The following is a 62,379-nucleotide window of genomic DNA, read 5'->3' as shown; positions in this document are numbered from 1 at the left end:
TCTTCAAAAAGGGAGGAAAGAGGATCCAGGGAACTACAGACCGGTCAGCCTCACCTCAATCCCTGGAAAAATCACGGAGCAGGTCCTTAAGGAATCCATTTTAAGGCACTTGGAGGAGAGGAAGGTGATCAGGAACAGTCAACACGGATTCACCAAGGGAAAGTCATGCCTGACCAACCTGATTGCTTTCTATGATGAGGTGACTGGCTCTGTGGATGTAGGGAAGGCGGTGGATGTGATATACCTTGACTTTAGCAAAGCTTTTGATACTGTCTCGCACAGTATTCTTATCAGCAAGTTAAAGAAGTATGGGTTGGATGAATGGACTATAAAATGGATAGAGAACTGGCTAGAGCATAGGGCTCAACGTGTAGTGATCAATGGCTCCATGTCTAGCTGGCAACCGGTCACAAGCGGAGTTCCCCAGGGGTCGGTCCTGGGGCCGGTTTTGTTCAACATCTTTATTAATGATCTGGAGGATGGGGTAGATTGCACCCTCAGCAAGTTTGCGGACGACACTAAGCTGGGGGGAGTGGTAGATACCCTGGAGGGTAGGGATAGGATACAGAGTGACCTAAACAAACTGGAGGATTGGGCCAAAAGAAATCTAATGAGGTTCAACAAGGACAAGTGCAGAGTCCTCCACTTAGGAAGGAAGAATCCCATGCACAGCTATAGACTGGGGACCGACGAGCTGGGCAGCAGCTCTGCAGAAAAGGACCTGGGGGTAACGGTGGATAAAAAGCTGGATATGAGTCAGCAGTGTGCCCTGGTTGTCAAGAAGGCTAATGGCATATTGGGCTGCATTAGGAGGGGCATTGCCAGCAGGTCACGGGAAGTGATTATTCCCCTCTATTCGGCATTGGTGAGGCCGCATTTAGAATACTGTGTCCAGTTTTGGGCCCCCCACTACAAAAAAGATGTGGACAATTTGGAGAGAGTGCAGCGGAGGGCAACAAAAATGATTAGGGGGCTGGAGCACAGGACTTATGAGGAGAGGCTGAGGGAACTGGGCTTGTTTAGTCTGCAAAAGAGAAGAGTGAGGGGGGATTTGATAGCGGCTTTTAACTACCTGAAAGGGGGTTCCAGGGAGGATGGGGCTAGGCTGTTCTCGGTGGTGGCAGATGACAGAACAAGGAGCAACGGTCTCAAGTTGCAGGGCGGGAGGTCTAGGTTGGACATTAGGAAAAAGTTTTTTACTAGGAGGGTGGTGAAGCACTGGAATGGGTTACCTAGGGAGGTGGTGGAATCTCCATCCTTAGAGGTTTTTAAGCTGAGGCTTGACAAAGCCCTGGTTGGGATGATATAGCTGAGGTTGGTCCTGCTTTGAGCGGGGGGTTGGACTAGATGACCTCCTGAGGTCCCTTCCAACTCCAATATTCTATGATTCTATGATACATTAAATAGCTGCAATCATATTTTCTGCACTTCACATTCTTCACTCCTTCATTCTGTGAAGTACTTGGTCGAGCTCCCTTTAAAAATGTATCTGTTGCACAAGAAGACCTCGCTGAAAAGTGTGCATACAGTACAATTTGCTAGCTGCGAAGAACATCAGCACTGCCTGGAGAGGAAGCAACAGAGAGCCCAGGGCAAAATGTAAGAAGTGGGTCCCAAGGGAAGGCGCAAGTGATGGTCTCTGGGGGTGGAGCCAGCAGTTAACATTGATCCACAGGCTGGGTAGCCTTCTGTGGGGAGTCAGGGGGTGAGAATGGTGCTCCCTTCCCAGCCCCACTGTGCAGGGCTGAAGCCTGAGATGGAGCCCCGCTGCCCGGGGCTGACAGCCCGAGCTGTTGTGACCCCCTCCCAAACCCTTTATGTGACCCACCACCCAGGTTGAAAAACACTGGTCTAGACAACACTTAGTCCTGCCACAGTGCAGAGGATGGGATCAGAAGACCTATCAAGGTCTCTTTCTGTCCTATGTTCCTATGATTCTACGCCTAGGACACAGAGCAGCAGCTGCAGCCTGCATTCCCAAGTGCAGAAAGCTGTTGCCAGCAGGAAGATGCACATGTTTTTAGACGTTGTGGTCAGGCCACATTCCTTCAGACACCTCTGATACTATAATATAGTTTTAGAAAGAAAATGTTGGAAAATAAGTCTTTACAGCCTGATGATGTTACTCCCACTAACGTCAGGGACAAGAAGATTCCCTACGACTTCAGTGCAGTCCTTGTTTGCAATACTGTTGAGTTTGTCCCCAATCTCTCCAAACAGTATGTATACATAGTGCAGATAGCTGAATTCATGGTACCTGCGGAACAAAAATTAACTGCATTCCCAATGGAAAGAGCTGCAGCAGCAGACAGTTCGTGCAAAGGCTGGCTTGCTCATGCAAAGAGCTGCAGCGGCCGCAGAATGCATGAAAAAGCCTGTATGCCTAGTACAAAGAAATTGCTACTGCACAACACGCACAAAGACCTGCAACCGTGGAGAGATGTCTGCACGCTCCATTCCAAGAACTACAGCCAAGGAGGGATGTCAGCAGGCCCAGTGCAAAAAACGGCAGCTTCTAAGGGATGCATGCAAAGGATTGCAGGCCTAGTGCAAAGACCTGCAGCAGGAGAGAGATGCAGAAAAAGGTCTGCGGGCCCAGCGCGAGGAGCTGTACCCGCACCCGCAGCGCACATTCCCAGGACAAACAGCTGTTTATTACCAGCTGCATCGGAGGACGCTGCCTGGCGCCTCTTGCAATCAGAGACGCAGAAGCCCGCGCAGCACCCCCACCCCCCACCGGGTGTCGCTGGCGCCTGGCTTTGGTTATGGGACTTTCTAGCCATGCCGGGGAGGCTCTATGGAACAAACCGGCTGCCGGATCTGGGGTCGCGCCTGCGCACTCCGGCTCCCAGCCCGTCCCGCGAGCAGCATGGAGCGCGCGTGCCGCCCCCACCCCTGAGCCCAGGTAACGGCCAGCGGTGAGGGGCGCGCGCCCGCTCAGGAGCCCCGCAGCGGGAACGAGGCTCCGCCCACCTGGGGGGGAGGGGCTGTGTCCTGGGGCGGGGCGACTGGGGGGCGCCGCCCGGGGGGCGGGGTTTTGTGTTTACTGAGGGGGTGGGGCTGTGCCCCCTGTGAAGGGGATATGGGGCTGGGGGAGATGCTCTGCCCCAGTGGGGGTGGGGCTGTGCCCCCTGGAGGCGATGGGGGCGGGGCTGTGCCCCCTGTGAAGGGGATATGGGGCTGGGGGAGATGCTCTGCTCCTGTGGAGGTGGGGCTGTGCCCCCTGGAGGCGATGGGGGGGCTGTGCCCCTTGGGAAGGGGACGTGGAAGCTGGAGGGGGCGTGCTGCTTCCTAGAAGGGGCAGGATATGGGGCTGGGGGAGATGCTCTGCCCCTGTGGAGGGGGCTGTGTCCTCTGGAGGGGATGCATGGGGGTCTGTGCCCCTGCCCCAGAGGTGGGGGTGGGGCCCTGGTGTGGTGGGTGAGGCGTTGCTGCATCCCGAACTGTTCTCCCAGCGTTTTGTTTTCCTCACTGACTCAATGCTGAGCCCTTCTCCTTGCAGAGAATTATCTGCTGGGACGTGTCATGAAGCCCTCCGCGCGGAGGACTGGGGACCGGGGACTAGTCGTTAGTTAATGCTGTCATTGCACGGTCACACTTCACTAAGGGACTCCCGCAGCCTGGGGCTCTCTCTGGTGGCCTCTCTGACTCTGGGCGGCTCTGCTTTGGGGTCTGTGTAAAATTCACTATTGATGCTGCTTGTTCGCATTTTTAAGACACTTGTGTAGACTCTGCTGAACGCATGTGACAGAGGAACATCATGAAAGGCCAAGACTCGTGCTGGGGGCTGAGGGTGCTGTGGCTGACAGTATACGAGAACGTGTGGGCATAACGAAATTTAGATATCATTGTGACTATAGTCTTTCAGAGCTTAAAATTTACAACCCTAACTTCTGCCATAAGAAAAAGCAGCCTACAGAAATTTGTTAGTCATTTTTGAGGAGTAATTTGATACTGTACTGTTCGCTTTAAAATAATCCAATGGATTATTTTAAATAGATGTAAGCAATTTATTGTTCTGTTTGGTGATACAACCTTACATAGGGATGATTTTCTTTTGCTCAGTAGACCAGCAACATAACAATACTGACTAGTTTTAGCATTTTGTTGATGGTTTAAATAAAAAGAGCAAAATTACATTTCCCTTTGTGTCCCGTATTTGATGTGCTGCACTTTGGGCAGTCTTAAGTGATAGAAAACAGCCCGTTTTGCTTTACACTTAAATGCACATGAATGGTGCAAAGGAAGCTTCTGCAAAACTCCCATGATCCCAGAAAGCCTGTAGGGGAAAGTCCTGTTGCAAGCCCTACACCTGCAGTTGTTTGCTTGCTTTATTTCACAATGGCAGTTGCTAGGCTGTGCAGTAATAAAAATGAAATAACAAGGGATATTGCAGGTCAACATTGAGATGCTTTGGAAGAACTGTATATGTGAGATCCCAGGTATGAATAGCAGGGGCTGCTATCTGATCATTGTTGACGTGCCCTGGTAGAGTTGTGTATGAAGCTGGACTGGAATAACAGGAGATACTGCAAATCACTCTGGATTTAAGTACATTGGCAAAGCTTGGTGGGGGGTGGTCAGGATTTGGAATAACATCAAGTGCTTCAGATTAGGACTGAGGTGCGTGAGTGTGGATTCAGGACTGAAATAACAGTGGCTGGTGCAGGTCAGGGCTGAGGTCCATTGACAATGTGGGTGAACTGGTAAGCAGCAAAACTAGAATAGCAAAAGGTGTTGCTAGTCAGAACAACAATTGTTCTTGGTGCATTTCTTTTCTGTGTTTCGGTGTGCTGTCTGGGTGAAATCCAAAACTGAGGATGGGGCTCAGCACCTTTGTGAGTGACATGATTAAGAGGATTTTCATTAAGTGGTGTGTATGTGTGAATTTTGTTTAGTTCTCATGCCAGTGCTGGCTGGAGGCAGACATAGGGATAAAATTCATTAATGGCACTTTCCATTTGTTAAAATTCCAAAGCATATACATAATTTCAAGGGATATCTATAGAATTTCTGCAAATATACAAAACACAATATAGATGATGGTACAAAGAGTGTAATGCTGCTCCTATTGAAATAAAATTCCCATTGATTTGAGAATAATCAGAAATGCAGAGATTTGAGTAACTGACAAAATTGAATGATTCACAGCCTAGTGTGTGAATTAAATGCTTGGGGAAGCTGATGGCTTGACAGTCCTGGCAGTCTTTTCTCTATCCCCAGAATAAGTACAGTTGTGGTGCAAGCTTGCCCAGCACCATCCCACGTGTGTGCCTCAAACATGTGATTTGGAGGCACCAATGATTATGGGACAAAGTAATCTCTATGGCCCATTGAGTCCCTGGTCTCTAGGCTAAGATTGGCACTTACCTGGTTGGTGGATGTTGTAAGGTGGTGATGTTATGTGGACATTTGACCATTAGGAACTGGACTGATGCACCAAACTCATTTCACATCGGTTACCTGAGATATAAAGCACAGAGATGAGGATAATGTAAATGCCCGAAAGAATATCAGTCGGGCAACAAATGATGGCTTTTAATTGTTGCCAACCTGAGCTGGATTTGAATTGGCAACGTAGCCTGCATCTGCATTAGCATTTATGGGAAATCTCAAGCCATTGCACTGGTGGATTGCATTGGTGTTAGTTCAGCTGTGGGAAACTTCCTGAAAAATGCTAGTGAGTCCAGGCTGACACTGTAAGTAGCTGACAGTATTGGTCGTAAGGGGTTGCTTGAGAATGAAGGCCCATTTCTTCAATACCCTCAGTGTTGAGTGTGACTTTCAGGATTTGACCCAGACTCAGATTTTCTGTAGGAGTGGATTATATCACCACTTGATTAGTAGGCCCATATGCTATTTATTTAGTCTGGAGAAATCTTATTTTGATATCAGCAAACAATCTAGATAGCCAACCTCCCTATATGCATTACAAATCTATTGTAGTAGTGACACACAAGAATTGTTGGTGTGGGAGGTTAAAATAAACTTGGGTGTGCTAGAAGATTACACAATACAATTTACAAATGATTCAGCGTCTTGTAACTTGTAACCGTGCAGTATCTAGTTAACCACTCCAGCCATTGTGAACCTTCTTGCTTTGTCTAGCACAGGGCTCTTTGTGATCACTGCAGTAACAGTGCATCGTGGGTACTTATCTTGCACTTCCCAGTACAGCTCCCTAAAGCAGGGGTTTATCATAGTAACAATCCACAATTAGAGAGAGATCGTACCAAACATTTGTTAAATTGTGAACTTTATAAAGTGGCAGATACTGTGTAAAATATAGGGGCATGCCGTCAGTAGCACATAAATACACGTTATCTTCCCTATAATAACCACCTTTGTCCTAGCTTCCCCTTTACTTTTATAGCGCTACCCAGATAGGCAGTAACCCTTTACATGCCACAGTGCCCTTTATACTTTGTCTCACACAGTACGCATTTGCCACAGCAAAATCTTCTAGCATAAAGAAGGCTACTGATGAATTGGTGAATTTTTATCACTTCATGGATGTGAAAATCCTGTGAAGTACAGAACTGCATTACTGATCAGTAAAAGGACTGTATAAACTCTGTATAACTGTATAACCAATGCCACAGTCTGGCCTTGTGGTTATTACAAACCTGCTTAGTTTTGGTTTGAGTTGTGATGCCCTTACTTGTAGTTTTGTGGAAGCTTCAGTTTTAACAACAGCAGAAGGAAAGGTTTCAAGACTAGTATGGCTTGGTATCTTGAGAAGGCGAAAAACAGACCCTGATGGAAAGATGTGGTTTGAAGATCACTTTCCTGTTGAACGTTGGGTAATCAGAGCTTTCAGACTAAACCAATGGAGTGTGTCACAATGAGGCAGACCCAGGAGGCTTGATGCAACTGTGCAGTCTTTCAGATGGGCCGAACGTGCTGTGTTTGCTCATTCTGCGTTTGTTTTCCCCTGCAGGATGAAAGAGTGGTGGATTCAGGTGGGGCTGCTGATTGTACCGCTCTTTGCTGTCTACCTGCACATCCCTCCTCCTAAGCTGTCCCCGGCCCTTCGCTCATGGAGGTCGTCAGGAAGGTACTTCATGTACAAGAACCAGAACATCTTTTACAGAGGTGAGGTGACAGAGGAGCTGTGTATCCACTGCATCATGGAGCTTTCTGCGGCACTGAGGTGATCCTCTGGTCCTCAGCCTGCGGGTGCCAGACTAGCAGGCAGACCTCTGCACTGTGAATGAGAAATGCCTAGCTGCAGCTGCTGGGCCTTCACTGCCCTCCTCCACGGGGTGCTACAAACTGCTTCTCTCTCCAGTCTGTGCAACTGGGCAATGCTAGAGAGAAGCCTTGAAAGCACTAGGAGGAAAGGTGGGGAAGAAACATACGGAAGCTAGTGGCCTGGCACAGAGTGGAGATCCCCTTCAAGACATACATAGAGAAGAACGGTGAGGGAGGGAGACACTGAGGAATTTAGGGGGGAGTGAGGACAAAGGCGTGCTGGGAAAGAGCTTGAGAATCAGGGAGAACATAGCCGCTGGGAGATGGGGAGCAAAAAATAAAGAAAATGAGAAGAACAGAAAGGTTTAAAATAAATACAGAGAAAAATAAAAGTGGGGCATGGAGAAGGATAGACTGACCGGAGACAGGATGGACAGAAGCAGATGTGATGGGAACATTTGTACAGGGGTATGGCCTAAAGGGACATGCAGGTGCCAATCCATTGTGAGAGGGGAGCTAAAATGAGATTGGCGCTATGGCAATGATTGAATAGAGGATGAGGGGAGTCCTTGCCTAGCTTTTCAGGTGTATTCTCTCCACACTAGACTGAAATGGAGCTGTCCTTAAATTAAGTGGCAAATGTAGGTCAGTTAATTAACTTCTGGGGGAATGGACCAATGGATCTAGGACCAGGGTGAGTATCATTATTAAACATTTATATTGTGGTAGTTCCTAAAGGCCACAAGCAGGTTGGGCTTTGTGAAGTGTGACAAGATCTAGTTACTCCCCCCTTTAGGTCCTGTGGGAGCAGATGCTAAGGGTTCTGGGTGCATCTGATAGCCTGGTTATGGGTAGCTGAGGGCAGGATAATAGTAAGAAAAAGTTGAGAACCCCTGCTACGCGGGCTTTTAGACAGAGTGGCACATTGCCTGCACTTTTTGTGCTCAGAGAGATTTTTGGAGCCATGATTAAGCTCTGCTGGAAAAAAATCCCAGTTCAAAATATGTAACTTGTGTCTGCAGCTAAACAATCCTGTGCTTTTATCCCCTCATATTTAATAAACTAAGTTGGGACTGTAATTGCAGCAGACATGTCTCAGGAACAGCTGGGTCCTGCAGGAACTGGAAGTGGTGGGTTTATTCAAATAGCACACTTGCCTTTCTGGGCATTTGGTGTTAGTCAGCACTGTGTAGCTGGAGTTGCTGTCATTTAGTATGAGAAATAAAACTGATGTCCTAAGATCCCACAAATCGCTTCTCAAGAGCTGGGTGTTACCTCCTGTGATGTGGCCAAATTCCAGTTTTCAGTACAGATGCACACAATATACTTATTCCCCAGGTCTTCCCGGGACCACAGTTTCAGTTGGGAGAAGTATTTTTTTCACGTCCTGTCCTAAACCTGCTGCTGTGTGCTGTGAAACAGCTGTCATATTTTGCCCCAGAGATGGCTGCATTGGAATGTCTGATTCCTAGTTTCCCTAATTGTTTAAAATGTATGTTGTGCTCCGGGATCATTCAGAATGAAAGGTGCTATGTAAATGTGAGGTCACTCTCATTGCTCCCAAGTTGCTGTGTACCTAGATTGGTTTGATAGCCTAATGTTGAGAGCCTCCACATGGTGCCGTTACACCAACAATGTAAACTCTCTCCTCTGAGAGGGGCCTCTGTCCAGTGTTTAAGGAACAAAAGCCCTAGTAACAGGTTTTTGTGCAAGCTGAGAAGTCTCCGAAAGGCGAAGTCTCTGGGTTTTATTTTGTGTGTTAGGTTCTAAGAATGGTTACTGTGAAGGGGCCTTTGTGGCTGGAGATATCTGATGTTTTGTTTTTGTTTTTTTAGTGTTCAGAAACCAACAAGACTCTTATCGGGAGCCTGGTTGATGTTGGTGGTGGGCCCCTGATACTTTATCCTGTACAGCTATTTTAAAGACTAAAGATAAAGTGTCCTTGGAGTGGCAGTGCGCCTTGCTGATGTCTTGTTCTCTCCTCAGATTCATCAGGGGCGCTCGGCAATTCTGATATTGTGGTTCTCTTACACGGCTTCCCAACTTCCAGCTATGATTGGTACAAGGTGAGAGGACCAAGCAAGCACAGAGTGTGGACTGTGTGAGTAAAATCGGTGATTCTCACTTCCTAGAGGATTCCCCTCTGGTTTCCAGGGGAAGGAAGGAGTAAATGAGCCTGTCTATCTGGTGAATCATGGAGGAGAGATCAATGAATAACAGGGCTTCCCTAATTTGTGGCAGCATTCTTGTTTCGTTTCCCCCCCGCCCACTTCACTATTTTTTATCATAGCCAACTTATGAGCACCAGAGATTTTTGCTCTTGGTTGAAACTTGGCACAATTTGTTTTAAAAGTGTGGCCAAGTCATCCCCTACAAGACCTACATATAACCTTATTTCCTCCTTCCTATGTTTCTGCTGTCCCTTCCCCTCCCTGAATTCTTCCCAGTTCTCTCTCCTCATCCCTCCTTCATCTTACACTTTTTCATGCCTTCTTTAATGCTGCCCCGTGTGCCTGGAACACTCCGTTCTCGTTTGCCGAGTATCCCATCCCCCCTTCAGTTCTCTCCTTCAGACTCACCTTCAAGCCATCCCTTCTGCTCATTATTAATCCCTCAGTCCTTCCTCTTCTAAGATTTTATCCTATGATCATTTTGGTTGGGTGTTCTCTGGGGCAAGAAACTTGTCATTATACTTGTAAAGCACGGTGTCAGTTTCCAGTGCTATGAAGTTTGGTGGTAAGAAGTGTGGCATTCCTGGGACCAGATGCTGGATTTTGTAAGCTCCAAGGGGAACAAAAATCATCTCTAGCTACACAGTGATTCCAAGATGATGGGGGCAGCTTCTCCCAATTGACCTATGTGAATATTGGTCTATTTCTTTTAAAAATAACTGTATAAAGACCTCTGACTGGGAGGAACAGCTGTCCTCTCCAAATATGAGTCCTTTTGAATATTTACATTTTTTGGGAACAGGGGCACCATCCTTGTAATGGAGGAGAAGGGGGGACTTCCCTGTTGAATGATCATGGTGTCATTTGACAGGTTCTGATGGCAATTCCCATACAGTACACCTGGCCGGAGGATATAGCTACAGAACTGGGTCTTATGTTGGATAGAAATGCAAACCAGAGGGGAACCTCGGAACCAATGTCGCCTTTGCAGAGAGAAACCCCACTATGGTGCATGGGGGAAATAAGGCTTTAGAAGAGTTGTTAGCTTTTGCTTTCATGAATGTACTGGTTATCATGATAACTCAAATCTACTGCAGTTCAATTTATATTTGCAGCGTGGGTGTCTGGGAAGAGCTTTAAGAAATTACAATGTAGAACTATCCATCTTGGTGAGTAGGCTACGGAGACATGAGCGTAGCTGCTCTTATGATTTCCTCTCTTTCTCTTACAGATTTGGGAAGGGCTGACCGAGCGATTTCACAGGGTGATTGCTCTGGATTTTGTAGGATTCGGTTTTAGTGACAAGCCTGTAAGTGATCCTGACAGATCCTTTTGGAAAAGGAATTGCATGACCTAAGTGTATTCAGACCAGTGGCATCACACATGCACATGCCTAGAAAGATGGATTTTATTTACTATGGATTTTGATTAAATCTGTTCATGTCCCAGTTTGCTTTCTGTCTTTATCTATTTACATTTTTTTCAAGATGCAGTGTTGTTATAACTATGTTGGTCCCAGGATATTGGAGACACAAGGTGGGTGAGATAATATCTTTTATGGTCCAACTTCTGTTGGTGAGAAAGACAAGCTTTCAAGTTTAAGAGCTCTCTGTACACATGAAAACTTGTCTTTCACCAACGGAAGTTGGTTCAATAAAAGCTATTACCTCACTCACTGTGTCCCTAATCTTTTTCTATGACAGAAATAAAAATACAATTGTTAGAATGCGATTGGTGTCAGAATCAAACATCAGAAATGGGACATGACGCAGTGTTCTCTAAAGTGACCACACTCCATTGGAATGTTGGCTCACCTCTGTAGAACAGTTTTGCTTCACTTGCCACGTTAGGCAGCTCTGAAGCAGTTAAAAAGCTGGCTAAGGGTTACTAGGTTGTGGTTACGCTAGTATAGTTGTAATCTTGCAAATAAATCACTGAGTTAGTTTGATAGTACTTAGCTCTTCATTTTCAAAGAGCTTTAAACACACTAGCTAATCATCACAGACCCTCTGTGAGGTGAGTTTCATTATCTCCACTTTACAGATGGGGAAACTGAGGCACGTGGTGGTAAAACGACTTGCCCAAGGTCACACAGTAAATCAGCAGGAGCCTGGACTAGAATCTGAGTTGTTGGCTGTCAGTCGTGGGCTTGTACCGTGCTTCTGCATTTGTCCATGAACACTTGTATTTAGGTGTCTCCAGGTATTGAAGTTGGTTGGACTGGAACTGCCAGGTGGGCTTTTCAGAAGAACCTGCATGGTGATATTCCAGTTCTGTGTAACTAACTGGAAAGACGTGTATGACATTGTTCTCACTGGAGTGCTCTGTTGCTTTGTTTTTAAAACAGAGGCCCCATCGCTATTCCATTTTTGAGCAGGCCAACATCGTTGAGGGGCTGCTGGGACACCTGGGTCTCCGAAATCAGAGGATCAACCTCCTATCTCATGACTATGGAGACACAGTTGCACAGGAACTGCTCCACAGGTCACTGGAAGCACTAAAGCTCTGAATGTTCTTCGTCATCCTCCTAAGGTTTAATTCCCTGAAGCAAAATAAAAGCAACGTCCCCTCTTTCCCCATCCTATGCCTGAGATTGAGGGTGACGGCAGGAGTCGGCAGTGGGATACCATGCTGAGGGATGTAGTAGTATAAGAACCTAGGTAGATAGATGGAGGGAAGCTGATATGCCACCACCATTGACTTCAATGGGAGCTGCGTACACAGATACAGTGGAGGAGTCTTGTCTAGCCAACTCCAAAACTAGATGCACAACAATTTTCTTTGCCCTTGAGGCTTGTCAAGGATATGAAGATTGAACAAGGCAAAACTTTACAAGCCAAGAGCATCATCTGTCACCCTTGACCAGGGTCTGTGTGAAACCACATGGGATGGTTATTCAGAGATGGAAGGACTCTGCCTAGGTTAACACTTTTTTCCCCACTTTTTTTATCAGCAGCTGATGATACTTTGCCTTTAACCTTCTCATCTCAGAGTACATGGCAAACATTAAGGACTTGGCCTTGCAGACCCCCTGTGAGGGAGGGAGCGGAGAATGCCCATTTTATAGATGGGGGAAATTGAACCAAAGAGTGGCTGAGGGATTTGTCTGAGGGCAAGTCACTGGTAGAAGAAGAGTCAGTACCTAGATTTCTTAATGTGCGTCCCTTGTTCTAATCACTGGATCAGGCTCTCTGTAGTTGGGAAGTGCTGCAAAGTGCAAACTTCTACACAGAACTCCTTAACATGTGGTGGTGAAGAATTTCTAGCTAATGGGTACATGTCAGATGTATAAATGTGTGCATTGTATTGGCTTTTAAGAAGATTTTTAACATTATTTATTGCTTACTAAGTACAAAGAACTTAGCATGTTGCTCCCAATTATAACCAGTTAATGTCATGAGTGGGTTAGGGCGGGTGCCAAGCACAGCTGACTTTAACTAGTTCAAATTTATTCAGCAAATGTAACATCCGGTAATGCAAATCTAGTGTGCCTATTTTCTGTATCCCTCATGAGATCCAGGGGGAGAGGCTTTTCCTCAAGGTTGCTGAGACTGTTTCATAAAGCATGCATTAGAGAAAGTCCTGTTTGCTCTGATTATTGCCATGTGAATGAGTTGTGCAGTGAAGGAGAGCAGTAGTGGGTACTTTGACACTGTTCCTACTCTACTTTTGAAATCACGGCTCATGGGTTACTTTGCCTCCTGGATTATGTTTTCATAAATAGTGATAGTCCTGGAGACTGTTAGTCAGTCACTTCTTGGAATTGCCTGAGAATCGCTTCAGTTTAATTCAGCCTTGTCTTTTGTTCTCTGCCTCCAGGTATGAACACAATAAAACTGGATGTGTCATGATCAATAGCCTCTGTTTATCTAATGGAGGTAACTGTTTTTCTTAGAGTAACATTATCTATGTGAAATGAATTGGTGGGTCTCGGTCCACTTCTCTCTGCTCGGTGCCTATGTCACCAGTGGGGCTAACTGCCCTCTTTGTTGGTAGTCTCATCACAGTGCCAAGGCGTGAATGGGTAATAGAGAGTGAACTCCCCTCTTACCTGTAGAGTGGGTCCGTCCAGGGCAGGGTGAGGCACACTGGTGGAGCAGTATGGGGAAGCTTTCGTTGCTCTCTCTCTTGTCTACAGATTAGTGGAAGGCTTCAGTCTTCGGGGCTGTCGGTGCAGCACCTTTCACAGCACTAAAATTCACTCTGAAGTAGGGGAGAGGGAGGGGAAGGCGGGTTTGGAACACAGGAAGGCTGATTAAATTGGACCACAGATACTTCTCCCTCAGTTGTTTCATAGTAGCCGATTGTCTAATCCCGTGAATGCAGCCTGTCAGGGCAGACGGTCTTTACTGTGGTATATTTAGGAATGGTGAGGCCACTGAGTAAGAATTTCTTCCCTTCTTAATTACTTGGTTTTTGGCCACTCTTTCTCAAAGTAGGAGCCTGTCCTGATCTGATTGATTCAGTGCCGTGATGACATTTGTACTCTAACAGTGGCATCTCCTCCGCTCTGCCATGCACAAAAATAAATTCTATTGAGAGGCCTTTTAAAAAAAAAAAAAAAAAGACTCACCATTCCCATTCAAGATATTGGTATCTGGCTGTCAGCAACCGCATTCACTGAGGCTGTGCAGGTGGGGGGAGGGCAGAAGAGGGAGTCTAGGAAATATCAGAGCAAAACTGTAACTGCAATGTCTCTTTTCTGAAACACTTTCAGGTATTTTCCCAGAAACTCATTACCCCCGGTTCACTCAGAAGGTGAGCTGCTTAGGTCTCTAGTTTTATGAAATCTTGATTCAAGTATCAAGAATAAAGCTTCTAGGCATGCCATTTTTTTTGTCCTAGAATGTATCTTTCTTTTTCAGCTACTGTACATTTGTTGGCTTACTTTAAATTACTGCCTGTAAATGTTTAGGTGCAGTTAAGTTATTCAGAGAACAAGAGTTGTTAAATATTCTGTTTCACTGAACCACCTGGTGCGTGTTCGGGTGGAATAGCTATTAGAAACAATGAGGTTGTGCAGGAACTGAGGGTGCTTTTCCCTCTGACTGCCCAGAGCCAGTGGTCTCATCTGGTGGCGGTGGCTGCTGTGCTGCTGGAGAAGCAGTATTTCAGATGAGTCAGAAAACTGATGGCCACAACTGGTCAAGATCTCAAAGATCCCCCAGTGCCTTTCATAAAAGCAGGTTTGTTAACCCTGTCATCCTGCTCCAGTTTGGATAATTACATGCTGCCTGACCAAATTCACCCCATCACTTCATTTGGAAAAGGCATCCTTTGCTGCATGTTCTAACCTGCTGAACAGAGTTGCAGTTTAAACTAAGCTTCCATTTAAAAGAAGTCTTATGCACCAAAAGTGTGCGCGGCATCTCCAAGACCTACTAGCCCTCAGGGGTGCGAACATACCTTCCAAATAGGAATCAGTGCTAGCTGATCCAGTGCTGTTTACCCAAGTCAGGTTACAGTCTGTTCTTGTGTTTCTGCTGCTGCTCATCATGAAGACTGAGCAGAACCATGCCAACTTTCACTGCTGTTATTGGGAAGCCATTGTGTCAAGTTTTGGGCACCACACTTTAGGAAACTGATAGAAATCAGGTCAGTTTCATGCTGCTGTTGCTTTTGCAAAGCTGTGAGCAGCAGCAGAGGCTGGCAGTGGAATTCACTGAGGACCCAAAAATGAGGCTGGAGGAAAGGTTAGAGAAACAGATGTACTCCCTGTTGTAACAGCCAGACAGCAGGGGGAGAGGTAAAAATAGTGGACACCTTCACTCTGCAGTAACTAGCAGGTTCTGGGGTGGGAGTCTGGGAACGGAACGGAAATGCTCCTTCTCCATACAATAATAAGGGAGGGACTTGGAAGGGGAAAGGGATTCAGATTTATCAGACACCTACTGTTCAAATGCTGATGTGAAAGATGGAGCCTCTGGTAGGAATCCCAGCACCTTTCCCATTCTCATTAGTGACAGGTGAGCTGCACATTCCAGCAAGGCTGCCTATGCTTCCCTGACACCTTCTCCAAACAAAAAAAAAATCTTAGTGGCTTCTGGTTATTCGGTGGCTAGTCATTTTCTCAAGTCTTGGTCTTAGTGTCTTTGATCTGAAGTTCGTGTGGCTTAAAAAGATCAGTGGCTGAAGCTGCTTTGGTGCAGTATGTTAATAACTTTGAAAAATCTAGTGGTAATAATGGATTTACTTCAGTGATTGTGGAGAAAAGACTATTCTGTACAATGCTGGGTTATGGTGGCCTGGTAGCTCCATAGGAGAGGCCCTCTGAACAAGCAAGGAGTTGTTCCTGTCTATATGGTATTGAGTAGTATTTTTATCCTTTCTTCTGCCAAAGATTCTCAAGGATGGTGGCCTACTGTCCCCTGTCATCACCCGGCTAATGAACTACTACTTCTTCTCAAGAGGGTGAGTTGGTGTTCTGAATGCTGCACACATTGTAGGGGACAACCCTGTTGTGACAGATGAATAGACGAGGTAGGAGTATAACCCATGAAACACTTACTTGTGGAAAAGTACTAAGTCATGTCTCCTCGCTAGACTATAGTCACTAGATGGCTTCTTGTTCTCACACGTGAGCATGTTCCATCCAGTAGAGGACAGTAACTCACTTGTAGTTCCATCCAGTTCAAAGGTGGTAGGCAGATGTACCATATTATGCTGAAGATATTCTGAAGTTGAGACAGACTTCACATAGACTCATAGACAATAAGGTCAGAAAAGATTATTATGATCATCTAGTCTGACCTGCACAAAACAGGCCACAACTTCACCCACCCACTCCTGTAATAGACGCATAACCTCAGATTGAGTTATTGAAGTCCTCAAATAATGATTTAAAGACTTCGAGGTACAGAGAATCCACCAGCAACATACCCCATGCTACAGAGGAAGGCGAACCCCTCCAGGGCCTATGTCAATCTGCACTATGGGAAAATTCCTTCCCGACCCCAAATATGGCGATCAGTTAAACCCTGAGCATGTGGGCAAGACTCGCCAGCCAGACCAGAAAGAATTCTCTGTCGTACCTCAGAACCCATCCCATTAAACATCCCATCACAGGCCATTGGGCATATTTACCGCTAGTAATCAAAGATCAGTCAATTGTCACGCTAGGCCGTCCCATCATACCATCCCCTCCATAAACTTATCAAGCTCAGTCTTGAAGCCAGCTAGGTTTCTTGCCCCACTGCTGCCCTTGGAAGGCTGTTCCAGAACTTCACTCCCCTGATGGTTAGAAACTTTTATCTAATTTCAAGTCTAAACTTCCTGATGGCCAGTTTATAGCCATTAGTTCTTGTGTCCACATTGGCGCTGAACTTAAATAACTCCTGCCCCTCCCTGGTGTTTATCCCTCTGATGTGTTTATAGAGAACAGTCATATCTCCCCTCAGCCTTCTTTTGGTTAGGCTTCACAAGCCAGGCTTAGAAGCACTGTTAATGTCTAAATGACCTGTTCCCCTTTCTGACCTGGTGCCTTGTACTTGGTCCCATGACCTTGTCCCAGGGAAGCTAGGAAGATGTGGTCTAGATGCAATTACTATAAACTGGGCGCAAAACTGGTTGAACAACTGTATTCAGAGTCATTATCAAAAGCTTACTGTCAGACTGGGGGGGATATATCTAATGGGGTACTATCGGGGTCCAGTACTATTCAATATTTTCATTGATGACTTAGTTCATGGAGTGGAAAATATACTTATAAAATGTGCAGCTGACACTGAGCTGGGAGGGGTTGCAAGCACTTTCGAGGACAGTATTAGACTTCAAAACGACCTTGACAAATTGGAGAATTGGTCTAAAATCAACAAGATGAAAATCAATAACAATAAATGTAAAGCAGGAAGGAAAAATCAAACGCACAACTACAAAATAGGGAATAACTGTCCAGATAGTAATACTGCTAAAAATATCTATGGGTTTTAGTTCATCACAAACTGAATGAGTCAACAATATGATGCAGTTGCAAAAAACTCATATCATTTTAGGGTGCGTTGACAGGAGTATCGTATGTTAGGGATGCTCTAGGTTTACTTGGTCCTGCCTCACTGCAGGAGGCTGCAGTAGGTGACCTTTCAATGTCCCTTCCAGCCCTTCATTTCTATGATTCTTAAAGGTGCTGCTTGCAAACAAAGAATATAACTCTTTTAAAGACACACCAGTCAGGACTTGGGACAGGAAAAGTAGAGAGGAAGACCCATGATTTCCTCATCTGTAGCCACACAGACTTCTAGTTTAAGCATTAGGGGTGAAACCCTCACCTTCCTGAAGTCAATGGAAGTTTTGCTATTGACTTCATTAGGGCCAGGATTTCACCCTGGGTTCAGAACGTTTAGATCCACTTGATCCCACTGGGATTTGACTTCAGATGCCCCCTTTCTGTGGTGGGTCCCATGCAGTTTACTAGGTTGAGGTTTTTCAGATGTGACCTAAACAAATGAGATTCCCCCAACTCCCAGCACGGATATCCGAGATCCACTGTTGGTTTTCACACGAGCACCATACTACTGTTGGTTTTCCAGCACTGCCTGTGGAACAACAACAACAGAAATTCCTGTCCCCTCCCACAAATAATTAATTGAAATTAAGATAAATATTTCTGTTCATAACAGATGCTATGAAACACCTTTCCTTCTTTACAAGGCTCCTTACTTTGGGATCACTGCTAAATTTGACACTGTCCCTTTAATTTGGGTAATTCGGGGTGCTTCAAGGTTGTGTATTTTACAAATGGATCTTATAATCATTTGACACTTTTGCCCTCAAACTAGTTTTTGTGACTGGTATTAAGTTGCTTCATCTCCTGTGTTTATCCCAGGAGGGGATGCTGTGCTGTAAAAATCCTCATGCCACTCTGAATTTTTTTTCAGGCTTGGGGCAGTCTTTGGTCCATATACGCAGCCTTCAGAGGCGGAGTATTGGGACATGTGGACAGCAGTCCGGACAAATGATGGAAATCTTGTTGTTGACAGGTATGTTGCTCTCTAATTTCTTTGTCTGTTGAAGTCTCATGCCAGCTTGTCCCTGTATTTCCAAACTCAGATCCATGTAGCACTTACTGGTGGTCTGCAGAGAGCTGCCAGGTTGCATAAGAACACAAGAATGGCCATACTAAGTCAGACCAATGGTCCATCTAACCCAGTGTCCTGTCTTCCGACAGCAGTCATGGTCAGATGCTTAATGGGAATAAACAAAACAGCAATTACCGAGTGATCCCGCCCCTGTCGTCCAGTTGCTGCTTCTGGCAGTCAGAGGCTTAGGGATACTTGAAGTATGTTCTACCTACTTGGCACGTGTATTGCAGTATATTCCTGTAATGTCTCTTTAGCATGCAACTTGATTCAACATTTTAACAAGACATTCAGTGCAGAAATCTCTCCTGTAGCATTTTGATTCAATGTCCATTGTACATTTACCTTCCCAGCTGAACATGGTTTTGTCATGGTGTCTGCCTTGCCCATCCCTGCTAGTCTGTGGTGCACCGTGTGTGTCGCTTGCTGGAGAACGGAAGAACCAGACTAACTCGCTAATCATGGCCCAAATAGATTGTCTTCAGTAAATAGTAACTGGCTATACTGCACTTGGTCATTTATAGTAAATCTGGCTGCTTGTAGTAGGATATGAGCCCTGAGGAAATGAGGGTGGTGAAAGAGGATTATTGGGATTGACCCAGATGGCTGCATTATCCAGCTCTACTAAGACCAATTCAGCCCAGACAAGGCAGGAATGGGAGCAGAGTGGGTTTTGTGAGCCAGGTTAATAGCCTGGAAACCCCATTCATATCTCCTGCCCTGTATTTGATCGGTCACTGAGGACTTTCCGTGAGTTCTGGCTGATCACGACGTGAATTTTGCACTCCCTGGCCCTACATGTTTCGTAAACCTAACTAGTGCAGATACCCAGGCTTGGAAGGTCTCTGCAACCAAAACAGCTGGAAACTTTTTTTTTTAAATGCAAGCTTTAGTTCCTGTAGAAAAATGTTGTGGACCTCATAAACAGCACTGCAGCCCTCAGATAGAGGGCCACGGCTCTGTGTAGCTGGCTTCCACTGTGCGGAGCGGCGGAGTATGGAAGTATTTGGAGTTAAGTTGTAACAGTAAGATAGTGAGATCCAAATATTGTGATTATATTTCCTCTCTCACACTCCCTCTCCCTGTGAAAGTGCCTTACTACTGTGTCCTCCTCTGTTGTAAACTGAAACCATATCCTCCCGAGGTGAACAGTGTGCTGTCTGTAATAAGAACACCGGAGTTTTCAGATCTGATTGTCTGCCACTCAGCTTCCAGCAGACTCATTCCTCCATTCAGGCAGTACAAGAATGCCAGCCCACTCGAGTGATCTCATTCCAGACGTTGGAGTCCTGGTTTTGCATTGATGGCTGTAATAGGGCAGTTTAGTTTTTGTTAAAGCCGTCCGGTGGTAACCAACAGCTGTGAGCCCGGTTACTGCCCCAGCCTGCAGCCTGGATGGCAGTTAGCAGGGAGTATGTGCTTCACAGTGGTGAGCAAGCTGCATGTGCAGATACAATAGTTGTCTTATACGTTTAAAAACAGGTTTGCACTTTCATAATGCAGATCTAAAGTATTCCAGCAGGGTGGGTTGGTGTCATTAGCCCCATTTACTGTTGGTATAACTAAGGCCCCAGGTCCAATCCCATGACTTAGTTCCTGGAACGTGCTGCCTTCCATCTTCTGCGCTAAAAGGAAGTAGCTACTACAGTCTATGTAGCCTCTGGGCAGCAATCTTGGCAAGGAAACGAACAGCTTTAAGAGCCCAGGATTTGCCATGCAAGAACACAGCATGGGGCCTGCTAACGTGCTATCCTGTCTCCAGCAATTGTCTTTATCTCTTGCTTCAGAAGTAGACACACTTCAGCTGGCCTCAGATTCTCCCACGAGCCAGTCATTGCACAACTGGTTAGGAATATTATTTGACAGGTGGCTCAGGGATGAAGCAGCAGCCCTGGAGACAGAAGTTCCCTCTTGCGCGGAGAGCTGGTTTCTCCAGCACTGAGGCATGCTCTCTGAGCTGTGTGGAGGAAGCTTGCACCTGTTCTGGGGAAAGATGATTTCAGTCTCCAGGCCTCTGAATCCAGCAGCTTTCGCCAGCACTACAGAATCACTGGGAGAAGTGGAGAGAGGAAAATACTGCTCTTCAGTTGCTGTTTTAAGCAGCCTGTCTCGGTAACTGACAGAGATTCCAGTCTGACTCTGTGTGCTGCTGATGATCTTGGACATGTCTTTACTGATAATCCTTGTTAGACCACTTCTGAAAGTGTAGGCTTAAAATGTCACTTTGTTTGACCAAGCCCTGTCACCTGAGTCACTTGTTCTTTAGTATTTTACAGTATATAAATGAAAGACAGAAGCACAGAGACCGTTGGGTTGGAGCTCTGACATCCACCTCTGTTCCATGTAAGTAGGAAATAGTTTCCTTTCAGTTTTTAGTTTGGGGGAATTCCTTGACCTGTGTCTAATGGGCCTGCAGAGTCCAAGCCTCCAAGCACAGCACTGATGTAAGACCTTTCCATTTTCACACTGGGACCAGCCAGGATTTTAGTCTCATGGGACATCAGAGTGTACGTTTGTCTCCTTGCAGGACATATGTATGTTGTCTACTGCTAGTTGTAGATGTCGTGGCAAAATGGCAGAAGTGAGTTCTTGGAAGGGACTTGAATGAGCCATGGGGATGGTTTGGTGAAGTGGTTTAGTCGCCAGTCGTGTAGAAGAAGGGACAAAGGGAGCATCGAGGGGGCAGCGTTGGTTCAGGGTGGGGAAGGAGCGATAGAGCCTGGACTGTGAGGATAGGGAGATTGAACTTGATACACAGGACAGTGGAGAGCCAATGGCAGGATTGTAGCTAGTGTAATTCTTGTATGAGCTAATTCCTTTGAGGCACCGTGGATCCTACTGTAGATCTCTAAAACCTAGTGGTGTTTGTCCTTGAAAAGCCTAGGCCCTCCTGAAGCTTGGGAGACTCTTCAGGCCCACAGGAAAAAATTGGGTGCGGTTTGGGGTGGAGATGTTAATTTCAAAGGAACCTGCCTTGAAGATAGAGAAGCATCTTCCCACTGTTCATTATTAATGGACTGAGCAGACCCTATAGGGAGAAGCTCCGCTGATCCCCCGAGTTTCCTGTGACTTTAATAGAGGTCAGTCATTTAATCTGTTTAGGCTTGTTACATGGGGAGGGGGAGGGGGAGAGGGAGGAGGGAGTTTGCTGAGACAGTTGCTTAGCTGAGCGTAATGTGTTTTGGGGGAAGGCCAACTCTAAGAAACAGGAGCATTACCATCGCTCTCGCTGCATTCTGCCCATGATTTGTCATTCCCTGCCTTCGGCCGCTCTGCTAAACAGCAGCAGTGTCACCCACCAGCCCTGTGAGATGGCCCCATTGCGGTGGAGGGTGATGAAGAACCTCTCTGAACCCCACCCCCCCTACCTCAGAGGATTTGAGATCCAAGGGGGAAAAGGGCTCAAGCCGTGCAAAGTATAAGGGAGCTGCCCTTGGTGAGAAAAAATGTTTCACTTACAGTTATGGGTGGGCAGCTGAAGCTGCTCAGGGCAAGGTCATCTCTCTTCAAATGGAAATGAAGACTTTACTAGGCTGAGGGCGGCAGGCCTGGGCTGGGTGTAGGGGGTTTGTAGTAGTACTATTACGGTGGGGGAGCTTTATATCAATAACTGCATCCAGTTGCTACGGGCTGTACCCTTACGCAAGTGAGGAATCCCTCGTTACTGTTAATGTGGACACCTTTGTGGATGGAAGCTGTTTGCGTTCTTCCCGTCTGCAGTGCATCTCATCTATGGGCCCCTGGATCCTGTGAATCCATATCCAGAGTTTCTTCAGCTCTACAAGTAAGTCTTACTGCCACAGTTTAGGCATAGCTGGAGATTGATTTTTGATGCAGGGGCTGCTTCACTGAAGTCAGTGGGAGCTGGGGTAGTCTCAGCACTTCTCAAAACACCCTTCATTTAGAAGATGATGTAAGTTTAGAATCCTAACTAACCAGCTGTTTGAAAATGACAGCGTTAGACAGTGGTTCAGTGAATAACCAGCAATAACGGGAAATCTCCCTCTGCTGAAATTTGTAAAGTGAATTTAAATGAATTTGGCAGAATCTCTCAAAGGGAGATGAGTTCCCGTCTGAGATGGATTCAGTTACAGGCAGAGGGTTGGGTCAAACTATAGTCTGCGCAGGATCTTGAATGTGTAAGTGATCTAATGGGTTAGTATTGTTCCAGCCTCCTCCCTGAAAGATGAGACCTTTGCTATACATTGGAGGAGCAGCTCTCTTCCTGGGGTTGTTTCTAGCAATGGAGGGCTTTAGTTGGAATGTCCCTTTAAACAGAGTGAGAGTCCACCACACTGGGATCCATACAGGGTATCATCAAACAATTACATCATGTAGATGAGGGGAACCCCATCCTGAAGAATTTCCTGCACCCACTCTTCTGGCCTTCAAACATCAGAAGCAAGCTCCCCTCAGACTAGGACACACCAACTGAGAGCAGCACCGGGCCTTGCCAGCACTACAGCTGCAAAACCTGCAGACATATCTCCCCTGCTACAATGATCAACACCCCCCCACCCCCTCCCAAACACACTTTAAGATCCATGGGTCTTACACATGCCTGTTAGTCTTCATCCAGTGTGCTAAATGCTCCAATAGCAACAATGTGGGTGAAACCAATCAATCGCTAGTGTTGAGTGAACTCACAGGAAAATAAGACAAACACTTTTCCTAAAGTGATCATTCTATATCTGACCTCTGTACTCAGCCACAAAGGGGACCTGTCCAACACTTAGATGAGCTTAATTTCATAACTTTGCCAGATGCTAAAAATCATGGACTGAACAGAGATACTAGATTTATGGCTGATTAGAACACTCTATAATCCACTAACACCCCCCCCTCCTTTGTTTCCCCCCTTATGGCTGGAGGAGTGTTAAAATAAATACTTTTGCTAAACAATCTGTTCCACTTTGTATGTAGCTGGGACACTGCATTTACTCCCCTTCCTGTTCTTCAGATTGGGTGCCTGCCTCTGTATTGAAGGGGCAGTTAACAGTTGTTCATTCTTTCAACAGGAAAGTGCTTCCCATGTCTACAGTCTCTGTTCTGGATGACCACATTAGCCACTATCCCCAGCTTGAAGATCCTATGGGCTTCCTGAATGCCTACTTGAACTTCATCAACTCCTTCTGAGCAGATGCAGGAGTCTTTCCCTCTCATACAGTAAACACCCCTGAGCCAGAGCATGAGACAGGGTGTAAGGGAAAGACTATTTTATTTCCTGAGATGACTTCTCCCCTGTTCTGTGTAGAGTAATCTTTGGGTATGCTAGACTACTGCATATATGTAAGGAACCCTTTGAATTCTGGGAAGGATTAGCCTAAAGGGAGGCATGAAAACTTGCATGTCCCAGGGAAGCTTCAGGATACTCCCCATAGTTCTGTCCTTGGGCTGACCTTCCCAGGCCAGAGGGAGCAGCTGGGAACTAGTGGTAAGGAAGAATGTGGAGGAGAGGGATGGCACTGCAAATCATGCGTTTCCAAGACTCCTTCCCCCCTGCCATCCCAGGGAGCCAGTATCCCTTTCACAACCACATGCCAATTCGCTTGTTTCCAGAACTGGAAGGGCTGGTCTATATTACCACTTAAGGTGTAAAAAAAGCCACCCCTCAGAGCATGTTAAGTGCTGTCCCCACTAGTGCTATGTCAGCAGGAGAGTCTCCTGCCACCATAGCTTCCACCTCTCAGTAATTATGCTGATGGCACAGCTCTCTCCCTTTGGCACAGAGTCTTCACCAGACACGTGACAGCAGTGCAGTTGTGCCACGGTAGGGCTAGTGTAAACTAGCCCTAAGACCCAAGTAGATATTTCTCTTCTCACAATGCATTTAACTGAGCTACTCTAGAGAAAAGTTTTAGAATGGGCAAATATCACCCCTTATAAAGATGTGAACTAGTAATTGTCAGACATCACTGCCGGGTTCTTTAATCAAAGGACTTGTCTTGTCTACACTAACCATCCTGCTGTAGTTAGGGCAGCAAAACCCCCTTCATCTGAATACAGTTATACTGGCATATGAACATTTATCCTAGAAGAACTGTCTACAGAAGGGCTTTTACTGGCCCAGGATCTCCTCTGCCCAATACAGTTAAACACCAGTGGAACAGTCCTAAAAGACAAGCTTCCTTAACCACCTGCCCCTGTTATTAATATTCAGCTGCATAATGCAATAAGAAGGTGCACATTAAATTGATACTGAAGCGCTACAGTAGCATGTAGTCCTAGAATCAGCCTGAAGCAGAAAGACAAGAGGACTCTAATTGTCGTGTACACGTAGTGGCAGTCTTAGCTTAACAATCCTATCCAAGCAATAACTACCTAACATCACAGGGATTTATAAAGGGTATTAAAAACCAGTTTAAAAAACCCTGAAGCGTTGGCTATGCTGCATACAGAGGCTTTATGTGACCTCATGCTATGGAAAGTAGTATCTGTCCTGAAGAGTTGCACGGCCTCTCCTTAAAAGAGAGTGTTTAACATTTAATACTTAACTCAGTCGTAGGCTAAAGGGGAGAGGGTTCAAAACTGATGTCATTCTTCTAAACTTTACCTCTTTGTTCCAACACAGAGGGGGTGTGGCTTTCACAGACAAACATCACAAAACTGATTGTAAAGCCAAGCTGGTAGGGGGACTGAGGACCACTGCTTTTTGCAACTGACCAGATTTCTAGTTACTAGCATCCCCTCAAGAAAAAGGGTCTTTCCCTACGGGCTGCTTGTGCTGTACTGAACTGAGATTCATCAGTTGTCATCCCAGCAGGCAGAATTCTCCATGTGATTGTACAGTATTGTTTCAGTTGCTATGGCAAGACTTTTAAAGATTCTATTTTATTAGCAACAATTCAACTAAAATGCCACAATTTGAAACTGGAATGATCATGTTTATTTTCTGTTAATAAAAATCTGTTTTGACAAAAGTCAGACTCCAGTTTGTTTTGATCCCCTACCAAGTCTTGTAACTTCCATTCTACTGTAAGCGTCCACAGTTGTCAGTCAGAGAGGAACATAACTGATGACCAGGGTGGGGGCAAGATCCAGCATTAAGTGTATGTTACAGAGACCAGCCAGAGCTGCCATTACTGTCTGCAACATCATACAAAATGATGAATAAAAACTCCATGCAGAAGGAGAGAGAGGACAGATCCTTGAGGTGAAATTTCCAGCTGCAGGTACTAAAAATAGCACCTGACTTAGCCTACAGAGGCCAAGATGACATCTGCAGGTGTTTCATCCTTGCTCCTGACGGTCACTTGCATGGTCACTCCATCTCCTAATGCCAGCCTGGATCTCACCAGCACATCATAGCCCCCTCTGTACACACCTGGGGACAAAAAGCAGGAATTTGCAGAATAGATTAGCAGGGAAGTAGCTCGAGTAGTTACCTTAAGTGACTCAAAGCCTAACCTGTGAACCCAACAGCTGTACACCTGCAGCCCGGCTAATGCAAGAATTAGTTAAAGCGGCAGCCACCTACAGAATGGAGCTTCCAACCAAGTAATAAGATTCAGACAGATACTATCCTTAGAGGCAGCTAACGGCAAATAGATACAGCTTAGGGTGCATGACGCAGTGGATTAAACACAGGGCTAGCACCTAAAGCCCAGGCCACCCCAAAGAGGCAGTGATCATTCCTGGTACATGCCCATAAGCAGAGCTGCTCTGGGTTCCAAGCCACAGCTTAGAGTGGGAAAGGAAGGGCTGTCAGGACTCACTCTAGCCTTTCCTCCTACCACTGTGCCCCTCATAACATTAAGCCAACTGTTGAGAATTAGCCACTTTCCTAAGGGTTAGGTCTCCGTGCACAGAACTATGGATTGTGTTCCAAACTTTATTTAATAGTCACTGTATATTCAAATTCCCACTGGAGTCACTCGGAATAAGAGAATCTGAGCCCTTAGAACTGGATACTATACCATGCTATTAGTTTTAATGCAGTTTTGCAGTTTACTGTTAATAGTAGGATAAGACAATGAGTAGAAATAAGTTTTCTAGAGTCTTTCCAATTCCAGGGATCCCCAACATGTGAGGAATAGGGAGTGCGCTCATCAAATGTAACAGTGCCTGGAGGTTAGGGCAGGTTTTTAGAGAGAAGGTGGCACACTAGGATATTCTGAGAAGTGCTCTGGGGTGTTTTGACCTGCCCTGGAAAGCCACTGGAGATGGGAAGAGAGCTTAGTCTAAGCATCTTGTCTGCAGGTTCGCGCCTTTCACAAAGGGGTTCAATACTCTTCCTGCTGAGAAAAAGCAGCAAGGAGAGAGAGAGGGAAAGGTCTAGGCTTGAGATGCACTTAAAACAGCATCCCATAAAAGCAACGTGCTGTTGTACATCGCTCTGTTATCCATCATTTATCTAGCCATACTATTTGAAATTAGAATCTCTTGGCCTCTCTGGAATTTCAGTTCGAAAGGAATTTACAGTGTAGTAAGTTTGTGTTGAGGGGAAGCATGGAAACAACCCAGCAGTGGTGGATGCTTACCAGCTAGATACAGTGTGTGGGAATTTTTGTTCTCCGGCACTTTATCGGACCTCTCGCAGGGCTGCATGCCCAGGAACTTGATGATGTTACCGACAGCTTCTGCATTGAGGGATTTAAAGAGAAAAAGTTATTTACACAGTCTGTTTACATTTTGATGCCAAGTTTCCTGTGAAACTTAAATTCACAGTTAGAGAATGTGCTTTGAGCATGATGCAGGCTTTGGCCAATCCACCTCATTAACTGGGGTGCAAAGGCTCAGGGACTTGCCAACCTTTCAGTACCTCTTCCCCATCACAAATCGCAGCTTGAGAGAGCAACTTTCCCCCAAGCCACTACTTTTCAGATGGGAGGTGGGTGGTTTCCAAACCCATCACTGCAGCACACAGCCATGCAGCTGCCACACTATGGTACTCAAATGTACCTGGCACCAGAAGGATCTAATAGCATAAAAAGTCTTTCCCCAGAACCCTCCCCCTCCTGTGTTTCCACAGCTGAGCAGGGCAGAGTCCTGCCTAGGTTACAAACCATTAGAGAGAAGGGATCATCTCACCATCAAGAGTTTTAATTGAACTGAGCGCGAAGGTTTCCTCTTTCTCAAAGTCATCTCCCACTTCTTCCCAGGCAGCTGCAAAGTTGGGCTTTAGGACCTTCTGAATATGGTCTGACACCGTTACCTCCAGATCTTCCAGCTGACAGAGAAACAAGGGAGACTTTAGGCCACACAGAATCACACACAAAAGGATCTTACTTTATGGTATGTTTACACTGAGCTGGAGGTGTAGTTTCTAGCTCAGACAGATGTATGCATGCTAGCTCAGATCCAGCTAGTGCACTAAAAAGAGCAGTGTGGCCTCTGTGGTAGGACAGGGTAGCTGCTTGAGTATGTCCCTAGGATCTCGGGTGGGACTGTACTCAGGGCAGCTAAGCCATCCCACCACTCACACCACCGCTGCTACACGTTACTTTTACCACATTCGCTTGACCAGAGCTAATGCACACGCATCTACCCCAACTGCAAATGTCACCTCCAGCTTGAAGTGCAGACATATGTTGGGGGGAGGAGGAAGACGGCAGCATAGGATATAGTTATTACTGGCACAACCCCGGTGCACTAGACTCATTTCAGAGGACAGCTGCAGTTTAACATGTGCACGAAGACCCTAGAAAGTACAGAGGCGAAGTAATGCTTGTGGGATTTACTAGCAGGGCTTAAGACTTTTAAGCAGCTGTTGGTGAAATGAGCTCATTGGCAGAGGTGCAATCCAAGGAGCAGGAAATGAGGATGCTCAGCTACTACAACTAGAGGTCAAATTCGGGATCCTATTATGCACTGAGGGGAAGTTACCTTGCAAGAAGGCAAGAGCACAAGGGAAGATTTCAACTCGCCAAAGTCTGAGGAGTTACTTTGTACGCCAAGACATGCACCTCGCTGAACAGAGAGTCAAGCCATAAGGAGCCGCTAATCTAGAATGTCGACGTGACAAGAACGAGTGCAGCCGAACAAAGGAGGTGGGGGAGGGGTTGGACAGGGTCACACACACAAGATTAACCGTACACACAAAGGAGTCTGCACAAAGGTTTGGCTGAAGCAAGGTTTTAGGAGGGAGGTAAAGGGCGAACAGCTAGAATGATTTTGAGACGTGTTCCAGGCATGAGTGCGGCAGAAAAGGGTGGGGTACGGGGAAGAGACCAAATGAAACTAGGGCAGAGTGATCAGAATCCCACAGGGACAGGAAGACACACTTAGGTGCGACAAACAAGACTGAACTTACCACATATTCATCGTCATAGCCATCGTCCTCCGGCACCCCCGTGTTTGGGTTGCAGTCTCGGACTGTAAATTTCATTGTGCAGCTGAAAGTACAAGCGACTGGGGAAAAAGGGAGAAACAGGAGCGCATAGTTTCTCTTGTCGAAATGGAGCACTGAAGCCCTCCTTTCCCATAAAGGGAACAGGAATAGTGCCATACCGATCTCCTCCCCAGGTTCCCCAGATAGCCTGGGAATTAATTCCACAGTTTAAAGATAGTTTATTGGGGAATTTTACCATAAATTTAGAGTCAAGGAAGGTTCACAGACAGGAAATATGCAGAAGTTAAAGCACTCTGGGACCCACGCCAATGCCCTTTAAGACTGAGTCAGATCAGGTGTGTTCACAGCCATTAGAAACTGCTGCAACCATTGCAATGTTCTCTTGCCATACAGACTATGATTTAGAAACCCAAACGCCACTTCAGTGATCCAGCCTAATTCTAAAAATTCCCAGTGACAAAGTAACAAAAAATCCAGCCCCAAATACAAATATTTAATCAGGTTAAACTAACCTCAAGCTCGGTGCGATTTTTAATATGAATGAAAGGCAAAAAACAGCATCTTCTACCCTGGAAGAAAATTCTCTCAATCCCATACATCAATGTTTTAAACCCAGTGTATCGGACAGAGAATTGCACTAGTAAAATATCTAAATCTGTTTTACACCTAGAAACTCTTTGAGGCCCAACTTACTGGCCATTTTTTCATCTGAATTTTAATTAATGTTATGAACCCTGTCAGTACAACTCTATGTCTTATATGTCTGATGAAAGAAGGGATTCTGATCTGGTTCATTACCTTATTGAACAACTACAAAAACTGATAAATTCAGTTCGCAAAACAAGGGAAATTGGCAATAATGCAAAAATTAAAGGAAACGGTTCAGTTAAATGCTAGTAATTGGCAAAATGGGCCACAAAAAGGATAGTTACAAATTTAAGGCAAGCCAAGACAGACTGTCACAAGTGTTCGGGTAAAGGGGGAACGCTAGGCTGAAGAGGCAAAGCTTGGTGGAGGTACGAAGATCTTTGTTTAGATCTGGGCAGTTAAACAACAGTAACAAAAGTTTAGCTATTGAGTGTGTAATAGGATCCACGATGTGTATAAGAATAATTGACAGGCTCAAAGGGTTACTAGACCATGCATACTAAAAAGCCTAGGGAATGAGAGATCCAAAACTGAATCATTTAACTGGAGACAGTGACTGGGGCAAGGGCACCCATCGGAAAATTGGGTTTGAAGCTTGGAGCACAGGAATTCGAACAAGCCATCTGAGTGGCTGAAACAGTGCATTAGCTAATAACGGTCTTGCATTTCATTATGGCTAATAACTGTGTAACCAACGCCAGGAAAGGTGTCTTACAAATTCAATCTGTGGAAATTCCCTTTAGGTATGGCCCAGGTGAGACAAATGGGCTGCAGGCAACTGGTTTGCAGTGAATTAATTGTTCTGTCCCTGGGGGGCAGAAATAGCTACATGCGGGGATAGCTTTTCAGCAAGGGAAAAAGATAGAGGGTTGTTAAAACCTGTTTCGAGACCCAGGGTTTCAGGGCATCTTTGCTGCTAAAGCTATTGTGGCTCTGAAACAAGAACTAATAATCCCTGTTTGTTTGCCAAGTGTTTCTGACAAGCAGAAAATAGTAAAAAAAGGAAATAATTTCAGTGGTCAGCAGGGTGGGATTTAGCATTTTCAGAACTGAAAAACAAACCAATGGTAGAGTCTAACATGATATACAAAATTAACATTAAATGCAAATCCTAAGCATCTCGCCAGTTTCTTTGAGAAATTCATTCAAGTGCCCCCCCCCCAAACAATCCTCCCATTCGGTACCTGCAGTCGGATCGTCCTGAGGCAGTCGGACGAGAGTGTAACACATGCCCGGCTGGTTGTAAGGAAGGCTGGCTGCTGGGATACAGCGAATCACAGCGTAAGCATCCGATGGTTCCATCTGCACTGTGACCCTCTCTAATAACTGGTCATTTAGGGTGTTTGTGCAGTCAAACTGCAGGAGTGGAGCATAAGAAGGAGGGTACTTGAGAGCAGCAAACATTTCTTTTAAAGATTTTTCTGAAATCAGCTACTGTATTGCCCTAAACATGGAGAAGATCCCACCTCATTAATAGTCATGCTTTCTGTGGTCCTGATGGCAGGGGGAACTCTGCAGACTGACTCGTATCCCCCTCCCCACCCTCTTGATTTGCAGGACAAGTCTGTTCTTCATTAGCCTACAAGCAGAAGACTGGCGATCTTTAGGTGTGACACAGACTTGACTTGGTCACAACTAGAGCTCCCGCTAGGACAGGATGTTCTTCGCCAGCACACGCTAAATACCAAGGCAATGGTTCCCAACCTTTTTGACTCCAGGGCCACAAATATAATTTTTACAAGCCTGAAGGGCCACCAGTGTCTGCCAGCAGTGCCCCAACCTGGGTCCCTAGGCTGTGGCTCCCTTTTGCAGCCAGGGGGATGGGAAATCAGTGCTCCCCTCCCTCTGGCTCCCACAGGGACCCCAGTGCCTAGGAACCTAGGCAGAGCACTTTGCCATGCTCCCTGCTGCAGCCACGGGGAGGGGAGCACTGATCTCCCGTCCTCTTGGCTACAGCAAGGAGCCGGCACCAGCAACGTGCTCCACCTCGGTACTTAGGCAGCAGTTCCCTTCTGCAGCCAGGGAGAGGCGAGCGGTGGGCCACTCTGAAAGATCCCGCAGGCCACAGGTTGGGAACCAATGTACCAATGCATTTATGAAATACTCAGTCTCTGAAGGGTCCCTTTGGCACCCCAGCAAATGTCCTTATCTTACCTGGAATACTATATGGTTAGTGAACACATGCTTAGTACAGCAAACAAAGTATTCTGTTTCTGCCTCTGTAAGCTGCACCGGCTCAGATGACTTGAATAAGGGACCCAAGCTTTTAAATTCGGGAATAGCAGCCAGTTGTTCTGCACAGAAAGAGAAGGACAGTGTTAGACACCTTTTGGTGATAGTGAGAATCATCTCCTTCCCCACCAGTGGTGAAACACTTGGCACAGCCACACCTCCCTCCACTGGTCTTCAAGCATTAGAGACCCCGTTGATTCTCTCTTCCCATACCTTGGAATATGTCGTGGCGGGACGGAGCAACTTTCTCAGGCTTGCTGGACACTAGTGTCATTTCTACAAGAAGAAGAGAAGCAAAGATACTGTATCGTAAAGTTCCTCAGAGACTCATTTCAGGCCCCATTATATCTTCCCCTATAGATTCACTAAGTAATCAAGTGCTCCACACATTTTACCACATGTTGCTTCTTACGCAATTTTTTGTGCACACTAACCAAAGCATTACCTTTCCTCATGATCTGTGACCTCCCAAGAGAAGAGAGATTAGTGAATAACAGTAACAGAGCCCCAGCTTTAGTCAGGAATTAAACATTGTTGCTTTCACCAAACATATTAGGTGTGAGAGTCTGACTACTCCAGCTATTATGCGTAATACAGCAGCTGAGCTATGTTGTATGAACACAGTATCATGTAAGACAGGCTACCATTTCTCACAAGGCACCAACTTACTATATACTCTGTTCTCAGGAGATCATATAATTAAGCTGATTCAAAATCATTAACGTCCCCCAGCCTCCCGCATTTAATTCACTTCCTGGACACTACAATAAAAATAAAGGATGGTCACATTAATACCACCCTATACTGAAAACCAACTGACCGCAATATGCATCTTCATGCTTCCAGCTTTCACCCTGGACACATTATATGATCCATTGTCTACAGCCAAGCCTTAAGATACAACCGGATTTGCTCCGATCCCTCAGACAGAGACAAACACCTACAGGATCTCTATGAAACATTCCTAAAACTACAATACCCACCTGGAGAAGTGAAGAAACAAATTGACAGAGCCAGACAGGTACCCAGAAGTCACCTACCACAGGACACACCCAACAAAAACAAACAAACAAACAAAAAAAAACACAACAACAGAACCCCACTGGTCATCACCTACAGCCCCCAGCTAAAATCTCTCCAACACATCATTAAAGATCTACAACCTATCCTAGCAGATGATCCGTCTCTTGCTCAGGCAGTGGGTGACAGACCCATCCTGGCTTACAAACAGCCCACCAACCTGAAGCAAATACTCACCATGAACCATACACCCTACAAAAAAATCCAACCCAGGGGACTATCCCTGCAACAAACCCCGTTGTCAGCTCTGCCCACACATCATTTCTAATGACATCACTGGTCACTGGTCACATCAATCACACCATAAGGGGCTCATTCACCTGTACATCCACTAATGTTATATATGCCATCATGTGCCAGCAATGCCCCTCTGCCATGTACATTGGCCAAACTGGACTATCACTACGCAAAAGGATAAATGGACACAAATCAGACAAAAAATAACAACATCCATAAACCAATGGGAGAACACTTTAATCTACCTCTGCATCTGACGAAGTGAGTTGAGCCTCATGAAAGCTTATGCCTGCTAAAATTAAATTTGTTAGTCTTTAAAGTGCCACAGAACTCTCGTTGTTTTTGCTGTGTACAGACTAACACGGCTACCCCTCTGGAACAATTATACAAATGTTATTTCTAAAACACGGAGATCAGAACTGCGTTAAGAGAAAACTGGCAAAATCATTTTAAATATTTTTTGTTTACATAGCTCCTCTGAGCCTCAAAGATACAGAAGCTCTTCATAAATTATACACACAGCAGCTCTGAAATACAGCCACCTCGGGGGTAAAGGGTAGTAACAAACACTGCACTAGAGTAGGAGAGGAGAATTTGGGCCAAAGACACTGACCCACTGAGACAGCAGCGACCATAGGCACACTGAGGCAAAGACACTGACAGCCGCATCAGACCACACACACCAGTAGCTGCACGGTATTCAATTCATCTGTCTCCAAAGGGTGAGGGCTGTGCTGACCCTGCTGTGATTGGAGCATGCAGCTTCAGGAACTCTATTGGGATCATAACCTTGATGCTTGGCCTATGAAGCCAGCCCCTTCTATAGCAGGTGCTATTTAAAGGAAGCCTGAATATTACCTGCTTTCTGTTCAAAGATTGGTGCAGTAGCTAGTGGAACTGTCTTCATGTCAAAAGGCTTGTCAGAAGGCTCCAGTGTGTACTGATGCAGGGCCTTCTCCATCCCAGGAACAGAAACCGTTAACCCTGCAAAATACAGGTGATTAATACAACAGGCGTCTCTAACATTAGGAACTGTACAAGGTCCAGGGAGGCAGCTTAACACACAGTGCTCACTACCCTGGTAAGAATCTGCCTACTGAATTGGAAGCTGCAGGGCAGTCCCAGAGTTTGATCATCAGGCCTATGTCTTGACTACCTCTCTTCTGAAACCAAACAAGGGAAACTTTATAAAAGGCTTAAAGCTCCTCCTACATCCTGTCCGTTGGTTTGCGTCAGTGAGTTGGATGCAGGGTACAGTCTGGCACAAGGCAATCCGGATTTAGTTTAAGAGAAGACGGTAAAAAGCACTATGACTCTGTGGTGAGCAGAGCACTGCAAAGGCTTTCAGACATTTAAGAGGTTAAAAAGGCTGCTCTGAACAAGGCAGTGACAGAAAACCGGCAGGCAGAGGGCACCTGAGGACTGAAGGGGTTGACCATGCCGCATGAATACGTTCTCCTAGGAGTGGCAAACTGTCCTCCAAATACACTGGGTCTTAATAATACAGCCTTTGTACGTGTAACATTTCATCCAGGGACTGCAAAGCACTTTATGGCCAACCACCAGTCTCCTCACCAAGATCGCCGTTTCACTTTACTCACTGTAAAAAAAGGGGTGGGGGGAGGTGATAAGGGACTTGTCCGAAGTCACACAGCACAGTAGTGCTGGAAACAGGCACTGGTAGTCAGGACTCCAGGGTTCTATGCTCTAGCCACTACACAACACTCTCCCCACAACTATATATTATGAAGCATTCAGATACTTTATCCAGTAGTGTTAATGCCACATAGTGTTTGGCTCTGTTCATTCCAGGCACCCTGACTGAAGTTATCAAGGTTGCATTGGAAGTGACTGCTACTTGTAATGGAATCAACCCAGAAGATGATAGAACTATAACATACAAGAAGAAAGGTACAGTTTTCTAGGATGAACAATGCTTTGTTCACGTCTATTACCAACCATTAAATATATAGGCAGCGTTCAGTGTGATCTGTCTCTGCTGTAGCACATTTAGGTAGAACGTTGCTCTGTCACGAACCTCATCATCGCTGTCCATCATACACCTGTTTGGGGAACGAGAATGTTGGGGTCAAAATGGTTCAAAATCCAGCACGATGGAAGAAACATTGGATTTGATTCTGCAATGCTAACTTAAACCCTCTGATGGATTTACAAATTACACAGGGAAAACTTAATACAATATTATAGCTGTGATCTATGTAAATACACTGCACCATCCCCCCATCTCTAAAATATTAAAATCCACGACTGTTTAGCATAGTAATTCACTCGGCTTCCTTGTGCATACAAGAGTCTTCTCCCTTACATATATGGCAGTCACTTAAAGTGTTGATACACACGTGCAACCTATCATAAAATTGACGAGATCACCAATTAGGCTGTTACCCTGTAAACCTGGGTCAGGTTACATAAACACGTCTGCAGCCTACATTTTGGGGCTATTGATGCTGGCAGGGGTTTGTAGCTGAGGCCTGGCGTAACATGAGTAATTAACAAATGGAGGGAGGCCTCATTGTTTGGAAGACAGAATTAGGGATGGAAATAGAATTAGGGACCTGATGATTATCAGGTCGAACACAGAATGTTGGTGCTAAATAAGATACATAAATAGGTCAGCAGCCTAAGACGACAGAATGTCTGAGCCGACTAAGAGAAGAGGGAGCACATGCAGGGAATTATTTACTATGAACTCCGTAACAAGAGAAGTTAGGACTGTAGAGATGAGGTAAAGAGGAAGTCAAACCATGGCCAATGTGTGGACTGCATATGCTGCACAGAGATTGGTTCCTGCAAAGCAACTAAGCCAATCCAAAAATGTGTGATTCAATGAGATGTGTAATGTATATAAAGGAAGCAGCTTTCTGTGTAACCTTGGCACTGTGATGTACCCTGTATCCATCCCCCTGCATTTGAGTCAACTCAGCATAGCACGGCTGTATGCCAAAGAAAGACACCTGAGTGATGGAGGCTGGAGTCAACTAAGTTCTTGGGAAACCAAGTGGAAAGAGGCCTCAGAGGCAATCCCAAGAGGGTTTTAAAAAGCTTTATTGTCAGATACATGAACCAAACCAGAGGGCACAGAAAGGAGACACATACCATGTTGATGGGCGAAGTCGGACCGCTTCATTTGGGGCAGCAGACCCCCCTCCTGCCTGGTCCCAGTGCGCAGCTGGGAGGCTGCCCACCTCACAACCATCAATTTGGGAGGCAATGCTCCCCTCAAACTCTGCCCATGATCAACATGGCAATCAAGTCACCTTTTAGGAATTCAGTTCTAGGTAGATCACAATTACTACTATATGTACATGGTACCTTTCAACCAAAAGATCCCAAAGCACATTACCCATTGAATCACTGCCCACCACTGAAGTGAAACATGGCAATTGTTTCAAAATGCACAGCAATGCTACACAAGTGTAAGTGACTATCTCCAAGTAGAATTGACTGTACAGAGGCTGAACTGTTTTACTGGAAGTTGCACAGGACTGGGAGCCTGGAACACCTGAATTCCAATCCTAACAGTCACTATTTGGCCTTGGGCATGTTACTTAACCTAACAGTAACATGAGTTAATACCTATTTGCTTCACAGGGCACGAGAAGACAAACATTTGTAAGTCACCGCCTAGGTGTATTATCCTTAAAACTTTCCATCATGGGTAAGTTCAAACACCTTTACTTTTCATAAAAGAATCACAAGATGCTTAAATGACTCCAAATGGTCAGAACCTGTTCCGAGAGTCACACAAAAACACTACAACTTTGGTGGCTCAGTGTTTCCTAGCACCAAGAGTGACTCAAAGGGAATAAATGCCATCTACCGACTCCATCTTCTGTTCAGTATGTTGGTTCACTTCTATTCAAGTACTGACTTGGCTTGACCCTGTTTAGCCTGTGGAGTGTAAGGGTACCCAGCACATGGTGGTATCCCTGCATGCTGCACAGATTAGTGCATTAAAGAACACAGCGCATGCACTGGCATTTACTCTGCTCACCTCTGCAGAAGCACCAGGATGCTTGGAAGAAGGTTCTCATTCTGGGCCCCAAACTTCGCTAATGCACTCACAGCAGCTACAAGAGAAAACAAAGGGATGGCAAAGATGTTCAATCTATAGCTAGAAGTCTATTCCAAAACATGCACACAGCATTTTTAAAGCAAGCATGTGTCTAATTGTCCTGAAGCTACAGTCAGGGAGGTTTCTCTTAAAATCTGTGCCTCCCCCTGTGTACACCCTCACACAAGTGGAGAAACTTCCTTTTAATTCTATTTAAAGGCTGTTTCCTCAATACTAAAAGGCCCCTGGCCAACAACACTGGGACCTATCACTTTAGTAAGAGAAGAGGGACAGGATGGGCAGCAGCAGTACAATCTTCCTCTGCATCATACCCCATCACATTACTTTGCCTCAATACTGTTCTGGAAGAATTATCTAGCAGTGAGGGTAGCTCAGTCTCCATAGCACATTCCAGTCCTTGGCTGGCTCTGGCACTTGCCATCATGGTTGCAAATACAAACACCCCCATTAGAAAATACACTGAAACTAGGGATGTAAATATGGGTTACAAAAGGTAACCGTTTAAACTATTAAAATTATATTGGTTAACCATTTAACTGATATAATTTTGTGGTGCCCCACACACTGCTCCCCTTCCCATAGCCCCCGAGTAGCGCCTCGAGCCCGGCTCCATGGGAGACCCACCACCTCGGACCTGGATCCCCCATGTTCTGCAGTGAGGCACTTTGTAGTGCCTACACCAGCAACTCGACCTCCCTGGGCAGCATTAGCAGCTCAGCCAACTCTGCCACAGCCTGGCACCATGGAGATGGAGAGCCCACACTGCTAGTTAACCCCCATGCTGCTGGGCCAGTTAACTGTTCAGGCTGCACTTGGAGGAGCCAGGGAGCAGGGAATTAAAGAGGAGGCTCAGCTGGCATCTGACCTAGCACCATAGCTCAGGGGTTAGTGCATTGCTTTAGTTAACCAAGGGCCTCAAGTTCAAATCCCACAGGGGCCTGGGTAGTAGTTTCTAACGGCCTATTGCTTGCTCAAACATGTTGGCCAGAACCAGCCCTTAGCACAGGGTGGAGGCATGTGGGACTTGGCTCCATAGCTCAGGGGTTAAAGCATTAAAAAAAAAAAAAAAAAACGATCATGTGGAGGGATTTTTTTTTTTTTTTAATCACCCGTGGAGATCAAGGAACCTCGGTGGGCCAGTCTGTACTCCACCTTGGGCCCATGGCCCACCGGGGATATCAGTTAGCTGCTCCTTCATGGAGCTGTGAGCACGGGAGTGTACCTGGCGTGGTTCACACCTCTCCCTGACACCTTCCCCTTCTGCAGCATGAGGGGAGACCCTGGCGCACATCTATCTAGAGTCCGCCAGATTGCAGACCCTTTTCTAGCTCCTCCAGGTTCTGGCTGCACTTTTCTCCACACCTCCTGATCTCCACACACCCTATCCATGGCTCCATGAAGTCACGCGATCTCTTAGTCAACCTCCTCCTGGCACTGACCAAGGTGCTATACATTTAACCAGGAGACGGATGCTGGAGGGGAAGGTGCTCTGTGACTGTGGGCCCTACTTCCGTTCCTCCCTGTGATCACGCTTCCGGGCTGGCTCCCTGGACACCTTTGAGGAGCAGTGGGTGCTGTCTGGGGTTTTCTGCTTGGTGTCCCCTTCTGGATCCCTGATTTTGAACCTGCAACCCTCACTCCTGACTGTTTTTCCTTTTATTGTTTCCCGTAATTTGAGCCCTGGGTTCAGTAGCTCCTCCCATTAGGCTGGTGGAGGGGCCTTCAGCTGTGGGCGGGCTTGCACCCAACCCACCTTCCCAGGACTTCAACAGGTTGACAGGAAGAGGTGGGGCCTGTATTAAAGCCCAGAAGCTAAGAGCAGAAAGGGGCTGCCAGTGAGCAGTCTGCATTCCCTCCCAGGGAGAAGAGAAGAAAGGTATGTTTGGGGCTATAGAGTAGTCGACAGTTACTCCCTAGAAGAAGGGAGTTTGGGCTGGCAAACGCAGGGAAGGGGAAGAGCCAGAAAGGCAGCAACATAGGGGGTAAGGCAGATGTTGGCTGCTGCTGACAGGGCCTCTGAGCTAGAACCCAGAGTAAAGGACAGGCCCATGTTCTTCTGCCAGCCACTGAGGGAGTGACACTATGAGGCAGTGAATGGGAAGACAACCCAGGATTGCTGGAGAAACCCCCTTCTGGGGTACCAGAGTCTAACGTGTAGTGACCTGGCCAGAGGGCTGAGTCAGGAAGAGGCAGCAGCAGCCCATGGAGTGAGAGAGGGGCAGAGGATGGCATGCAACTATGGAAAAAGGTATTGATCTGGTGAGCTATTCTCCAGAGTGAGCAGGAAGAGGTGCCATTCTAAGGGTGAGCGAAGCAACCCGTGACAAGGTTTTTAGGGCTTCCATCAGAGGCTGTGTATATAGCCCCAGGTCTCAGTGCTAACACAATAGCACTCAGAAAAGTAGGATTCAATACAATGCAATCTGGTTCACAACAGAAATGCAATTCCCCTTCCTAGCATACAGACTCCTCTATCGGCTCAGAGTGAGGTGATCTACGGGATAGAAGTATATTCCACTCTGATCTGATTCTGGAGAGGGGAAGGTTAGCTGCCTTTAAAGACAGAGTCTAAAGATTCTCTGTGGGAGAAAAGAGTGCAACAGATTTCTGAGGAGAAAAAATACTTTTCCATAGAAGCAGAGGTACATTCTTCAAGTCCTGAATAGCTCCACTTTCACAATGCCAAGTTTGACCTGTACAGACTCATGCATTGACTTCAAAGAATGGGTAACATTTCTCCTCCTTCCTCATTACCACTACTTTACCTTTGACATTGATGCTCACAAAGGACGAACCAGAAGCTAAAAGCTATGTACAGCGGATGATGATCATGCCCCCCAGAGCGTAAGTAGTTTGCATGGTCTCTTCTTGCGTCTTGTTAGCATGAATGCTAACAGCAGGATAAAAGCAATCCCAGAGCAGGCATACTGGGACACAGCTATCGACTGTTTCTTTAGAGCACCCATTCCCTCCCATGCCAGCACCTTGCTCCAAACTCCAATTTTGCACACATGAAGTCAATCAAGTGTTTCATTGTGCAGCTTACCAGCTCTCACTGCTTCATTTTCCAGAACTACCCTGTTGAAGATGAAGCGGATGTACTTAGATGGGGATGGGGTCCTTGGCCCTTCTTTGCCCAACAGGTGGAGTATCTTTGTGGCTAAAACTGTGTGTTCACAATCTTCAATGAACTCACAGAGGTGAGCCAAGCCTGATTCCTTACTCTCAGGATTCTCCTCGATGATGCTGATTATACAGTCCACAATGGCTCGCTTGTACTCAAAGCCACCCTAGAAGGAAAAAGGAAAGGATGCTTACCCTGCAGGTACTGCTCAGAAGGCAAATCCTTTATTGTACAGGAATAGGTGCTCATTTACCCTCATGCTAGGAGCAGTTTCCCTCTATTACGGAAACAAAAAAGTGTTCATATACACACAGAATCGGAGGAGAAAGAGATGGGCTGGGTGTCCTAATAGGTCCTTCCCAGCTCCGAGACCAACGCAGGACTGTTCTTGATAATACATTTTATAAATGTTTGTCCAGGCCAATTTTTGATTATGTTGGCTGATCTGAAATGTGGCAAAGTCACAGATCAGATAGCTCAGGAACAGAAATAAGCAAGATCTCGTTCAGAAATATCAGTCAAGCCCCACTGATGCTGTACAACCACCAAGGGAAAACATTAACAATGTACGATTCCCCTCATACCATCACAGCCATGGTTTAAAGGCTTTAAACCTACATCATCCCTGAGCATGTTGGAGAGGAAGGTCATCATTACGCTGTGTTTCCTTGGGTATTTCTGACACAGAGCACTGATGGCCTGCACTACCACCACCTGCAAGAGAGAAGAGGACACAGGACTTCAGTACCATGCATTACATTTTCTAGGAGACATATGAAGCATATTGCAGGTGCCATCACCTCAAGTTATGATCTTGCCAGATATAAGCTCAGCATTCAGATAGGAAAAGCAGGTGCTGGCACTCTTACCTTCAGCTCGGTACTAAGCTAATGTGCTAGCATGGTGCTGGGCACTGTGATGCTGGAGGAGCTGTTTTTAGGACAAGTTGCAAGTCACAGGCCTCACCGCTTAGTAATGGGATATCCCACAGTGCTTTTGGCAAGGGTAGGGGTGATTTTCCAAGAGCCTGGCCCAATTCCAGTTTGGGTAATTGTGTCTGTTATATACATTCCCTCTGCAGTTTCAAGTGTATCTAACGTCCCCTACTGTCTTAAAACAATGACAGATTTGTTGTGCATAGACAGACAGTTGCCACATCTCAGCAATTCCATTTCACTGGGGGTGCAGCAACTCCTGTATCATTACAGTGTGTTCTCCAGTACCTCATGGGAACAAATTAACCAATGACATTAATGGGAGCATCTCCTGCAGATTCCTGCCTCACTCTGGCATCCCGAGGAATAGCATGTGATTATGCTATTGAACTGTTTGGTAGTGCACAGGGCGCAGAGGTTAGAATGTGCAGGCAGTCTTAACTTCAGTATTTCCTGACTTTCGAATCACCAGCCTTAGATTTTTGATGGAATTTGATATAGTTTAGAGGCAATCTAAACTGTAAGACTTTAAATTGTGCTGGGTCACACCTGGATCAGATGCAATGGATATACATAACCTATCAAAACTTATAACCACCCTTCCTCCCATAAGACAGTTACAATGGACATTGACAGTTCCTGGCTACACTGGTATTTGAGTGCAATGCAGTTCAGTCAAGAGCAGACAGAAAGGTTCTTATCCCACATCATCTTTGGGAAAAAAGGAAGAGAAGCAGCAATGGTGGCCCTCTGCTTTCAACATCCTGGATCTCTAGAAATACCAGCTGGCTTCATGGTACGAGACTAAATCACCTAAAGCTTCACAGCAATTGGAAAAGCTTCACAAAATAGTAGGAGGAAAACCCGCAATAGTAAAGGTCAAAGGCCTCCAGTGCCTCACCTTAAACTCATCTGATATTTCTGACACAAAGGAGGAGATCTGTTTCATGAGCCTGTCTACGCTGCTCTCGCTCCCTGTTTTCAGGAGTGTGGTGATGGCCAGGGTAGCGATGCTGCGGTTTGAGTCAGTAATCAGGTTTTCCAGATCCAAGTTGCAGGCAGTTACTGCGGATGGGTGCTTCATGGCCACCTGGTAAGAAAGTAAATCTGGCAATAATATACTAGAGCAAGGATCAAAACATTTGCTTTTTGTTGACTGGTCATGGCCTAGTGGTTGCAGAACAAACTGGTCACATATACATACGCCAGGGCTGTCAGCAGGTGTCACACCAGAGACCCCTGTTCAGCTTCGAACAAACAGGTCTCAGGCTCTCTCTTGAGCTGCAGAAATAACTCCGTTAGCTGTAACTAGCAGGCAGCTATAGCTAGTGGAGCCAGCAGTAGAGGGAAATGTGGTTACATGCCCTACATCAGCCTAGGACACTTGGAAGAGGCTGCTGGTGCTGTAAGCACTGGTGTTGCTCTATTTAGGTGTTTCTAGCCTTTGCAGTTTGCCAGCCTGAAATCAGCTCAGATGACTATTGTATTCATCTCTTCCAATTCAGACACTATTTACAGGTAGCCAGACCACGACAGTTAGAGATTAATGCTTTGTACCCCAAACTTCAGAGTCCCAAATTTGGTTTACAGCCATAGCAGATCACAAGTTATCCAATTACAAGGGGTCACAGGTCCCTTGGTCCACAACTGAGAATAGCTAGCCTGACTACTATTGGACAGCTTTTTGTTGTAGTGGAAGGCTGATCTGCTAGCATGAAGAGACTGCTGATACTGTAATCACATGAGTAACAGCCCTACTTCCTTAGGAAACACCTTTCAGCATACAAGTTTGGTTTCTGCTTTGCACACCAAGTTTTATACCTTAGCACTTGTTTAAGAGCTCTCAGAAACACTCACCTTGTTAAGGGTCCTTACAGCTGCATATCTCAAGACAGGTTTGGGAGAACTACAGAAGAGCTGCAACACTGAAAATAAAGCATTTAGAGAAGTGACTTATGATGTAGCCATTGACAGAGGAGTGTTTCAATAGACACTGGCTCCCAGTGCTGCAAATCCAGACACCTGAATTTACTAACTAACATGCCTGGGAGAAAAGACCAACAACCCCTGTGACCAGGACACACTTCAAGAGGGCAGCAGAGAACTACTTCAGCTGACACAAAGGGTAACAGGTTTTGGACAATGCAGGAGAACTGACACACTCCAATATCTTGACAGTGAGTGAAACACACAAGCATTATACAATTCAGGTCAATTTCACCCACAGCAGATGTTGAGAAGATGTAACCGGAAGGAGCAAGAGCAACTAGAGACAGAATGTCCAGTGGTCTGCGCACATAGGTCAGCTCTACTGTTGGGGCATTTGAAGGTTCTAGTCAAATATGTATTGCTATCTAACTCCTCATACCATTACATTCGCCATCCATCAACAGTTTCCTAGTCTCCCAATCTAATTCAAAATTCACCTCCCAGTTTTCAGTTTATTTCAAGGACATGAGCTATTCTACCACCCAGAGTTCATATCTAGCAATCCACACTCCTCAAAATCTTCCTCTGTCCCCTCCACATACCCCAACTTCCCTGAGTAAGGGACAGGATAAATTTTCCATCCCTTTTTGATGCCCAGTCTCTTGACCCTTTTTTTCTTTCATCCAAAGCCCAAATCACTTCCCATCCAATTGTTTCTAATCTATGAGAGCAACAGGAAAATTTATAGTTGCAGGTATGAGAGACAATATATTCTTATTAGTAGTTAATATTTTATTATACAGAATAGCAGAAGTTATGCTTCAATCTCTTCGCTGTGTGTTCTGCCACCTTGCCTAGCCTTAGTCCTACAGCATCACAAACCAAACATATCCTGATCTGCTTTAAAATTTAAAATTTCTTAGCCAACAAATCATGCAGTGCTAAAGTATTTCTAAGACATCCCAGCAGCAGAGGGCAAAAAGTGTTCATTCCTTGCCTGACCTGAAACAGCAGGTGCCAGCTCCCTTGGTGTGCAGTTTGGAAGATGAATGATTGCAGAGGCAGCTTCGTAAATAACCATCTCGTGTTTATTTCGCAGACAGCTATCAATGAAGTCAAACAATGGACTTTCGTGCCTGCCGATGAAATGATGCACACACAATTTCAAACAGAGGCATTCTCTCTTTCATAGGAACATGATGAAATATTTATAAACAAGTTCTGCTGTGACATTATATAGATCTCTTATCTGGGGACAGATATGCAATCAGATTTATTATTTTTTGTAAAGTCATAATGTTACAATATTCACTCTAATATAAAATAGCTCAAATCATTCACATTACCATGTTTCCCCATTTGTAATACGAGACTAATCCTTGGATAGTCAATAGCACACTATAATAGGGCTCTATTAGCTAGTACATTAATCTCTACATTTCTCCAGACACCCATACAATCTTTAACAAGTCAATGGTTACATTTAGAAGAGAAATATCTTGATAATTATTCTGTCACATTCAGTTAATAACAATTTTCACTGATAAAGGGCCTTCAATCCAGAGTTTAAAGTCCTAAACAGCACAACCTTTATTATACTAGGATAAGAAATCAGAGATTGATCAGCCAGTCTCTCTCTGCCAGTACAGATGGATTCTTAATGGATTTTTTTAATGCTGTCTAGTCTCATTTTAAGTGTCCCAAAGTGTTCCTCAATTCCCTTGGGTGACTCCTCCATAATGAAAAGCAAATGGCCAGGAAGCTCTTTTTGGAAATTCAGTCAATCTATCCCTTTACTCTTGGCTGCACCCTTTGGATCACACATTGTTTCTCTATCCTTAGTATGTTTACACACCAAGTATTTTTAGATGGTTGATTCTCCTCTTAGTGCCAAACTATACAGAGTTATTTTATGTTTTACCCATGCATGTGCGCACACACACATACACAGCTGCTTACCCTTCTTCAGACTCTTTCAGGAGCCGGCTTGCAATTCGGATCAGCATGCAGTATGCAAATTGAGATTTCAGTCCAGATTTGGTGAATTTATTCAGCATCTTGGAAACTGCAAGGCGATCATTCTTTCTGAGGTGGTAAAGCAGCCCCAGAGCATGATACTACGAAATCAGGGGGAAAATATGATATATGCATGAGGATAGTCCCTAACAAAATTAAATACTTGAATACATATTCCCTTGAGAAGGATTAGATATTACCACGTTTTCTGAGTGCCACAAGTAACCAGACCAGCTATTTCCTAAAAGCACCCCGTCATTTTATATGAAAACAAGTTACTCAGAAATTATTAGAACTACGGTTCCAGCGAACCTGTACAGTGAAGTGTTCCTGCATGGACCTTAAGGGTAAGGATGTCAGAATCAGATACTAGAGAGGGAAAGATCTATAAAACCAACCTGTGCATGCCATGATGGGGCTTGCCATTGGAACATCAAATGTACCCACTTACAAAACCAGGCAGTACAGAAATACATGTGTTTCCAATGCAACTTCCATATGAGGGGCTCCCAACTGCTTTACAAAACATCAAATAACCCTATAAACACCCTTGAGGCAGCTAAGTATTATCCCCATTTTATAGTGTGATACTAAAGTGAGACTGTTTTAATTTACTTGCTGGTTACTGCCCAAGATTCATTTCCAGAGTGGATTAATTTATATCAAGACTTAATAAAGCAGCAATAGCTGAATCTGGAAAGCCACAAACCCAGAGTTGTATGTTTGGGTATGGATCTAAATATCTATTGTTGTCAGCTCAATTATGCCCTTAACCTTCAATGATTATTTTTACATTTCCTAGCTCCTTGAGATATTTAAAAATGGCCCTTATACAAATGTATCTCTTTAAAAGGCCAGACTTAGGGTCTCTCCAGTAGTCCTAACAGCTTGTTTTCTTGACGAGAACCCAAAAAATCCCAACATCTCGTTTGATACATTGGGATCAATCTCTGAGGAGGTCTCAAATTCTAAACAAAACTCCTTCTACATGGACTGCTCATGAATTCAACAAAACAGCATCCCATCTACCAGAGAAAATTAGTGGGGAAAAGGCAGAGGGATACACCAAACAGCACACTGAATTAAGAAGCTAATTTTTTTTCCAATATCAATTTTTCACCATTTCCTAAAAATCTTGCATTCTGCCTTAAAAAAGGAAAAGTATGACTACTTTTGCGTAAAATCCATGAGTTTTTTAAAATTCTCCAGTAGTTTGAATGGCAAGTTAGAGGTAATTTTCTAAGTGTAATCACATTGACTGGTATCATGAATTTTACTAATCTCAATAATTAAATGATAAATACTTCAGTAACTTAACATTTTTTGCTACATACAGTAATTAGTGACACTGAATGAACAAATCAATAGTGCCATAATCCTGTAATGTACTGCATGAGGATGGACCCCCGCACCCACACAGTCTCATGTAAGTCAATGGACACCTCCCCACCCACATCACATTGCAAGATCAAGGCCTAAGCGTAGTGTTTACAGTTATTAAGCATTGTTCTATCAGCTAAGTAATCATTTAAGTGCTGAAAGACCGACTCCATGGACTTTTTTTTTAAAATTACAGAAAACCATCAGCATGGTATAGCATGTTTATAGCACTTCATGATACACCCATCCTTATGCTCTGAAACATACCTGCACCATGATGTTGTCACTAGAAGCAGCTTCCTGGGCTTCATTGATCCACCGTTTGACCACATCATAACTTATCTTCATCATGTGCTAGGAGTAGAAACACAGAACATTATAAACTAACTAACCCCACTGACTTTTACTAGCAGTTTTGTAATAAGGATAATTTACCGGGAAGTTTTAAAGAAAAATTACATGCATAAACCATGATTTATCGATGTAGGACTCTGCTCTAAGTCATTGAGACAAAGAGATAAAATCCCCTGTAACAGCTAACTTGTATTTTGCATTCTGTTAATGTTGACACCTTTACATAAAAGCCACTGAGAATGGGGGCTTTTGTTAATAGAGAACAAGAGAGAGGAAAGTACCCTACCTCGTTAGCCCCATAGAAAGCTTGATACTGGCCCCAAATGTGACATTTTGTTTTAACTTTCAAGGCCCTGCATGCACAGCTCTACTTCTGTCTACCTGCTGGGCCTTGTGTACCATGCTCCTTCTCACCCTCTTTGCTCTAGTGATATGCCCGCCTTATTGCCCTACATGTGCTCTTCCCATTGCCTTCCTTAGGTGCATCTCCAAATCCCAGGGACTGCTGCTCTGAGGGTAAAATGGGACACAGCTGGGGCCACTCCTCCCTCCCCCCAGCACGCAGAGCTGTGCAGCGAGATCCTCCAAACTCTGGGACATTAGGACCCAGGTGATGCCTCCCCTCCCACCCACCTGGTTTGCTGAGAGGAACCAGTCAGAGACTCCAGCAGGTAGGGGCAGAAGCAGCTAAAGCAGGGACCTTTGGACCTCTGCACATTCAGAGAACTCTACTGTAATGATTGGTGCTGAGTGACTGTTTGCTTCAACCTTCTTCCTCCCTCAGTGTCTTCACCTCAGCTTCATTCAACAGTTGCCCCTCTTACCTGCTTCTCCCTTGTCCCTTCTGTTTTCTTTCAATTTACCTGATCCCCCCCTTAAGTAAAATCATATACAAAAAAAATCATGAAACTAACATGAGATTTGCAGCCATCACATAGTACATTCTGCTGGTGTGTTCTACCCCTTCCCCGACATTATGTCTGTCTTGTCTATTTAGACTGTATGCTCTTTGGGGCAGGGACAATCGCCCACTCTGTGTGGATACAGTGCTTAGCACAATGGGGCCCTATGCTTAGGTGGCCCTTACGTACTACCATAACAAACATGTTAAATACAAAATACAATGCAGTGAGTCACCCCCACCCTCGTTTTTCCCCAGGACACCTACAAACACTAATCCATGCCAAACGCCTTTTCCCTCCCAACACTGTTTAAGAGGAGGAGAGAGTGAGATTAAAATAAAAATATAACACTAATTCCTTCCTGTCTGTATCTTGTCTTTATGTTCGTCTTGGATTGTAGGATCATCAGAGCAGAGACCATCAGTGCTCGTACAGCACCAAGCATGTTGTTGGTACTTAAATAATAACTGAACTGATAACCATTTCTTATTTATACAGAGGCACAGGTGGGCGCAGCACTTGCAAGTTTGCAGGGAGATAAGGTCCCTGGCCCAGAGGAGTGAATGCTCTAAATTAAACACAAACAGGAAATGAGCTATTAAGATATGGAATGGGAGTAGACTGCACTCTAACCTACGGGGAAGTAGTTAGTGCTAAGGAAGGGGTGCATGAGAGGAAGGTTGCTTGGAGCATGGTAAGTGAAAGACAAAAAGCCCCAAGTAGGAGAAGACAGGACTGGGCAAAGAGAAGGGGAGTAGGAGGAGGAACAATAGCTAAGATGTAGGCAGGGTAGAACTATACATAGTTTGTATAATACATAACACACAACCCTTCCCCCGTCATAACTAAATAAACCAGGTTAATGTAATACTATTTCTTCACTTACTAAAGAAGACACTAGAGCAGAACTTGATACACTGGGGACTTTATCCACAATGGCCTGCTTCATGTACCTCTCAATGGCCTGCAACATTGTACCCTATTAAAGAAAGGAAAAGCAACACATGATGCTCATTTCTGGTAGCAGGATGTGGCCAGTGCACTAACTAAAGTAGTTCCAAAGAGACACAAAAATATACATTGTATTTCCATATATTTACACATACAAGGGAACAGAACATGTGCTGGAAGTTGGCACCTTCACACTACTTTAATGACAAAGTCAATCCTTGCAACACGCACTTCTATGAGGTAGTCAAGCACAGTGTGCTTGCTCCTTGGAAGTTATGTGACTTGACCAAAGCTACACAGCAAGGCAGTGTTGGAGCTAGAATTGAAACTCCAAAATTCTTGCCCCCTAATCCCATGTTCAGTCTGCTAGCCACGTTTCTCTGTGGAGCTAGAGAGAAAATCAGCATATCTTTTTCAGTAATAAAACTAGAACTAAACCTGAATCTTAAAAACAATTCTGCCCAAAGAGGCAGTTCATTACTCCCTCAGTGCATTCTGCAAAAGAGATGTTCCTCTTCTCCAAATCCACTCAATCAGATTCTCTCCCTCACTCATGGGAGTGTTTTGTACTCACGTCAGTGATTCTGCAGAGAGCTCTAATAGCCGGGCCTCGGTATACATCTTCCTTCCCTGTCATGTCTTTGGTCAAACTAGGATAATTAAAACAGACTGTTAATATCATTATTGTATTATTAAATATTTATATTTGGTACCACAGTCCTTCTTTAAAAAAAACCAGAGCTTGTCATTTTTATAAGCCACCATTCATGTTATTACCATGCAAGCGCTAAGACACACTACTGGCTAGCCCTAGACAGCACCTGTCAGTCATTTGAAAATGATTAATATTTGGCTCTATACAAACCTATAATAAAGAACCTAAACTAAAAGATTCCACTACCGTAAGCCTAGGGCTTGATTTTTTTTTTAAGACAACATTGGCTGTGCTACTGTATTCCTGTTTCCTCTAGTTCTATGAATTTTGACACTAAAAATAACAATGGCTAGTTTGCTAGGTTTACCAGTCAAAATATTACTTCTTTCCAATTGCCAGAGCTACAAGTCCTATCAAGGATCTGAATATCTGTTTGGAGTCTGGCTCTTACATTAGGTTCATACAATAACAAAGATTCTGTAGTCAGAACCTGACAGTTTTGTTGATGAAGTCAGTCAAGACTATAACCCAGTTCAGTCTCCCACAGTTACATTGATTCTGCAGGGTGAACAGGATGGTATAAGCTTGTTTTTGTCAGACACATTAAGCAGTTATGGCAGGGAAAAGATGCTTACCAAGAAATAATCATTTTATGCATTAGTCATTTTTCTGTCTACACCCACAGCTTAAAAGAAACTAATAGCTCACTTTGTAGATCTGAAGATGTACCCAATTTCATAGAAAATGTTTAGTTTCCCTTGCTGTCCACTGTACATAGATCAGGGAGCCAATCTTGTGAAAAATGCAGCAGTTGAAAGTAACAATACATTAACATACTTATTTGTTTTAGAAACCTGTGGTTGGATTTTTCTAATACCTGCTGGTGACTATGATGACATCCTCAGAAATGTTGGCCATCTCTTTGATAGTAAGGTAGCACATTCTTCTCAAGGTTTGCTGTGGGAGTTTAATCACAAAAATATGAAGACTTGCCTACTTAGAAGAAATATTTAAGTCTAGTTACTAAAGACAAATACTACTACCCTCAGTCCCCAATTATATGACCTTAAAAACAACAATAACCACTGTAGCAACTTTCACAGAAAACTGCCGATGCAGAGATTAAAAACTTGGAAGCTATGCACTTCTGCTAACAGTGTTCCCACCATGTTTCATACTATTGACAAATCCATAGAATAATTTGGATAAGTACAATATGCGTGTCCATACTGGTGAGGCAAACTAGGCCAGAACCCTGTTAATAAAAGTGTTGTAGCTTGTATACTTTTGATCCCAGCATAGAATTTTGCTAAAATTGCTACAGTGGTTATTCATTTTTCAAGGTTAAATTTTTTTGGTATTTTAATCTACAGTAGCTAGAGTTTTAACAGTGTGAGTTTTGACCCTTAATTAAAATTAAGTTAAATCAAAGTCATGTTACTTTAAATAGGACCTTGTGCAAATCATAGAGAACAGCAAGAAATTTCACTGGTTAAACAAGAGATTTCACTGGTTAGCCATGACAGAAGTGATACATTTTAAGATTGTTCAATACAGAAGACAGTCCCTCATTTAGTCTATTATAATTAATTAGAAGCTTTTAAACAAGTCAATCTCCCATTTCTAATTTTCAAATGGAAAAAACATGCACAAAATATCAATGATTTGCACTCTAAATATAACTAACTGGAGGCAAATGATAAATCCTAATAGGCTCAGGGTACAACAGAAATTGGCACTGCAGAATCTGGATTTAAGAAAGGTCACAAAAATCTGGCATTTGTGGTATTTTGAGTCCAGGGAGAAGCACTCTGAAGCTTCTGGCATTGGCCACTGTCGGAAGACAGGATACTGGGAAGATGGACCATTGGTCTGACCCAGTTTGGCCGTTCTTATGTTCTAAATGACATGGTTCTTTATAAAACCTTCCCTATAATTAATACCCCAAAAAACCCAGTAAGCTAGGATTCTAGCAGAGATGAAAGAGACCCATCAGACTCAGTCCACTCCTGAGACGATATGATTTTCCCATGCCTCCTCAGAACATATCAGGTATGTAGCATCCATTTAATATATCTTAGCTAAAAATTTAACCCAATTTTGAGGATGTTCTAATGCCTTTGCTTTTAGCAGGTTTACCCATGAGTCAAACAGAAGGCTGAAGCTCTAGCCTGTAAAAAACACTGTCTTAATTGTGAGAGGCAAGAAACTAAGGGCCATACTGTGCTTTCAAACTGAACACATCCCTCTAGCTAAGATACTTACATGGACCCATTACTACAATATATGCACACCTCACAATTTCTGCTAATCTCAGTGGATTTACAAAGACCCAATGAGGATACAACGCAGCCAATGGTATGTGAAACATTTTTCCTTAAACACAGTGACTTACATCGTTAGACTGAAATAATCTGGTCATTGCAAAGAAGGCTTCTGTGGCTTCAGTGGTTCCAAAATGTTCACCCTAAGCATAACAAAGCAGCAGCAGAAGTTAGAGGCCAATCAAAATTTAATTGTCCAGTATTTTTCTCTTTTTTGCTCTCTCGTCTATAATGCCCACTTAAGATTCTTGGGCTCCATCCTCTGTCTCTAAACCTTTTTCCTTTTTAAAATATTTTTGCCATCTTAGAAACACTCCCTTCTTCACCTTGTTTCTTACAGAGCAGAAGACAATATAAATTATATTGTTTACTTAGTTTGTTTCAACAAAAGCATCATCCATGATACCAGCAAAGTAACAGGAATAGGATTTGTTAATTAAACTTTTTGTTGTTAAATTAATAATTGTTTGTTAATTTGTGTTCCCTCTGCTATCTTTACAGCAGCAGGGGCTATAGTTTTTGGTTTAAGTTTTTGTCAACAGAGAAAAGGATTCTCCTAGGATTTACCTAACATGAAACCTGTACTGATTCAAATACAGTAGAACATGCTGGACCTTGTAATCCCTGCTAGGTCGCACCTCAGTATTAAATATTGCCCTACTCAGTCCATGCACTCGCAGACATTTAGATATCTAAGGGCATGTCTACACTAGAAACATAAGTCGACCTATAGTAGGTTGACTTACTGCCACCACAGTAATTACTGCAGTGGTTCATGTTCACACAACCCTCTTTGGGTCGGTAGTACATGTCCTCACCAGGAGCGCTTCCATTGACCTAAGAGGAGCAGTGTGGGGAGCTGAGAGCCTGGTCTTTCAGAAACACTGGCAGTTCCCTACCAAGAGCCTGGCTACCGCACAGGCTTCCAGTAGGCTGCACCCCCACTGCATTTCCCATTCCCATTCTTGCCCCAGTTCCCACTCGGGAGAGAAATCCATTTCCCCCAGCTCCCAGGAGAGTGGGGATCCAGCCACCCAGGTCTCCAGGGGAGCGTGGGGCAGCTGGAACAGCCGCCGATGTAAGGGACACAGTGTTTACACAGACACTGCATTGCCCTAACTACACTGACATAAGCCTTACACCTCTCATGGAGCTGGAGTTATGTCAATGTAGTAGGGCACTTACACTGGTGGGAGGAAGGCTGTAATGTAGACACTAACATAATTAGGTCAACATAGGCTGGCTTATGTCAACCTAACTGTACAGTGTAGATGAGCCCTAAGCCAAACATGATTCCTCAGCCTGGATTCCTGTTCTCTACATAGGCAAAGAAAGAACCATATGACAATTATTACCACTCATACTCTTGTTTAAACATGGCTATTTCCACAGAAGGCAGGTTCTAACTAACTCAGTGTCACTTTAAACAGGGCATAAATAGGATGCCACTCCCAGAAGTCTTTCATAAACAGTCTTAAAAGCTTTAGTGAGCTATGTCTCATCTCCACCAAGGCAAGTTGAAAATCAGAACTAAGACCGTAACATTACATAATGAGGGTTCAACTCCTGTTACTCTTAACAAGCTGTCCTCTAGATTAACAGCAGAAGGTAAAAGTTGTTTTGCTATGCTTAAAGTACAATAATTCTTTCAATGCTAAACCTTTTATCAGAAAAAGACTAACCCCAGGATGTGTTTTTGGGTTAGAAGGATCCGCTTACCTGGTTCAGTAAGTAAAGGATCTTGGTAAGTATATGCAGACATCTTCGAGGATTTATGGGGGTCTCATTAAAGATACGAGCCTGCAGACACAGCAGAAATATTGTATTACTGCATAACACGTTGATAATGATTTATCCTCTCACATCATGGGATCGGGGTAACTCTCATCACCCAAGCAGTGTCATTCTATATTACACTTTAATGTGGACACCAATTAATAAATGTGCTTAGCTGGACAATGCACTCAATTTTAGCCTGACGGCTGTGATGTGATTTGAACCAGGGATTAGGTCTCAGGTTCCTAGGTTCTAATCATATAGCCAGTCAGTGCCAAAGCTGGGACATTTCTATTAATATTGGATGTCTTTGGGTTTTCTGTATGTCAGTTTAGTTCAGACTTTAAGTTTCCTTCCCAGCATCTGCAACCCAAACACGGCAACATTGTACTAGTGGAAGAGAACCTGACAGTGAAATTAACTACTCTATTTTCAGATTTATAGCTCTTTGCATCCAGAGAGAGCCCCTACCACTTCACAGACCATAGACATAACTGCACTGATATACAGCTAGTCACCTCTGGGGTGCACAGCTGTAACCAGGCAAAGAACCACTCAACGATATGCTGCATGACAACAGGGACACAGAAAAACAGCCTCTTCAGTAAGTGCCATGGAATCTTTAATGCCCACACAGATTAGACAGGTCCTCTGTCTTCTTGGGTTCCATCTGCAAGATCCCCACATAGTCAACTTCATGTGCACTCAGTTATTTTATCCAACCTGGATGGATTAATTGACCATATATCAGTTTTCACCATTGGCTGCACAAAGTCCAGATGTTTCAAACCTGTTGCTTAGGTCATGACAGCATCCAGTCCAATGCTTCAGCAACTTACATAATACACCTTCTATTCATACCTCTTGAAGAACAGCACTCTTCTCCAAATGCTGGAAAGGATTGGAGCCACTACCTAAACAATAAAACAAATAATTGACGGTTACCACATGCACTTGGATCAACATACCACTGGCTTGAAGCCATGGAACTCAATACGCAAGATGCCAACTCTTACGCTTCCACAAATTATCTCACTATGAATTGTGCAGAATGAGGAGTCAAGTGGCTCTTAATGCTGCTTAGCAGCACTGCAATCTGAGGGTCTGATGTTCACCAGGAGCAGCATTTAGGCTAGTTACTGGCACTGCATGTTTAGTGGGGCCAAAAAAAAACAAAAAAACATCATCAACACATCTCCAGCCAGCCAACTGGTAAAGCTGTCACATAGCATCAGCATCAAGTTAGGCTGGTAACTCCCTTTCTTCCAACCCCACCTCCTTTATACACCTCAGACATAGCCTAAGATGTCCCCTTCTAGTTAACGCTGCTTCTTGCCATTTGAATTACTCACACAAACCCATAACCTCCCACTGTCACCACACACTGTATAATCACTAACATTAGCCAGCCTTAGCAAAATATTAATATAGGGCCTGATAAAAAGCCTTGCCCCTAGAAAACTAGAAATTACATGCCATAGCATATACCCAGGCCTTAAAAAGTTACTAGATACCTACTGACCACAAGGCTAAACCTGCCAACCACAGGAAGGTATGAAATATTGGAAGAGGAACTCCATCAGCAAGATCCAAGGACAACAACCTGATGAAAAACAAGCTGTAGGAAGGGTAAAGGTACTTGCATTTCTACCATGGTGCTTGGCCCTGGATCCTGCTTACAGGCTCTATCTATTGGATAGTATGTACCTTGCTAATTTGATACTCCAGCCCCCTCTACCGGCTAAAAAAAAAATAAAATAGAAAAATGAAGTTTTCTGGTGCCTTTCCACCCCTGAGACTTCTAGTTACTACAAAAAGGGAACAGGTTTCCACTATTCCACCACCAACACCACCCCATAACCTCTGCTTTTCAGAGCTTCTTTTTAAGTTAATAATCCCAGATCCTTCCTCTACAGCTACTAAGGGTACATCTATGCTGCAATTAATCACCCTCGGTTGATCTGTGCCAGCTGATTCAGGTTGGAAGGACTCAGGGTAAGGGGATGTTTAATTGCAATGTATATTGCGTATTACATTGCGTATATCTACGTGGCAATTAAAAATCTGTGGCTGGCCCATGCCAGCTGACTCAGGCTCAGGCTGCGGGGCTATTTCATTGCAGTGTAGACTTCCAGGCTCAGGCTGAGATCAGGCTTCAGGACCCTGCAAGGTGTGAAGGCCCTAGAGCTCTGGCAGCCCAAGCCTGGAAGCCTATGCTGCAATGAAACAGCCCTGGGGAGAGAGAGTCAGCTGGCACAGGCCAGCCCGGGGTTTTTAATTGCTGTGTAGACAACACACACTCTGGGACCCTCCCACCTCACAGGGTTCTAAAGTCTGGACTCCAGCCTAAGCCCAAATGACTACACCACAAACAAACAGCACCTTAGACTGAGTCCAGCGAGCCCGAGTGAGCTGGCATGGGCCAGCTGCAGGTGTCTAACTGCAGCGTAGACATACCCTTAGTGTCAATCAGCAGCAGGAAACTGATATGCTGATATGAAACGTGACAGCTTCACTGCTGTACAAAGGGTTCTGACAAGCAGAAGTAAAACTGGGCAGTTTTGTTAGTTCTACTCTTCTGTTTGTTGGCAAAACTCTAAGGAGCAGCAGGAGCAGAAGCAGTAGCGGAGCTGTGTCTGCAGACTTAGGAGATCACAGTTCCCTTCAGCAGGATTATCTTCAGAGCCAGAAGATCTAGAATTACTTAAATGAAAATTTAAATAGTGAAAAAACTGATGGCTTAGTTCCCCATACCTACTAACAAAAGCTTCCCACTCATGAGGGTTTTTTTTCCCTCCCCCCAGACCCTGGCATGTAATTGTCTACAACACTACAAGACCACAAAGAACTTTACACCATCAGCTCAAAGATCTGTGGAACATATGCAAGTCCCAATGGTAATGAGCACAGAATTGACAGAGTATTTTAATCACTAAAGTGAGTGCGGTATAGATTGACAAGGTAATCTGGGCCCCAAACGCATTTCCTTCTTGGCCTCACTATCAAGGGGCTGCCAACAAGCCAGCAAGAGTGGCAACTGCACACGTTTTATTTTTAGGAAGTTGACACCTGCCTAGCAGAGAGACAAGGTGGGTGAGGTAACATCTTTTATTAGACCCACTTCTATTGGTGAGAGAGAGAGAGAGAGAGAGAGAGAGAGAGAGAGGATTTTGGGCCACACAGAGCTCCTCCTCAGGTCTGGGAAAGATACTCCCAGCATCACAGCAAAATGCAATGTGAAACAGATGTGATGTTGTGAGTACCTTTCCCAGGCCTAAAGAAGAGCTCTGTCTGGCTTGAAAACTTGTCTCTCTTAACAACAGAAGTTGGCCCAATAAAAGATATTACCTCACCCACCTTGTCTCTCTAATATCCTGAAGTGGACAACTACTCTGCATACTTGACAAGAAGGAAGTGAGACCAAAACATTCATGTGACAATAGCTTTATTCAGGACACTGTATACTATTTTAAATTTGTTATGAAACAATTTGAATAGCGCAGCTCCTCCAACCCAACACACTGATGGGTTAGAACACAAGAACAGCCATACTGGGTCGACTATTGGTCCATCTAGCCCAGCATCCGGTCTTCCAACAGCGGCCAGTGTCAGATGCTTCAAGGGAATGACTAGAAAGGGCAATTCTTGAGTGATCCATCCCATTTCCGGTTCCTGCACCCAGTAGTCCAAGTCTTAGGGACACACAGAGCACGGGATTGTTTAGCAGCATTAATCTGACAGCATGCCACTACTAGAACCTGTTTCATAGTTCTCTTTTGCTATAGAGGACATCAGAGATGCAACCAGTCTATTCCACACCATAGTATAGGGCAGCGGTTCTCAACCAGGGGCACACGTATCCCGGGGGGGGAGGAGGGGTCACACGTATCCCTGGGGGCAAATCAACTCATCTAGATCTTTGCCTAGTTTTACAACAGGCTACATAAAAAGCACTAGCAAAAATCAGTACAAACTAAAATGTCATACAGACAATGACTTGTTGACACTGCCCTATACACTATAGGCTGAAATGCAAGTACAATATTGACAGTCCAGTTGATGTATTGTATCAGTAGGTGGTAAAACTGAGAACGCGCACCATGCTGGGGGTGTTTTTACATCGGACTGTGTAAGCAAGGAGTTTCTAAACCAGGTGAAATTTGGGGATACTCCAGACAGACAGACAGACAGACAGACAGCTGAAAGAGCAGGGTGCAGGAGTCTGGAAAGGCAGAGACCTATTGGTGTAGGGGATCCATCTGTGGCCAGACAGACAACGCGGTCATCCAGGGTCACCAGGCAAGCCCCCGGCTCAGGCACGGCAGCCCCACAAGGGACCCTCACGGCGCCCCCCCAGTCCTAGACAGCCTCGCCAGGGCCACCTGGCTCCCGTCCCCCTGCAAACCCGCATGGGCCCCATGGGCCCCTCCCCCACGGGGGGGGGGGCAGCTGAGGCGGCGCCGTCCCGCGGCTGCCCCGGCCCAACGGGCGTTACAGGCGGCTACGGCCCGGCCCGGCCCAGCCCGCCGGGGCTGCGGCAGCTCCTCGACAGCCCGGCCGGGCCTCTCAGCCGCCCCTGCGCGGCAAGACCCGCCGGGGGCGCCCCATACCGGTCTCCTCGTCCTTCTTGTCGAACTTCTTAATCATGTCGGGGCCGCTCGCGTCCCCTCCCCCAGCGCCTCGGCCACCGAGCCGCCCGCCGCCACCAGCCGGCCTCGCTGAGGAGAACGACGCGGCCGCCGCCTGCCGGAAGGCCCGCCCCAAATCCGCCAGCGCGCCACAGGACTGGCCCGCAGAGCCGCCATTCACTGTGGAGACCCCGCCCCCTGCACGGCGCTGACCACGCCCGACGCCCGCTTCCACGTTCCTTCCCGCCTGGCCACGCCCATCCACGTCCGGGACACGCCCTCCTCCCGAAAGGGAAGCGGTGGGGGAGGCTCAGGAGCAGCCTGAAAGCCATTTAAAGGGACAGGGCCCGTATTTTCGGCCCCATCCTGCTCATATTTCTCCACGTCGCGCTCCTCTCCCAAATGCGCTTCGCTTTGGCGCTGAATCCCCGCCAGGGGCTGGAAATAGGCGTATAAAATTATGTGGAAAGGTTTTATTTTGTTTTGTTTTGTTTTTAAATATTTTTTGAAGGTTTCGAAATAACTGGAAAATACTGAGTCGTTTCCCCAATTAATGGTTGAATTAATCCTGAGTGTTGGGGATCATTAATATTCCGTGTTCCTAGCTGGGAAGAGTCCCGAGGGGCTTTGCACCATGGATGCACACAGCCCCACTGATGCCTTCACTCACTCACTAATTTATACACACATGCTGGGCACTTTACAGCCCATTCATCCTGTATTCTGATGCATTGAGCAGACACCTGCATCAATGCAGAGCCCCACTGTCTTCAGTGGACAGCTCATGTGGGTAAGGGTAAGCAAGAATGGCCTGGTCTACACCTAAAACGTAGGCCGACCTAGCTATATTGTTCAGGGCTGTGCAAAATTTCACTGCCTCTGCAACATAGTTAGGTTGCTCTAAATCCCACTGTAGAAGCAGCTAGGTAGACGGAAGAATTCTTCTGTCAGCTTACCTACTGCCTCCTGAAGGGTGGATTTACTACGTTGATGGAAAACCTCCCTCCATTGCTGGATGTGTCTATACTGCAGCAGCTTAACTGCAGCACTGCAGCTGTAGCACTTGTTGTGTGGACAAACCCTAAGTGTTTGCAGAATTGGGGCCTCTGAGTGAAATTATTGCCTTTATGCAGAAGGCCAGAATATAGTCTATGCATCAATTAAACCAGGTCTGTAGAAATTAATTTCACCATCATTCAGGCACAAGTCCCACTGCATAGGTACAGCCAGAGATCCCAATGATGCAAACACTTATTCATAGATTGTAAGACCAGAAGGGACCATTGTGATCTAGTCTGGTATACTGTGTAGCACAGGCCATATAAGTCCCCCAGGATAATTCGTAGAGCACGTCTTTTAGAAAAAATCCTGCCTTTATCTAAAAATTGTCAGTGCTTGAGAATCCATCACAAATGTTGACAAGTTATTCCAATGATTAATTGCTTTCACTGTTAAAAATGTACTCCTTATTTCTAGTCTGAATTTCCCTAGCTTCAACTTCCAATCATTGGATCATGTTATATCTTTCACTGCTAGATTTGAAGAGCCCATTATTAAATATTTGTTCCTCATGAAGATACTCCTAGACTATAATTGTCACCCTTTAACATTCTTTTTGTTAAGCTAAATAGACCGAGCTCCTTGAGTCTATCACTATAAGGCATGCTTTCTAATCCTTTAATCATTTTCATGGCTCTTCTCTGAACCCTCTCCAATTTATCAACATCCTTCTTGACTTGTGGGCACCAGAACAGGATACAGTATTCCAACAGTAGTCGCTCCAGTACCAAATACACAGGTGAAATAATATCTCTTCTCCTACTTGAGATTCCCCTGTTTACACATCCTAGGATTGCATTAGCTCCTTTGGCCATAGAGTCACATTGGGAACTCATGTTCAGCTGATTATCCATCACGACTCTCAAGTTTTTTTCAGTCATTTCTTCCCAGGATAGAGCCCACTATCCTGTAAGTTTGGCCTACATTCTTTGTTTCTACATGACTATATTTACATTTAGCCGAATTAAAACACATATTGTTTGCTTGCACCAGTTTGCCAAGCAATCTAGATTGCCCTGAATCAGCAACCTCTGCTCTTCATTATTTACCACACCCACTTATCTGCCAACTTTATCAGTGAGGATTTTATGTTTTCTTCCAGATCATTGAGAAAGATGTTAAATAGCGTAGGCCAAGAACCAATCCCTGCAGGACACCTGTGGAAACACACCCACTCGATGACAATTGCCTATTTACAGTTACATGTTGAGACCTATCAATTAGCAAGTTTTTAATCCATTTAACATGTGCCATGTTAATTTCATATTGTTCTAGTTTTTTAATCAAAATATTGTGCAGTACCAAATCAAACACCTTACAGAAGTCTAAGTATATTATGTCAACCCTATTACCTTTAACAACCAAACTTGTGATCTCCTCAAAAAAAGATATTAGGTTAGTTTGACAGGATCTATTTTCCATAAACCCATTTTGATACTTATTAATGACATTATCCTCCTTCAGTTATTAATTGAGTCCCATATCAACTGCTCCAATATCTTGCCTGAGATCAATGCCAGGCTGACTGGTCTATAATTACTCGGGGTATCCCATTTACCCTTTTTAAAAAGTGGCACAGCATTAGCTTTCTGCCACGCTTTTGGAACTTCCCCAGTGCCCCAAGACTTATTGAACATCAACATTAATGTTTCAGCCAGCTCCTCAGCAGCTCTTTTAAAATTCTTGGATGCAAGATGTATGGACCTATTGATTTAAAAATATCTAACTTTAGTTGCCTCTCTTTAACATCCTCCAGAGATACTAATGGAATGGAAAGATACAGTATCATCTGTTTTTTCCGCAAATTCAAAACAGAAATATTTATTGAACACTTTTCTGCATTATTATTAATAATTCTACCATTTCTATCTGGTAATTGTCAGGATTATTTTGTTCCTAATATATTTAAAAACTTCTTATTGTCCTTATCTCAGCTGGCCATAGATTTCTCCTTTTGTCTCTTGGTTTCTCTTATCAATTTGCCACCCTAAATACATTATAAACCTCCCTAAATAAGTTACAACCATTTAGTTTAACATTCCAGTCATGCCAATCATCCCATCAGGTTTCAGTACCAACTAGATCTAATTTATGCTCACAAATGAGCAATATCAATTACTCGTATTTGTTGCCCAGGCTCCTAGAATTGGTATATAGGCAATTCAAGCATTTCTTCTCTTTATGTCCTTTGTTTCCGTGATTAATTTTCTCATCATCTTGATTTTATGCTGAGCACTCAGATAGTCCCTCTTTTTACCCTCTCTCTCTTTGCTATTAAATTAACCCCTTCCTGACTACTCTAGCCAGCCTAATCCTAAAGAGATTTATCCCCCTTCTACTGAGGTGGTAGTCAGCCAAACTATAGAGCCCTCTCTCCTCACAGAAGGTGGACTGATGTGCCACAAAGCCAAAGCCCTCCACCTTACGCAATTTACCTAACCAGAGACTCACTTCTAGAATCTTCTGCCTTCTATCTTCCTTTGCTTGTGGAACAGGTAGGATCTCAGAGACAGTTACTTTGAAAATTCTTCTTCAGTATGCTTCCAAAAGGTATGTACATGCTTAACTTTACACATGAGACGTCTCATTCAACTGCAGACAATAGGGCTCAATGTAGATGCAGAGGACTCCCTGGCATCCATGCAGATCTCACTACAGGATTGGGCCATATAAATCCTTTCATCAGATTAGTGTGAGTCACTTCCCTTCAGGGTATTCCCCATTGCTTCATTCATTCCAGTACTATGATCACAGTGGCTAGAAAGAAAAGGCTTATTAGATTCTGGAGTCCATTCCTCTACAGCAGTGATACTCAGACCTCAGTGGTTCAAGAACCAAATTAGTGATCAACATTACCCGAAAGAGCCACAATACTCTGAATTCATTGTTTCATTTACTATATTTTAATATATTTTTCCTGTCATCCATCCTAAACTGCCTTTTTCTTGATTTCAGCTCCTTGCTCCTTTATTCAATTCAGAGAAATATGCGAAAATGTGTGTTGAATTCTTTTTAAATATGTAATGATTTTGATTTTGAGTATTCTTTTTATAGCAAGATTTTTATGGCGAAAATATTGTAACATATCCATGGTATGTTAGATATAATATAATATAATATAAAATATAATATAATATAATATAATTAATAATGTTCTAACAGCAAAGTGACTGAACAAATATTTATTACTATGTTATCAACTACAATAGCTTAATAACACAATAAAAGCATCCTGATTGGTTAATAACTTAGATTGGTTAATAATTAAATCTCACAGTGTTTTAATATCATGTGCTGCAAAGCACCACAGGAGACATATCAAA

At 44.7% G+C, this 62,379-nt stretch overlaps 2 protein-coding genes across 7 annotated transcripts; one reads left to right on the top strand and one right to left on the bottom strand.

The window, feature by feature from the left end:
- The first annotated feature begins 2,837 nt into the window (after positions 1-2,837).
- On the top strand, positions 2,838-25,315 carry MEST (mesoderm specific transcript). 6 transcript variants are annotated; one of them, XR_010917435.1, is made up of 13 exons: positions 2,838-2,905; positions 6,941-7,095; positions 9,181-9,260; positions 10,597-10,674; positions 11,713-11,849; positions 13,185-13,243; positions 14,083-14,123; positions 15,706-15,776; positions 18,239-18,340; positions 20,706-20,782; positions 22,160-22,223; positions 23,458-23,639; positions 25,011-25,315. XR_010917435.1 is itself a non-coding variant. In XM_067534995.1 (12 exons), the coding sequence occupies exons 2-12, from the start codon at positions 6,942-6,944 to the stop codon at positions 23,573-23,575; spliced, it is 981 nt and encodes a 326-aa protein (XP_067391096.1). In that variant the 5' UTR covers positions 2,838-2,905; position 6,941; the 3' UTR covers positions 23,576-23,961. The 6 variants fall into 6 exon arrangements, 3 of the variants coding, with proteins under 3 accessions (XP_067391096.1, XP_067391097.1, XP_067391098.1); XR_010917434.1 differs by having other exon boundaries at positions 23,458-23,705; XR_010917436.1 differs by lacking the exon at positions 25,011-25,315 and having other exon boundaries at positions 20,706-21,519; positions 23,458-23,527.
- Positions 25,303-58,104, bottom strand: COPG2 (COPI coat complex subunit gamma 2). The gene is made up of 24 exons (XM_067534994.1): positions 57,980-58,104; positions 54,231-54,283; positions 53,313-53,393; positions 51,665-51,736; positions 50,147-50,226; positions 49,189-49,264; positions 48,550-48,642; positions 46,675-46,761; positions 44,971-45,128; positions 44,014-44,147; positions 42,940-43,007; positions 41,984-42,172; positions 40,766-40,861; positions 40,070-40,313; positions 36,943-37,018; positions 34,887-34,990; positions 33,786-33,911; positions 31,824-31,886; positions 31,533-31,672; positions 30,563-30,734; positions 28,692-28,789; positions 27,470-27,608; positions 26,920-27,018; positions 25,303-25,763 (listed from the first exon to the last, which is right to left on the bottom strand). The coding sequence occupies exons 1-24, from the start codon at positions 58,014-58,016 to the stop codon at positions 25,633-25,635; spliced, it is 2,616 nt and encodes an 871-aa protein (XP_067391095.1). The 5' UTR covers positions 58,017-58,104; the 3' UTR covers positions 25,303-25,632.
- Positions 58,105-62,379: the final 4,275 nt, after the last annotated feature.

The sequence above is a fragment of the Emydura macquarii genome, unplaced genomic scaffold (genome assembly GCF_026122565.2).
Source record: "Emydura macquarii macquarii isolate MOO-44397 ecotype Brisbane River unplaced genomic scaffold, CSIRO-AGI_Emac_v2 contig_3470, whole genome shotgun sequence".
Taxonomy (NCBI): Eukaryota; Metazoa; Chordata; order Testudines; family Chelidae; genus Emydura; species Emydura macquarii.
This window is presented reverse-complemented; position numbering and strand designations above follow the sequence as displayed.

Excerpts from the sequence above, each read along its gene's own strand:
- MEST (XM_067534995.1), top strand. The coding sequence starts at position 6,942 with ATGAAAGAGTGGTGGATTCAGGTGGGGCTGCTGATTGTACCGCTCTTT. Across the intron at positions 13,244-14,082 it reads CCTCTGTTTATCTAATGGAG|GTATTTTCCCAGAAACTCAT; the intron begins GTAACTGTTTTT and ends AAACACTTTCAG. Across the intron at positions 15,777-18,238 it reads TACTACTTCTTCTCAAGAGG|GCTTGGGGCAGTCTTTGGTC; the intron begins GTGAGTTGGTGT and ends ATTTTTTTTCAG.
- COPG2 (XM_067534994.1), bottom strand. The coding sequence starts at position 58,016 with ATGATTAAGAAGTTCGACAAGAAGGACGAGGAGACCG. Across the intron at positions 46,762-48,549 it reads CTGCTCTAGTGTCTTCTTTA|CACATGATGAAGATAAGTTA; the intron begins GTAAGTGAAGAA and ends TTCTACTCCTAG. Across the intron at positions 31,673-31,823 it reads CCGCCACGACATATTCCAAG|AACAACTGGCTGCTATTCCC; the intron begins GTATGGGAAGAG and ends CTTTCTGTGCAG.